This window comes from Hordeum vulgare, chromosome 1H, assembly GCF_904849725.1.
Source record: "Hordeum vulgare subsp. vulgare chromosome 1H, MorexV3_pseudomolecules_assembly, whole genome shotgun sequence".
NCBI classification, from domain to species: Eukaryota; Viridiplantae; Streptophyta; class Magnoliopsida; order Poales; family Poaceae; genus Hordeum; species Hordeum vulgare.
Window position 1 is genome coordinate 144,671,462 of NC_058518.1, and position 72,089 is coordinate 144,743,550.

The following is a 72,089-nucleotide window of genomic DNA, read 5'->3' on the forward strand; positions in this document are numbered from 1 at the left end:
TCTCTTTCGAAGTATCAGGTTTTCATATGAAAACTCATCTCTTACAAAAGGGATTTCATTTTTTGGAATTGTTTGAACTCCAAACCTTTTATGTGCTCAAAATGCACCATTCAAAGCCACATCATCAATTTTCGACTATTTCTGACTTCATTTGGTATTTTTCATGCTTTTTTGAGCTAAATGACCCAGAAATTGAAAAGCACTACAAATAAACTCTGAATAGGTTGAAAGTTGGCAGGGTATCATCATTTCACCCACATATCATTTTGTGTTTGTGCCAAGTAAGACTTTTGGGATGGTCTATGGTGTTTGCAATTTAATTTTGCTGAAAAAACAGAAACTTTCGACCTCAGTCCAGGAATTTTTTAAATTCACTGGAACGTGCTTTCGATATCAATTTTTTACACAAGATTCATATACAATTTACTCAGATTGTCTTAATTTTCATAATTTTTGGAGTTACATAAGTATTCGAATTATACAGATTACTTCCGACTATTATGTTTTTGACAGATTCTATTTTCTTTGTGTTGTTTGGTTATATCGATGTATGAACCATGGAGAAGTTTGAATACAGTAAATATTACACCAATTTGAATAAAGAATTAGTTCACAACAATACCTAAAGTGGTGATGAATAAAGAAAGGGATAATAACATTTTAAATTTGGAAACTCTATATAATGGCACAAACAGAAACTAGATATATATAAATTGGTCCAAGCAGTACATAATAATACATGCAAGCTGTACATAATGATAGCTAGCATACATATATATACAAGTGTTCGCCATTCTGAACACTACTCGTCTGAATCTGAATCTAAATCAGAATGTCCCAAAGCTGGTTCTGCGAGGTGACGTTGGCCATATCTCACAATACTAATCTTGCGGTATGACTCGTATGCAACATATGTATCTTTTGCTGCATACTCAAGGTTGATAGGGTCAAGTGGGGTCGGCCCCCACTTCTTGTGCCGAGACTTTGGGAAAGCCTTCTTCATATCATGGTACTCCTCGTCGATCAAGGCGACTGCCATATCAGACATCGAAGTCCTCGGATAATCAAGCTGGAATAGGCCTTGGAGATCAATGTGGCACTCAGCTGGTATCTCAATACCAAAGTTGCGCCTCATATTCATCGTGTCATTCGTTGTGTCAACGCTAGTGAAAATTATGCCGCTGTGAAGGAAGTCCATGAGTTATGGACAATGCTTGTCACTACTGCAACATCAACAAATTAAAATGAAACAAATGTTAGATACTGCTGCAACAAGGATTTTTTTAATACAACTAAAGAGAAATTTATCATAACAATTCAAATGGAACATATTTCTATTCTATGTAATTTTCATATACTAAGAATTGATCTTTATAGGATTCCAATATTGTAACATATTGCTATCCGATGCAATTTTCATATCCTATGAATTGATCAAGAAACCCTCAATTAACTATCCAATGGAACATATAAAGAAACTCCATATTGCTATCCAATGGAACCTAGAGAGATCAGTATAAGCAATTTTCATAACCTTTGGATCAAAGAAGCCTCAAAACTTACCAATGAAAAATTGTTTCACTACAACTAAAGAGAAATTAATCTTTATAAGATTCCAATATTGTAACATATTGCTATCCTATGCAATTTTCATATCCTATGAATTGATCAAGAAACCCTCAATTAACTATATATCCAATGGAACATATATAGAAATTACATATTGCTATCCAATGGAACCTAGGGAGATCAATATATGCAATTTTCGTAACCTTGGATCAAAGAAAGCCTATGTTGTAATATATCCAATGGAACCTAGGGCGATCAATATATGCTATCCAATGGAACCTAGGGAGATCAATATATCCAATGTTGTAACACATATTGCTATCATATGCGATTTTCATATCCTATGAATTGATTAAGAAACCCTCAATTAACTATCCAGTGGAACATATATAGAAACTCCATATTGCTATCAAATGGAACCTAGAGAAGATCAATACATGCAATTTTCATAACCTTGGATCAGAGAAAGACACAAAACTTACCTCGCCCATTGGAAGATCAAGACATGTTGTTTGAAACACAATTGGATGACGACAACACCTTGATGGTTGGGCGTGAACTCCAGATCAAGCTCCAAGAACGCCTCATGCTCCGGCGCGGCGTCAACCCACTCCCGGAACCATGACAAAAAATTTGGCACCACCCTGCTCTCGTTCGTGTACCCGACCCTAAGCCAGGTCGTGCCATGTGCGCGCACCTCTCCGGTATCATATGTCATGGTGGAAGAAGAATGGAAGAAGAGAGGGGAAGAAGAGAGGGGAAGAAGAGAGGGGAAGAAGAGAGGAAGAAAAAGAACAGAGGAGAGGAGAAGAACAGAGAATGGCGATAGACTCTGCTTCGGTTGTAGTTTTCATCGCTGGAAACAACGTGGGAGGGCGAACCGTTTGGACCTTTAGTCCCGGGTTGGACGACAAACCGGCACTAATGGGGTGATTCGAAGGGCCGCCACCCCGGTTTGATCCACCAACCGGGACTAAAGGAGGATACGAACGGTTGTACGAACGCCCGCCACCACACCTTAGTCCCGGTCTGATCCACCAATCGAGACTAATGGGGATACCAACGATTGCCGCCTATTAGTCCCGGTTCTTGACTGGAACCGAGACAAAAGGGGTGAGACGAACCGGGACCAATGGCCCATGATGCCCGGCCGACGCCCTGGCCTCACGAACCGGGACCAATGTCACCATAGGTCCCGGTTCGTATGTGAACCGGGACTAATAGGATTTCAGGACCTGCACCAAAGCCCTCTTTTCTACTAGTGCACCTATATATAGAGGGGAGGGGGCCCCAAGAGGATGCACCAGGCCCTTGGCGCCCCTCTCTCTCCCTAGACCGTTTTCTCCCTCGTTTGTGGTTTCGGTAGCGCTCGGCATAGCATTGCCAGAATAGAACCATCACCACCACCACCACACCAGTGTGTTGCCGGAGAAATTGGCTATTACTTCACCACGCTTGCTAGATCGAGGTGGTGAAGACATCATCAATTTGTAAGTGAGCTGAACGCGGAGGTGTCCTCCGTTCGGCACTTGATCGGGACGTTCATGATTGGATCGCGGGACGAATCGTGATTGGTCGCAAAGACGTTCGACTACATCAACCGCGTTTCTCAATGCTTCCGCTTAGCGATCTACAAGGGTATGTAGATGCACTCCCTCTCTCATAGTTGTTGATCTCCATAGATAGATCTTAGTGAGCATAGGAAATTTTTTGTTCCCCATGCAACCTTGCCCAACAACAGGTTCTCAAAATGCAGAGTATCCATATGAGACACTTCGACCGCTCCCCCTACCAAGAGGTAATGAGTTTACTATAATTATTGTTTTTCTGATCAGCAACAGAAATTAACACATGTTGCCATTTTACATAGGAACCGAACAAGACCACCCTTATCAACAACACAGGGTAATGCAAACGTCCCTTTTGCAAATCAGACTCCCGAGGATCACGGTGAGGTTTCAGCTACTAATGCTGAAGTCTAGACTGTGATGAACCACCGTCATCGAAAATAATCACTGCGCCATCCTGAATTTTCCGAACATGAGTTCAACGCCTTAAGTTTGGTGGATGCGCACCTTGAGGCTACCCGAGCAGGTCTTGAGGAAGTCACCAATTGTATGTCAACAAGTCTTAAGGTATGTATTTAGATTTTTGAAATTGTGTACAAATCTCATGCCACTAGCCATTGATCCTCAATCAGTCAGTATGACCGATCCGAGGGTCTAAACACACTTGTCGACATGTTTTTTTGGCCATGATGGGTAAAAATTAGGATTTGTCCAAGGACATTAGGATGTACCGAACACAACTCTAGGCCGCGAAGGCCGAACTAGAGCAAGTAAAAAGTTTCACAAGAGAAGCACATGGTGAGAAATTTATTTTCAAATCATGTCCATACTTGTCGTGTTATCTTTCTTAAACGAAATTGTACCTTATAGCAACTGTCTATAGGTCAACGCGAAGAGATCTAGAAGTGGCTAGAGAATCGCAATGATACGCCGAATCTCAGAATGAGGCCAACAGTCGCTCATTATTCCGAAGTATTGATGAAAACAAAAAACTTAGGGCGGAAAAGCAAGAACAAATCAGCCAACTTGAGGGTTTAAAGACTCATCTGGCACACGCCACCGAAAAGAACAAGAGATTGAAGGGTGGAACATTCGGTAATTAATATGCCAAACTTGTAAATATATGAATGTGAATTGAAAAATATCCCACTTCTCTTTATAGCACTCCTAACTGGGCGGCCCGAAGAAGAAGCTAATTCATTTAGTGGTGACATTCTAAAGGAATTATCCATAGTTTATGATCGAGGGAGAAAGGTGGTGAAGAGCATGCTGAAGGCATTATGGCCGGCTGAGAAGCCTCTGAAAGGGATGTCCGAACTGGTTGAGTGCTTCAAAGGGGCTCATTGCTGATTTGAATTGTGGAAAACATCGCCTTGCTAGGAAGGTGCTCGGGAGGCATGGTCAATGGTGAAGACTAGGTTCACTAAGATCGAACCCAAAGAACTGGCGTGAGTGGGGCCGCCAGGGCCCGATGGTCAAGAGGTGCCTCTTCACTTGGTTTATGATCAACTGATGCCCGTCGCATGCTTGTCGCGACAAGATTGTTGCCTAGATGTGATAATAGACAACCTAGATCAGCAGCCAGATGTGTGATTTCATGTAACTAAGTACTTATGTCACTTTGTTATCCGTCTGATGTGTTAATACTGTCTTAACTTACCATCTTCTTCTACCTCCCTTGATAATAATAAGGGAGTGTTCCGTACTATGTAACGTGTAAAACAGGTAAACAGTTCGGTGAACGAGGCAATTCGGTCATATGATGCTAACAGACAGATCATTATCATGGAGTTATGTTATATTACTTCCAATTAGTAAGAAACATCTTCCAAAGAAATAATTCCTTTATGGATTCGTTTCTTTGGGTATCCGAATATCCATCATATGCGGATGATGAGTATGTTGGGAAAATTAACCCTTGGTGATTATCACCTAATTATTGTCATCTTCCTTGTGCCTGACCAAATATGTCATTAAGAACCCTAGCTTTCGGCTTCACTCGTCTGAGGTATGTATCTCGATTACCCGGTCGTAACAATCATAGAGGTGCTCCCTTTATCCTCTAGTGAAAGTGCATGCTATGCCCCTAATCGTCTTTTGGTGTTAATGACAACACATACATAGGAAACTAATCCTATTTGTTGAGTGTATCTCAGGATGGAAAGTACTTTAGTAGATTGAGAATTATGTGCCAAAGGTTGTCTGAGAAGATTGGGGATTTATATTTCGAGAAGGCTCGGGATTAAGAAAAGATGATGTAGACTAGTCTTTGGAGTTTACTGATATTGAGTATAGGGATCCCGCACTATTAAGAGGGGATCACAGGTTTTGCGATGAACTTGCTCATACCACATCTTACTTTCATACCCAATACCACATACTCTCCACTTTGTTCTTATATCAAAACAGGTCTATTGCCCCGGACATCCGGCTCCCTCCGGACGTCCGAGGGTCGGACGACCGGCAGGCTTCGGAAATCCGCACCCCTTCACCAGAAGTTTGTGAGTCATATAACTCGGAAATCCAGCTCCCTCCGGACATCCGAGGGCCGGACGTCCGGCCAAGCCCCGGAAATCCGGAACCCTGCACCAGTAGAAGTTGAGTTCTATAACTCGGAAATCCGGATCCCTCCGGACGTCCGACTCCCGTCAGAAATGCGGAACCTACCACCAGAAGAAGTTGAGTTGTATAACTCGGATTTCCGGTCCTCTCCGGACGTCCGGTCGCTGTTTAATTCAAAATAGTTTCAGTCGTATCAACAGGCCTCGGACGACCGACCCCTGTCAGACGTCCGACCCCTCGCGGACGCCCGGACTTCTGGCAACTGTCGGACGTCCGGACCCTGTGTGACTTAAAGTACCTCCAACGGCTGGATTTCACTCCCCACTATATATACTCTTCTCCCACCTCGTGAAAGGGTGTTCAACACAGCTAGAATACACCCAAGAACACCTTTCCTCTCACTCACTCTTGTCTACACCAAATCCTAGATCCCAAGAGCATTTGTGAGTCCCTTTGAGTGTTGTTCCAATCAAAAGATAGATCGTCTCCCTCTCCTCCTTCCCACCAAAGTGATTTGTGATTTGAGCAAGTTTTGAGCAATCCCCGTGATCTTGTTACTCTTGGAGGTTGGAGACTCCTAGGCGGTAGGAGTCTTAAGAGAGGAATCGAACCATTGTGATATCCCCCGGAAATTTTGTGAAGGTTTGGAAGACACCTCTTGGAGTTTTGGTTATTCCTAACCCTAACTCTCTACTTGTGTTAATCCTTATTACAAACTTGTAGTTGATTATTGTTTACCACTTGTCTTACTTCACTCTAAATAGCTTACTCTTTGTCGTAGCAATTATTAGGCTTACACTCATATTCCGCACTTTTGCCTAAAATTGGTAAGTAATTATTAAAATTCGGATTTGTACCTGTTCACCCCCCCCCCTCTAGGTCCATCTCGATCCTTTTCAATTGGTATCAGAGCCTCGTGCTCTATTCGTGTGGCTTAACCTCCCTAGAGCGAGATGGACGGGGATCCAGCTACGGTAGCTCCAGTGCAGAGGGACGGGACTTCCTCGGAAGTCAAGTCTTTCACCTCTGAGGACCTGGAACGGGCCCTTGCCAAGCAAAAAGAGGAGCATGATGCTTCTCTTGAGGCCATGGTCCAAATGAGACTAGCATCACTAACCACGGGGACAACCACGTCCCCGAGGGCCTCAGGGCCCCACGTGCACGGTACTTCATTTGGCCAACCACCTCCGGAGAGGAACCAAACCAGTGTTCCATGGCTTTATGCTAGATCTCAAATTGAGAAACCTAAGTACAATCCTGGAGGAAAACCTCCCTTGCTTGATGAAAATTCCGATTTTGCTTTGTGGAGAGTTGGTATGCAGGATCATCTTAGGTCCGCCAGTGATGAGATGTTGGACATCCTCGAGCATGGGTACAATCCTGTAGATCCAAGGTGCCTCACGCCCAGAGAAACTTATGACAAGCATCTCAATGACACTGCGATCATGTGCATAAGAAAAGGAATGAATGACAAGCAACGGAGACCATACATTCACATCACAAGTGCCAAGGAACTCCGGGATAGCATCATAAGGACCAAGACCGGTACCTCCACTCTTCAGCTTGCTCAATATGAAATTGCCAAGGGGCAATTACAGAATTTCTATATGGAAAAGTGTGAATCTCCCAAGCAACTACTAGAACGGCTCATGACTCTCGCCGCAGACATTGAGTCATGTGGCTGTGACGAGACGCAAGATGGCTTCAACCTGACCAAGAGATTTCTTGTGGACAAGTTACTTCACGCTCTTGCTCCGTATCACCATCAAATGGTATGGGACATGAGGCAGCATCATGGGTTCAAAGAAATGACTCCGGATGACATCATATCCACCTTCCAATTATTTGAAGAGTCAAAGGCAAATGCAACAAAGCACCTTGCCATGCATGGCACTTAAATATCAAAGATCCATCTTGCTTTGAAAGCCAAGTATGAATGTGACGAAGAAGAAAGTGAAGAAGAAGAGGGTGATGATGACTGCGAAGATGGTGATGATGTTGACTCTGATGAAAGCCCATCTTATGAGGACATTGCTCTCTTTGTAAAGAAGTTCAGTGCAAGAAAATTCAAGGGAAGATTCCCAAAGAAGATTGTAAGGAAATGCTATAACTGTGAGGAAACCAACCACTTCTCCAATGACTGCCCTTATGAGAAGAGAGAAGACAAACCAAGGTTTCCAAAGACCTTTGTAAAGAAAAAGTTGCCAAACCCTATGAACTCCAAGTTCAAGAGGACAGATGGAAGAGCAATGGTTGCACAAGAAGAATCAGATCCACAAGATGTTGGTGGAGTTGCCGGAGTAGCTCAGGATACACAAAGCACCTTGAGGCTAGTCAACAAATGTGGTGATGTTGTTCACTACAACTATATGAAGGACGACAAGGGCAACGCTCACAAGTGTTTGATGGCAAAGACTGCCATGGGAGATGAGGAAGACCAAAGCTCCCATGATAAGGTTAAGGTAACTCCACGGTTAAACTCCTTCAGTCTAGCTTCTACTCCTTCTGGTGAGTATCTTGATGCGGTAGATCACTATGAGGATAATGACTTAGATCATCCCATGTTTGCTAAAATAAACAAATTTATGTGCTCTCTTAAAGGAAAGAAGCTCACTATGTTTCACATACTCATGGAAATGGTGAGTAAGCACACCAATACCATCAAGGAACTCGAAACCCTCGTCACTGAGGAGAAGGAAAGAAATGAACTCCTTGAGTAGAAAGTCCTGTATGAGGAAGCACAAAATGATGCACTATGTTCAAAAGTACGTGAAAACCTTGATAAACATGCTAATGATCTTGCCTCCTTGAAAAAGGTTGAATATGTGTGCAAAGAACTACTAAATGATAAAGACTGACTTGTGAACTCTCATGCTTCCCTTTCTAAGGACTGTGAGCGTCTATCCTTGTCTCTCAAAGACAAGGAAGAGAAACTCACTGTTCTTACAAAGAGTTTTGAGGCACTTAAAGTCACTTATCTTGACACTCTAGCTAAGGCCTACTCCTCACCTATTATCAATGTTGATACCTGTACTACTAACTCTAGTAGTGAACTGACATCTATCCTTGAGGAAAAATGTTCGTTAAAGGCACAGCTAGACAGAGGTCTCATGACATGTGCACAAGGATAAAAGACTCTCAATGAGATCTTAAGTCGACACTATGGAGGTTTCGCCAAGGAAGGGCTTGGGTTCAACCCAAGCACTGCCAAGAAAAGTGCATCTCCTCTCAAGTGTACCACTCTGCTTAAGGAAATATTTGTACGAGAGGGACACACGGAGAAAGGTAAGGTTGTGAGTGGATCGGACACTAGGGGTTCGTCTACTCACAACACGACAACCGAATTCATGCCTCCATCCTATGTACTACACAAATCAAAGGAAGGAGAGGTCTATGCTAAATTCGTTGGTCCCTGTAATGCATTTCGATTCTATGCTATTTGGGTCCCTAAGACTCTTGTAACTAATGTGAAAGGCCCCATGACAAAATGGGTACCTCAAACCAAATCTTAATTCGTTACAGGTTGTTTTCTCCGGAGGAGCCAAATGGGTGATCGACAGTGGATGCACCAATCATATGACCGGAGATAGTAACTTGCTCTATGACTTCATGCAAGCCATTCGACCATACATGAGCATTGTATTTGGTGGAGGGTCGAAAGGGCAGGTAATTGGGTTGGGCAAGGTGGCAATCACTGATGACATGTCTATTGCAAATGTCATGCTTGTCCAATCTCTTCAATATCATTTACTTTCAGTTCGCCAATTGGCTTCCGTCGGTTATGACACATTATTTGGACTAACGGACGTGAAAGTCTTTAAGAGAGATACTCTTGAAGTGGCCTTTGTTGGAGAGTTGGATGACAACCTTTACACGGTTGATTTATTGAAAGAGAGCACCTTCCATACAACTTGTCTAATGGCCAAGGCCGACATGGGATGGATGTGGCATCGCCGGCTCGCCCATGTTGGCATGAAAAATCTTCAAAATATCTTAAACGGCAATCACATTCTTGGACTAACAAATGTATCTTTTAAGAAAGATCGTGTGTGCAGTGCATGCATAGCTGGGAAACAACATCAATCAAGACATCCACCCAAGAACATTGTATCCACTTCGAGGCCGTTAGAGCTCCTTCATGTGGATCTGTTTGGGCCTCCTTCATGGGCAAGTCTTGGAGGGAAAAAATATGGCCTAGTCATTGTTGATGATTACTCAAGATATACATGGGTGTTCTTTCTCAAGTCCAAGGACGAGACGAAGATCACTTTCATTGACTTTGCCAAACAAGCCCAGCGGAAGTTTGACAAGGACATCAAGGCAGTAAGAAGTGATAATGGCTCTGAGTTCAAGAACTACACCCTAGAAGAATTTCTTAGTGATGAGGGAATTGAACATCAGTACTCCGCACCTTACACCCCTCAACAAAATGGTGTGGCAGAGAGGAAGAACCGTACACTTGTGGAAATGGCAAGGTCCATGTTAGACGAATACAAGTCACCACATAGTTTTTGGGCTGAGGCTGTCAACATAGCATGTCATGCATCAAACCGGCTCTTCCTCCGATCAATATTGGAGAAGACTCCATATGAGCTCCTAACTGGGAACAAGCCCAATGTTAAGTACTTTCGTGTGTTTGGATGCAAATGTTTCATCCTCAACAAACGGGAACGGTTAGGAAAATTTCAATCCAAAACAACTGAAGGGATTTTTGTTGGCTATGGCTCAAACTCTCACGCCTACAGAGTCTACAACAAATCCACTGGATGTGTTATAGAAACCTGTGACGTGACGTTTGATGAATTTAACCGCTCCCATGGGGAGCAAGTTGATCTAGATGATGCAGGTGAAGAAGACTCCCCACAAGATATCTTAAACATGGGTGTAGGTGCACTTATTCCCATGGAACAAAGACCCCATGATGATGATGAAGATGATGAGAGTATCTCTCATCCTCAAGACAGTTCACTGCCCGTACCTCCACAAGATACTAGCACACACATCATGCCAGTTGTTGAGGATCAAGTGGGAGAACATGTCTCTCACCCTGATGACACTCAAGAACAAGTTGATCTTCAAGAGGTAGACCAAAGTATGGGTATGTTTGATGATGAACCTCAACAGGTGCAACACGAAGAGGAATATCTTCCTCCGCACATAAATGATCCATATGTTGAGGACGTTGATGATGGAAACGAATTCGAACCTCGTGAAACCTTGACCTCCATCATGCCACATGTGGCCGGTCGTGTTGATATTGATCAAATCCTCACAGGCGTGTCGGAAGGTAGAGTGACTCGTAAACAATTAACAAACTTTTGTGCTCACTTTTCGTTTGTCTCTAGTACCGTGCCACACATGGTTCAGGATGCATTGTGTGACAATGATTGGCTACTTGCTATGCAAGAGGAGCTAAACAATTTTACACGCAACGAAGTATGGTCATTGGTAGAACGACCAACTGAGGAACATAATTTCTTTGGAACTAAATGGATTTTCAAGAACAGGGAAGATGAGAACGGGACTGTCCTACGCAATAAGGCAAGGTTAGTAGCACAGGGGTACTCCCAAGTTGAAGGTTTGGACTTTGGTGAAACTTTCTCCCTGTTGCTCGTCTTGAGTCCATTCGCATTTTATTGGCCTATGCTGCTTTCAATGGTTATACTTTGCATCAAATGGATGTGAAAAGTGCTTTTCTTAGCGGTCCTCTATAAGAAGAGGTATATGTATCACAACCACCTGGGTTTGTTGACCCTCATCACAAAGATCATGTATATAAACTTCACAAGGCTCTGTATGGTCTTAAACAAGCACCCCATGCTTGGTACGATCATCTTAAGAAGTTCCTACTCGATGATGGCTTTGTGGTGGGGGTGATCGATCCCACTCTTTTTACTAAGAGGGAAAATGGTGATTTGATCTTATGCCAAATCTATGTAGATGACATCATTTTTGGTTCTCCTAACATCCATTTGTGCAAGAAGTTTGCGGCCTCCATGACCAAGACCTTTGAGATGTCACTCAACACGGACTTGAAGTTCTTTCTTGGTTTTCAAATACAACAATTTCAAGAAGGGATTTTCTTGTCTCAAACTAAGTATCTCAAGGACATTCTTGAAAAATTTGATATGAAAAATGCTAAACCAATGAATACACCCATGGCCACCGATGTAGTTCTAAATGAAGACACAAACGGTATTCCTTTTGACCCATCTACTTACCGCTCCATGATTGGTTCGCTGCTTTATCTTTGCACATCTAGACCGGACATCATGTTAAGTGTAGGTATATGTGCTAGATTTCAAGCATCCCCTAGGGAAAGCCATCACACGACGGTTAAGCATATTCTTAGATACCTTGTTCACACCCCAAAGTTAGGCTTATGGTACCCTAAGGATGCAAAGTTTGATCTTATTGGGTATTCCGATGCGGATTGGGCCGGTGATAAAGTGGGACAGAAATCCACTTCCGGTGCATGTCAGTTTCTTGGACGCTCCTTGGTAAGTTGGTCCTCGAAGAAGCAGAACTGTGTTTCTCTCTCCACGGCCGAGGCCGAATATATTGCAGCCACAAGCTGTGCAACCCAACTGCTATGGATGAAGCAAACACTAAAGGATTATGGTATCACGTATCGACACGTTCCTCTTCTCTGTGATAATGAAAGTGCCATAAAGATCTCCGAGAACCCCATTGATCACCCTCGCACAAAACATATTGATATTAGGTATCATTTCTTGAGAGACCATGTGCAAAAGGGTGACATTGATATTATCCATGTGGGTACCAACATGCAGTTAGCCGACATTCTCACCAAGCCACTTAGCGTAGCTAGGTTCTGTCAACTTAGGCGTGAACTTGGTATCTTGGAGCTTGACAACATATCTTGAAATCTTGCACACATACACACACTCACATTATGTTTGTGTTTTGATGTGGGCATGTATTTAGGGGGAGTGAGTCTTAATTTTCTGTTTTTAAGCTTACAAAGTACGCATAAATCAATTCATACATGTAATGCTTGTAGGAAACTATGTTTGTATTTTTTTTGTGTGCGAAACCATGCAAGTCATCATCTCATCATCAAAACAAAAAAATCCACAATCAGTCTCTGCCTCCTCCTCCTTCTCGGACGTCCGACAGGTCTCGGACGTCCGGCGGCAAAATCCCTTCCGGTCGTCCGACCAGTGTCGGTCGTCCGACGCCACAATCACCTCCGGACGTCCGACGCCTCGGGCCTATATATATAGCTGGGCGCGGGGGCTGGGCTCTTGCCCTAACCCTCAGCGCCCCTTTCCTACCACAGCCGTCGCCGCCATCTCGAGGAGCTCCTGCCTGCGCCGCCAAACTCGAGATCGGGCCGATCTCCTCCGCGGATCCTCCACTCCTTCCTTTGTATTCTTCGCGGGATCCGTCCTTAGGTCGCTCCTCCATCTCCTTTCGCGTTTGTTTTGATTCTCTCTCTCTCTCTCTCTCTCTCCCATGTATCTCCATGTTCGTTCCTCATTTGGGGATTTTTCATCCGCGTAGGTGTTTGTGCTCCATGGGCAAGACCAAGCACACCGCTCGGAAGACCGTGGCTGGCTCATCCTCTCGCGCCCCTATGAACACGGGGTCGGACTCGGATGAACCACTTCGTCCCTTCAAACGGACTGCCCGGCGTTCTCCGGCCCAGCGTTCTCCGTCTCCACAACTGCCCTCATCGTCTGATGGTGATGACCCCAACTTCGAGGAGGAGCTTGCCGCCTCGGACCTTCCTATCCAGCACGTTGATCGAAGGTCCAAGCCAAAGCCCGGGACTCGCAAGGCGTCCTACACGCCACAACCTCCTCCTGCCCAGCCCGCAGGTGAAGCTCGCCGCATCTCACTAGAACCTCCTGCCACGTTAGATCGTGCTATCACGAACTTCACCACACTTGGCGCAGCTTCATAACTTACTTTCCGCCGCGACATTGATCAATACGCTGTCGTACGTGACTCTACTGACTCACGTTTCCGCACAAACATCCAGGCGGACATTTTTACCACAGTCATAGTTCCTAAGGGGTTATCTATTCATCACTCTATTGATGTTGAGCATATTCACATGCACCCGACGAAATATCCGGGTGCCATTGAGCTTATTGAGGCATCGGGGCTTGCCGCCCCGTTTGTTTCATTGTGACTTTAATGCTGCTGCCATTCACCAGTTCTATGCCACATGCCATTTTGATCCAGACCACACTGTCAGCTGGATCACCTCTAACGTTCGCTTCACAGCTTCTTATGATACATTTGTTGCCGCATTGGGTTTCCCTAATTCCGGTTTGAAAATACATAGGGTTGATCCTAACCATGCGCCTAAGTCTATTGACACGTGTGGGCATCTTCTCAAGCCACTACGTGAGCTTGATGCGGATGAACGCATGAAGGACCTTAACCAGGTATCCATCTGGCGGTCACCTTATTTCATCATTTTTCAGTGTCTCATCCGCACCATCTATCCCAAGATGGGTGATAAGGGTTCTTGCAGTGGCTATTGTATCGACATCATGTCTCACTTGTTCGAGCACCCCAAGGGCAAAATCAATGTGCCTCATTTTCTATGGCATGAGATTCGGCTTGCTAGCTTTCAGTACAAGCGAGCCTTTCCTCACGCCCCTTTTATCCAGGCTCTTATTAACCATGTTGCTGATTTCTCTGTGGCTGTCACTCACACACATCGCAAGTGGGTCATTCCCGCTCACATGGCGGATGACTATGCTCCCAAGAAAGCCCCCTCATCCTCCACATCCACTCGCCGCACTGCTGCACGGGCCGCCACCCCCTCATCTAGCTCCGCTCCTCTCGGTCGCATTGCCAAAATCCTTGGCAAGGCACATTCTGCTTTGATGAAGGTCGTTTCTTTCCAGTGTGGTCAAACCCATGATGTGGTTTCTCGCTTAGTCTCCTCCAAGAATGCCCTCAAGGCTCGTCTGAGAGCCTCGGGCGCTCTTGATGTGAGTGATGATGAGGCCCCTCCTGCTGCTCCTCCTACTGATTTTGGCTTCCCTTCTGGTCCTGAGTGGTCTGATTTCCTTGATGAGGCTGGTGGCAGTGGCTTGCCTGATGATGCTGATGATGGTGATGATGAGCTCTGAGCATGATTGGTACTGTTGATGGCTCCCTTTTTGGTACTTGGTGCCAAAGGGCGAGTAATGTATCGTAGTTTTTAGTCTTTGGAGATTTAATGTAATGGATAAACTCATGTATGGCTACTTATGAATGGTTGTGATTTGCTATGGATTGCTATGATATCATCATAGACTATTATGTCTTGCTCCACTACTTCTATGATGATCTATTATCTTTACATGTTGATCCATTGGAGCTTCGATTTTTTTATTATCATGCATATACTAAGGGGGAGCTCCATACTAACTATCTCCTAGACTATAATGTATGTTAAATCCTTTTGAGACCTATGTATATGTTGTCATCAACTACCAAAAAGGGGGAGATTGAAAGTGCATGCTATGCCCCTAATCGTCTTTTGGTGTTAATGACAACACATACATAGGAAACTAATCCTATTTGTTGAGTGTATCTCAGGATGGCAAGTACTTTAGTAGATTGAGAATTATGTGCCAAAGGTTGTCTGAGAAGATTGGGGATTTATATTTTGAGAAGGCTCGGGATTAAGAAAAGATGATGTAGACTAGTCTTTTGAGTTTACTGATATTGAGTATAGGGATCCCGCACTATTAAGAGGAGATCACAGGTTTTGCGATGAACTTGCTCATACCACATCTTTACTTTCATACCCAATACCACATACTCTCCACTCTGTTCTTATATCAAAACAGGTCTATTTCCTCGGACATCCGGCTCCCTCCGGACGTCCGAGGGCCGGACGACCGGCACGCTTCGGAAATCCGCAGCCCTTCACCAGAAGTTTGTGAGTCATATAACTCGGAAATCCGGCTCCCTCCGGACATCCGAGGGCCGGACGTCCGGCCAAGCCTCGGAAATCCGGAACCCTGCACCAGTAGAAGTTGAGTTCTATAACTCGGAAATCCGGATCCCTCCGCAAGTCCGAGGGCCGGACGTCCGGCCCCCGTCGGAAATCCGGAACCTACCACCAGAAGAAATTGAGTTGTATAACTCGGATTTCCGGTCCTCTCCGGACGTCCGGTCGTTGTTTAATTCAAAATAGTTTCAGTCGTATCTACAGGCCTCGGACGACCGACCCCTGTTGGACGTCCGACCCCTCGCGAACGCCCGGACTTCCGGCAACCGTCGGACGTCCGGACCCTGTGTGACTTAAAGTACCTCCAACGGCTGGATTTCACTCCCCACTATATATACTCTTCTCCCACCTCGTGAAAGGGTGTTCAACACAGCTAGAATACACCCAAGAACACCTTTCCTCTCACTCACTCTTGTCTACACCAAATCCTAGATCCCAAGAGCATTTGTGAGGCCCTTTGAGTGTTGTTCCAATCAAAAGATAGATCGTCTCCCTCTCCTCCTTCCCACCAAAGTGATTTGTGATTTGAGCAAGTTTTGAGCAATCCCCGTGATCTTGTTACTCTTCGAGGTTGGAGACTCCTAGGCGGTAGGAGTCTTCGGAGGGGAATCAAACCATTGTGATATCCCCCGGAAAGTTTGTGAAGGTTTGGAAGCCACCTCAAGGCTTACCACTAGTGGTTGAGAAACGCCTTCGTGGAGTTATCTCAAAGGGAGAATAGGGTGAGCCTTCGTGGCGTTGGTGTGCCTTCGTGGTAACATCCGCCCCTCTAACGGTGACGTAGCTTCCCTCCAAGGAAGTGAACATCGGGATACATCCTTGTCTCTCTTGGAGTTTCGGTTATTCCTAACCCTAACTCTCTACTTGTGTTAATCCTTATTACATACTTGTAGTTGATTATTGTTTACCGCTTGTCTTACTTCACTCTAAATAGCTTACTCTTTGTCATAGCAATTATTAGGCTTACACTCATATTCCGCACTTCTGCCTAAAATTGCTAAGTAATTATTAAAATTTGGATTTGTACCTATTCACCCCCCCTCTAGGTCCATCTCGATCCTTTTCATCTAGTCGAACAATCACGAACGTAGAGGATAAACACAGGAGCTAGTCAACCCAACTTGGCAAAATCTTAAGTCAAATTTAGTGCGTATAACAGCTTAAGTATAGGTAGGATAGTCGCATCATGAAATGGATGCACAAATGTACTATAATCGTCTTGTATTAGAAAGCCCCCAGGTGTCTCCGGAAAATACATGTTCGTGGACACAATTTAGTTTATCCGAACATAAGCTTGGATATGTTAATCAACTTGAAAGAGGAAAAAGGGATACAGAAAAAACTAAAAAGATAAAAAGGGACTAAATCAATATATGATTGCACCAGTCTAGTTGTAGAAACACTGAAGACGACCTGCGTTCTATGGGTTTGGTTCAAGACGATTATGTGACGCGTTGCGGAGATGATACACTTCTCATGCAAGTACGTCGTCGATTATGAAAGGGACCTCCCATTTGAGTGCAAGATTATTATTCTTCTTCTCAGGGAGACGTAGCACAAGCTTGCTCACATTGTAAGTCTTCGCCCGAACTTCCCTGCTCTAGTAGCACCGGGCCTGTTGTTGATAAAAGGTGGAACGTGCAAGAGCTATATCAATGCGTGCAAGAGCTATATCACACTCTTCTTCAAGTGCGTCCAAGTCATCCTGCCGATCCACCTCGACTTGTTTTTCCTCGTACATGCGCATTCTAGGTGCATCATGAATGATATCACAGGGGAGGACTACTTCCGCCCTGTACACTATGAAGAATGGCCTATAACCCATAGGTCTATTTGGAGTGGTGCGTAAACCCCATAATACGGAGTCGAGATCCTCTACCCAGTGGCAATTGGACTCTTTTAGAGATTCGACTAAAGCGGCTTGATTCCGCTCATGACGAGACGATTGGCCTGTTTGACCTGTCCATTTATTTGCAGGTGATACACGGAAGCGTAGTCGAGTTTAATGCCCAAGTTCGCGCACCAGTCCTTAACTTCATGGGCTGTGAAATTGGATCCATTGTCCGTTATTATACTATGAGGAACACCATAATGGTGCACCACATCTGATATAAAAATCAATGACCGATCCGGACTTGGCAGAAGTTACTGGTTTAGCTTCGATCCACTTAGTGAACCTATTGACCATAACGAGTAAATATTTCTTTTTCTTGGATCCTCCTTTGAGAGGTCCGACCATGTCCAGCCCCCATACTACGAACACCCAAGTAATCAATATTGTCTGAAGAGGTGTTGCACGCATGTGTCTTTGATTTGCAAAAATCTCACATCCGACCCGATGTTGGACAAGTGTATGAGTGTCTGCATGAGCTATTGGCCAAAATAAGCCTCTGGAATGCTTTGCTTACCAAAGCTCTAGCCTCTACGTGGTGACCGCACATACCTGCGTGTATTTCAGCCAAAAGTTGTTTACCTTCTTCGGATATGAATCGCTGGAGGACTCTGGTAGTGCTTTTTCTATAGATTTCCCCTTCATGAACCTTGTAAAACTTGGATCATCGAACTATCCATCTTGCTTCTGGTTGGTCATTGGGGAGTTCCTGGCGAAGAATATAAGCCAGGAACGGTTCGATCCATGGCGCGATTACGGCCATGATTTCTTGAGCCGATAGTGTTTCCTCCAGTGCGGAGCCGTCGATGATTTGATCATCTAGCTCAACTATAAGGGGAGTAACTTGTTCCTTCCCGTGGCTTCAATGTCTCCATTTTCGTTCTTCCATACCACGGAAGGCTTGAACAGTTTCCATAAAGGTATTTTTAGGGACGGGGTCGCGGTTGGCACCCATACGAGAAAGGACATCGGCAACCTGATTGTTGTCTCTGGAGACATGCTGGAATTCGAGGCCTTCGAACCGAGCTGATATCTTGAGGACGAAATTTCTATAAGCTGCCATCTTCAGATTCTTGGCATCAAATTCTCCATTGATTTGGGAGGATGACGAGCTTCGAACCCCCCTGCACCTCCAACCTTTGTACGCCCATCGAAGTTGCCATCCGTAAACCATGCAACAAAGCCTCGTATTCGGACACATTATTGGAATCAGTGTACATGATTTGTAATACGTACCGGATATTGTCGCCGGTGGGGGAGGTAAGTATGACACCATCATCAGGCCAGCAAGCGTCTTGGAGCCGTCAAAGTACATAATTTGATGGGAATATGTATTGTACTCTTTAGGGAGTTCGGCTTCCGTCCATTCGGCTAGAAAGTCAACCAACACCTGATATTTGATAGCTCATCGTGGCATGTATGCGATTTCAAAAGGTAAGAGCTCTATGGCCCATTTGGCTATGTGACCAGTAGCGTCCTTGTTATTGATTATATCAATCAAGGGTACTTCAGATGCTACCGTGATCGAACACTCTTGAAAGTAGTGTGGGAGCTTGCGAGATGCCATAAAAACTGTGTAGGTTATGTTTTCGTAGTGCAGATAGCAAGATTTGCATGGGGTAAGTACTTCACACACATAGTATGCCGGTTTCTGTATCCAGAATTTGTGGCTAGCAGCCTCTCGTTCGACCACGAGTACCGCGCTGACAACATGGTTGGTGGCCGAGATGTATAATAACATTGGTTCTCCTATGGTAGGTGCTACCAGTATTGGGTTACTGGCTAGCAGTGTTTTAGTTTCCTCCAGGGATGTTGTTGCTTCTTTGGTCCACTCAAAGTTTTTGGTTCGCTTAAGCAGTCGATAGAGTGGTAGTGCCTTTTTGCCGAGGCGAGAAATGAAACGGCTTAAAGCCGCCACATAGCTCGCTAGTTTTTGTATGTGTTTTAACTTTGTTTGGATCGCCAGCTGGGATAGAGCCCGAACCTTTGTCGGATCGGCCTCTATTCCTCTATGGGGGATGATGAAACCGAGCAGTAAGCCTGCGGGAATGCCGAAGACACATTTCTCCGGATTGAGCCATAAGTCATATTTCCGGAGATTGTCAAAGGTTTGTTGGAGGTCGTCCACCAGCTCACTGACGTGTTTAGTCTTGATGACCACGTCATCCACGTATGCCTAGATTGTCTTGCCGATTTATTTTTCTAGGCATGTCTGAATCATGTGTTCATATGTGGCACCTGCATTTTTTTAACCCAAAGGGCATTATGTTGAAGCATAATGGCCCGTAGGGAGCGATGAAAGCAGTTGCGCCGTGATGGGATTCCTTCATCTTTATTTGATGGTATGTGGAGTAAGTGTCAAGGAAACATAGTGAGTCGTGTATGGCTGTGGCATCAATGATTTTTCCTATGCGAGGTAGAGTAAATGGATCCTTAGGATTGAGATCTTTGAAATCGACGAATAGCCGCCAGGATTTGTCCTTCTTTGGAACCATGACCAAATTTGCCAACCACTCGGGGTGTTTGATGTATCGAATGAATCCGGATTCGAGCAATTTTGCTAGTTCGGTACCCATGGCTTGACACTTGGGCTCGGAGAAGCGACGTAATGTGTATTTGACGGGTTTGAAGCCATAAATTATGTTCAAGTTGTGCTCGACCAGTTTTTGTGGGATTGCTGGCATCTCTGAAGGGTGCCAGGCGAATATATCCCAATTTTCTCATAAGAATGTGCGCAATGCTTCATCAACCGCATGGTCGAGTTGTGCTCTGATGGACGCTATTTTATTGGGATCTGTCGGATGTACTTGAAATTTGTCTATTTCGTTAGCGGGTTTGAAGGATGTGGCCTTGGCTCTCTTGCTAAGAGTTACATCATCCTTGTTGACCACCGATAGTAGTTTGGTGAGCTCTTCAGCCGCAAGGGCTTCTGAAAGTGCCTAGAGGGCGAGCGTTGCAGTTTTATTCTCGCGTGCAGACCCTATCCGGGTCACTTTTGAGGGTAATGACAGTGTTGGGTCCGGGCATTTTGAGTTTCATGTACCCATAATGCAGTATGGCTTGAAATCTGGTGAAGGCCTCCGTCCCAAAAGAGCGTGATAGCCCCTTTTAAATGGTATAATATGAAAGATGAGTTCTTTGGACCTGTAATTCTCATAGGTGTCGAATACTACTTCAAGGGAGACTTGGCATGTGCATCGCGCTTCTCTTTCGGGGACGATTCCTCGAAAGGTTGTGCTACTTCGTTCGACGCGGGATCTATCGAACTGCATTTTATCCAAAGTATCCTCATAAATGAGGTTTAAGCCGTTGTTGCCATCCATTAGTACCTTGGATAGTTTGAAACCATCTATAATGGGATTGAGGACTAGTGTGGGAGGTGTACGGTAGAATGTATTCCAGGCTGGTCCTCCTCAGTAAAGGTTATAAGCATGTTTGTCCAAGAGTTTGTTGCTACCACCAGGAATACCAGGTCGGTTTCTCAAAGAGCTCTTTTTCTTTGATTATTTGAGGAGAAAGTATCGTAAATTGTGAGTACGTCGACACTGTTGTGTTGCAGTTCGGATGAACGCTTTTGTAGTGGTTGGGTCCCGAGGATAACCTCTCCGCTTTTGGCCACCTTCCTGATGACCCAACAAGCTCGAAGGATGTGAGTCGGGCTAGTGTTGGGTAATGCGGCATGTATAGGGCATGGGTTGTCCAATAGTTTATCAACTACGGTTTGGGATTCATCAAGGGGCTTGTTCTTCTTCCCCGAGGGCCCACGATCGATCGATCGTTGTTGGGGCGCGTTCTTCCTTTGAGCTTCTCTCGGCTGCTCTATATGGATTGATTCCACTTGCAATTGTTGAGACTGCCAAGTACTTTCCATTGCACAATATTTGTGTATCAATGTAGAAAGCTCGGTAAGGCCTTGTACGCGGCGGCGGGCGAGGGCATTTAGGATTGCCTTCTCGTGACAGTTATGATTTGTTTTTCTTATCTTATACTATAGAAATAAACCTTTGATGATAGAACTAGAATAGATATCTTTTGTTCTCTACTCACGCGGGCCCATATCCTTTCTTTTTTATCAATTGCTCCGGAATATGTCTATAGTTTCCTCGCCGCTGCAGTCCCGTATCTGGTTTATTGTCATGAGAAATCTAGCCCAAAAGTGTTGGATTCTTTCCTCTAGCTTTTGCCGGACGCAGTGGAGGTCCCGCATGCTAGGCTTTTCTAAGGTGCTCACATGGCGCCTAGATTGGGAGGTGGGTGGGAAAAATTTTGGTGTTTCAACAGAACACGCGTCTTTCGTGTTGTCAATTGTGTCTGAAATTATTGAAGAGTATGAAGCACTGGGTTCAGGGCCTGGACGGCTGGCTGGACACGACTGCCCATGCCTCGAATTGAGTTCAGGGCGTAATTCGATTACCAGACTACCTAGAGAGTCTAGGTTACTGGATACCGAGATATAGACGATTTTGAGTTCCGATGACCGAGAGGGCAAACCTTCCGCTGGTCTCTCAATGGTGGCAATCAAGTGCGTGATAGGTGGGATATGGATTTCCCTGTCATCGGGTCTGATCCCGATCTGGTCGTATATCGATGGTTGGTCGTGGGATACTCCCATGTTCTGAATTCGACCTAGCAACTCGTCTAATTCCGTAACATTCACGGCGTCCACATTTTCGGAGTCCATGGGGCTAACCCGAGGTGCCGTTGTTGTCAGAATATTTGGAGTCGTGACAGAGCTGCGTTCACCCAAAGATGATCTGCATAAGGCATCTGGATCGGGCCTCAAGGCCGGAGCCTAGTCGAGAGTCATCTCGAGGGCGAGATCCGCCTCCTCCGATGTCGAGGCGTCGAGGGTAAAAGGCGTTGTCAGAATAAGGTCTCCCCAGGAATCGATGACGAACTCTAAATTGCCTAACCCGATCTCCTGAACGGGGTCCAGGCTTTCGATCCGATCTAAGCAACCAGTGGAATTTGGCATGCACCACGATGAGTCGAACGCGAAGATCTGCCCAGGGACGAAAACGTTCCCAACACGGATGTCATCGTCGATGATGAGACGGGCCATTGATCCTTCCGTAGTTCCACATCGGGCTCTCAATGAAAGCACCAATGTCGGTGTCAAAATCAGCTAATTTCGAGTAGGGGGTCCGAACTATGGACCTTGGATCGATGGATAACAAGGGACGAAAGAGACAATGTTTACCCAGGTTCGGGCCCTTTTGATGGAGGTAAAACCCTACGTCCTGCTTTTATTGTATTGATGTAGTAGCACAAAGTACAAAGTTGATCTACTTCAAGATTGAATGTTGTGGTTTGAGACCCTAATCGTAATGAGCTTAATCCTCCCATGAACTACGACCCCCTGGTTTATATAGATACCAGGGGTGCTACAACAACAGTTACATTAAGGAAAGGAATATGCACATCACCACGTTGCCTTGGATTGCACGCCAAGTCTTCGGAAGAGTCCATCTTGATTTTAGTATCTCCAATGATGGTCAAACGGCCTAGGAGTCCGACCCACAAGAACGGATAAGTGGCCCGAGGACTCCCTTAATCCCGGACTCCCTCACGAGGCATAGAGCGTGGTGGCCGCAGCTGAAACCTCCGCATCGTGTTGAGCATCTCGTCGCGGTCGGTGGCGCTCGCTCGAGCCGGCTGGCATGGGCCCGGATCGCGGTGGCTTGCCCGTCGGTGTCGGCGAACCACGCGCGATGGACTCAGACATCATGGGAAGGAGGGCGCGGCCGAGAGAAGTCAGACCACAGTGCGGGGAGGAGGGTGTAGCGGAGAGGAGACATGCCATAGTGCGGGGAGGACGACACGACGGAGGATGTGGGCCGACGGCGGATCCAGGTGAGGTGGGAGGCGCGATTGCTCGACTCGGGAGTGTTTTTTTTGTCAAACGTGTCCACAGGTGGGACAGGGCAATACATAACATTTTTTTCACTTATTTAGTGGATTGCAAGTTAATTTACTTAATACCATAAGGGCATTTTGCAAAATCACTCCAACCGTAAGTGAACAAAAACGATGACAGCTTTATTATTAGGTAAATATTTACATTAATGATGGAGTACCGACAAAACAACATACTACCTCCGTCCAAGTGTATAAGGCATGCGCGTAGTTCTAGGTTGTCAATTTAACTAGCTAAATATATATTATATGTGATAAAAATTACATATTCAGAAACTACACCCTCACATGAATCTAATGGTATATTATTTATTACATATAATATATATTTAAATAGTTAAATTAACGACCTAGAACAACGCGCATGCCCTATACACCTGGACGGAGGGAGTACACACTTTTATTTTCTAAAAGTAAAGACTCTCCTTTTCCTCAAAAAATAGGAGTGAGACTCTCCCTACCACCGTCCACCGCCAGGTCCGATAAATCCAACGGCTCGTAGTTCCTCGCCACGTCCCCGGCCAATGGCGTGCGCCATAGAGCCTACGCGTACGTGTCCGAACCACCCGCATGCGTCCGATCATGGATCCGACGGTGCATCTGGTTTTTCCCCCTCTGGAAGTCTCGCCAAGCGACTACCAGTTTATTCTACTTGTCCGCCCAGCCCAAGCGAGCACGAAACCGACGACGAGACCCGAGAGAGGCCGAGACTTAGAACATCCGAAATTCCGAATCCATCGCCCCTCCCCCAAGCGACGAGATGTCTTCACCCGGAGAGTGAGTCCTCTCGAATCATACAGGAATTTCGCATCGTCTTTTGCTCAATTCCCAAATTCCTAGGCACAGATGCGGTTATTCTTATTGGGATCGATGGTTTGGGTGGGGCGATTGACGGAGAAACTGGAGTAGTATTGTTCGGATTGTACTCTATTTTCGCATGCTTGAGCTAATTGGATGGGACTGTGCTGGCGTTGCAAGGGAGCGAGGGGGCGGGTGCGGCGGGGCACGCTCTAGTGTATTTTAGTGAGGTTATTAAATGTTTTTGTGACGAATTTAGTTGTGTTAGTTGGGTTCCAAGGGTCCGGGATTGGGACTACCTTGGAGAGTTAGCGCTGTTCGTTTTGTGTTATTTCGTTGGTCTGATCTGCTTCTTTCTGTAGTGTTGCACACAGCTAGTACTGTATCTGGCATGGTTTGGCAGCTGCCATACCTAAATCTTTCTGCCAATACACCTAGTATACATTACATACTAGTACATGTAAACTTTGAACCGATTAGTTTCATTGCGCGTTAGGCCTTGTTGCTGCGGACGGCCTGATGCATCGATCACTGGGTTTGCGAGTTATGACTTGATCCCACAAATGAACTAAGCACACGAATACATGATCTGACGCCAGTTACAAAATCCCAAAAAGTCGAAACAATTGTGATCATGTGCGGATGCGGCAGGGAACACAACAGCAGCGAGCATAGAGACCGCTGGCCGGCCGGTGAGTCGGGCTAGACAGCAAGGATGCGAGGGCGACTGGGCTAGTGTGCAGAAAACGTTGAAGAGGGAGGGCAAGTACTCCCTCTGTAAAGAAATATAAGACGTTTGTACACGAATACATGATCTAAACGCTCTTATATTTCTTTATAGAGGGGTACATATGGAAGATACATAATTGGAATTGAACTTGTTTTGGAACAAATTTTGTTAGCACCCACCGAACGTTGTTGAAACTACTTGGTTAGTATTGGGTTTTGGTTGTACTTGCCGAACACAAAATAATACATACCTAGTTAGTATTTTAGTAAACTCATGCATTGCTATATTGTACATGGTTTTCTCCTTCATAAATTTCGCCACACCTAAAATTTATTCTTGCCTTCGCCACTGGGTATATATAAGAGATTATCCTTGTGAGTTTGTGACATGTATGGGCAACAGTGGGAGCTCGTCTTTCATACCGGAGCAGGAGGTCATGGCCCCCTTTTCTGTTTCAGGATAACCGAGCCCTGAATTGGTGGTTCTACCAATTGATTGTTGTGGGCTGTGAGATCCGTAAGCGGCTAGGCCGTAGTTCTGGAGCTTAGCACCAATTGGAAGGAACACATTGGTTTATAAGCTTGTTGTTTCAATAACTAATTTGTAGTTCTCATGAACAACAGTTCTCTCAGATGCTCAGTTATTTATGCTGATGTTTTGTTTTGGGAAGGTTCATGGGAGGCTGATGCCCACGTACACTGACGTCTGTGTAGTTGGCCATAAGTTTCTCTTGGTTTGTTAATTTTGGTTCTGGAGGGCATGGTTCCTGAGTAGCACCAACCACAGTATTCCGGAATTTTGCAGTCTTCAATATTTAAAATGTTCCATGGCTAGTACAGTTGAATAGCCTTCTTGCAGTGAAAAATGTGAAACATTGGATACTAACGTCCTAGAAAATAATATCTAGATTTCTTGTACAACATTAATTTCTAGACGGGTTAAGAAATGCTAAAAAAATCATTACGTCAGATTTAGTAACTTCTGCTCACATACAAGTGGAGAAGGTATCCGTCAAAGGTTGCACGTGAGACCATCTTGATATCCAAAATAAGTTAAAAGAATTGAGGTATTACCTTTTGTGCCTATTTGTTGGGAACCTACTATAGACTCATTGCAACATGCTTGCAATACAATCAGGTTCTGGCCGTTAAGAGCCAAAAATGATTGAAAGTATCCGTGTTGGAAGTTTTCAGGATTCACATTTGGACAGAAGTCACTTTTGGTATAATTTTGAAATGTTGAACTAATTTTATATGTTTTTCATTCACTATGACTGTCTTTGCTTAAAAGATTGCTATATAGATTTGTTAACTGAGAACTGATATTTGGATATGGCAAATTTTGAGCTCAGATTGGAACCAATTAGTTCTCTTGCCGTAAGGGCATTGCTGTGTTTATATTTTCCTATATAGATTTACTTGTGTTTTGTTGGCTTACCCCATATAATTTTGAAATGTTGAACTAATTTTGTATGTTTTTCATTCACTATGACTGTCTTTGCTTAAAAGATTGGTATCTAGATTTGTTAACTGAGAACTGAGATTTGGATATGGCAAAATTTGAGCTCAGCTTGGCACCTTTGAAGTTCTATTTGCAAAATTCTGCAGTTTGTTCCTTTGTGATAAATACTTTTGATGTGTAACTTAATGTCTTCTGTTATGTACATCACAAGTACTGAATCATGATTGTACTGGATGAACTATCCACTGGCATTAAAAATAGTTTAGAGAGGTCTAATATGAACAGACGAGAATATAAAATTCTTCACTTCAGCAGCTGCGGTCTAGCTTTGTGGTTCACTTTTAATAAGAAATTAGAGATGATATCCAGCGCGTTGCTGCGGGAATCGGTTGCAATATATTTCAATGAGATTTGGTAATATAGAACATGATTTTTTAATTAATAATACGAGAACTGAAACTGAAATATATGTACTTCATTGTATTTGATTATTGTGTAGTACTCCCTCCGTCCTAAAATAAGTGACTCAAAAATGACTCAATTTTACACTAATTTAGTGTAAAATTGAGTCATTTTTGAGTCACTTATTTTAGGACGGAGGGAGTAGTTAAAAAAATGTTGGGTATAAGTAGCATAATAGAAAGGAAATGGCTAAACATTTTCCCATGGATGGTTGCATGTTGGGATGGGTTCTCCCATTCATGGTGTCATGTTGAGGGAAATAGGTTAGTAGGTATCATTTATTTAGTGAATTCTTGATCATTATTGCAGTGGATGAGCTATTCATTTTTTTTCTGTGGTACGGAAAATTGAGGACTTACTTTCCTGTTTCAGGTACTACAATTCGCTTCCACCAATAAGCAAGGCATATGGGACATTGTGTTTCTTTACCACAGTGCTGGTTCAGCTCCAGATACTAAACCCAGGCCTTCTTATTTTATCTTATCCCCATGTGTTCAAGAGTTTTCAGGTTAGCATCTCTGCATCTCTCTCTCTCCCTCTCTCTCTCTCTCTCTCTCTCTCTCTCTCTCATTAGTTATTTGTAACAAGTGCATTATGATCCCGCTTCGAGATTGTACAGTAATCTTCAATTTTGGACCATGCAGATATGGAGGCTATTTACAAGCTTCTTTTTCCTGGGCAAGTTCTCCATCAACTTTGGTATTCGCCTTCTCATGATGTAAGTCTTGTCAGAAACACGGTTACTTTCAGAACATCATAAAGATAAATTGGCAGCTGTTGGTTGAAATTGCTTATGTATGTTGGCATGTAGAGCAAGATATGGTGTGCAGTTGGAGAAGGGTTCATTTGAGAAGCGGACAGCAGATTTCTTGTGGATGATGATATTTGGTGCAGTCTCGTTACTGGTTAGTAGCACTCCTACTTATTACGTGTTGCAAACAAATGAGTCAAACTTCTTAGGAGTTAAATTTATTTCTATCTTGATTGGTTCAGGTACTGTCTGCTATTCCTTATCTCGAGACTTATTTATTGGGTATTCCTATGGTTAGCATGCTTCTTTATGTCTGGAGCCGAGAGTACCCAAACTCTCAGATAAGCATGTATGGCCTCGTCCAATTGAGGGTAATGCCTTGTTCTCATACTATTATTAAGTGCTTGACCGTGTCACAGAACTGCCCTAGATTGAATATATACTCATGTCGTAAATGTACTTACTATTTGTGCAGTCATTTTATCTACCATGGGCTATGCTTGGATTGGATGTGATATTTGGCTCTCCAATATTGCCTGGCCTTTTGGGCATTCTGGTTGGACATCTATACTACTTCTTTACAGTGTTGCATCCGCTTGCTAGCGGAAAGAACTACCTCAAGACTCCTATGTGGGTGTATCCTTATGGTTAATGGAGCATTTTTCTCTCAATCATAGTTACTACCTCTGTAAACAAATATAAGACGTTTTAGAGACTTGCCACAAGTCTCTAATACGTCTTATATTTGTTTACAGATGGAGTACCTACCAACATTGTTTAGTGCAGCTTTTATTATATTGTCACTTCATTCCCAGTGATATATGCTCGTTAGTTCCTTAACCTGCTGCACTTGCACAGACACAAGATTGTTGCTCGATTCAGGTTGGGCGTGCAGGCAAACTCTCTAGCCCGGCAAGCTAACACTGGCCCTAGTGCCTTCAGAGGAAGAGGCTATAGACTCAATCAGTAGACTGCTGCGACGCCTGGCGATCTACAAGAGGCATGAACAAGTTAACATGGATCCAATCTAAACTCTGGCAGCTCTAGGAATCCGGGTTGGGGATTTTCCCACTTACAAAGAATGTCGAATCTGTAATGTCCTCATGGAATAACTATCGATGTGCACTTGTGTTGTACCTGCGGAATAGAGCTGCATGTCCTCTCTTTCTTCTTTAAGAGCGAAATCTGCTCATATGGTTTTCTTGCTTGCACTGCTGCTGACATCCTACATGGGCCGTTGGGTGTGAAAATATTTTTGATGGGGCCGTTACTGATTTTGACGACTTGCCATTGAAGTGTTCAAAACGAAATAGATAAAAGCTTAAGCACTCGTCATGGTAGCATGCTTGCTTGTTTCTACGCCCCCAAACTCCAGTTGCCCATACATAGCTCTCTAAAGAGCACACTGAACACTTGAGAGCGGTATTTGAAACTCAAACAGCTCTGCGCAAAGATGTCCAAATGCACTTTTGGCCAAAAGCAAGTGGACAACCTGGGGCACATTATTACCGTAAATGCAGTTGCTACAGACCCTTCTAAGTTAAACACTATTACTGCAAATGGAGTTGCTACAAACCCTTCTAAGACCCTGTTTGGCTATCCACCAACTCCCGGAAACTGCGGAGCGAGGAAACAGCCACTCCGCCTGCCTGTGGAGCGAGGGACTCCGAACAGGGCCTAAGTTACAGGCTATTGCAGGTTGGCCAACACCTGCAAGTGTCACACAACTCAGTAGCTTCATTGGTCTTGCAGGCTATTATCTGCAAGCCCCTGTATCAAGCACTGAAAGAATACGATTTTATGTGGACACAAGAGCAACAACAAGCCTTTGAACTTCTGAAAATCACTATGACTGGATATGGCATATGAGCAGTATTAATGCAATCCATTGTTTTCATGAGCAAAAACTATTGGTCCAAAAGCCACTGCTTGGTCCATATATGACAAGGAAGCTCTAACTATTCTAGAAGTTTTAAAGAAGTGGAGACACTACTTTCCTGTTACTTCAGTTATGAGGACATGCCAGCATGCTTTGAAATATATACAAGAATAAAAATTAACTAAAGGTATTCAACATAAATTGTTGGTTAAATTACTTGTTACAGTTGCACAATTGAGTTCAATACAAGGTAAAAGCAACAAAGTGGCTGATGCGGCCACGAACGAGATCACGGCAAAGACGATCGCATCAGCGTCCATTGAAGATCTCATCAGACATCTCACCGCGCGGGCCTGCATGGGCCATCATTCTCGGAGATGATTTCGATATATCCCTTGGCAGGTTATCTCGTCGTGGTGATTAGGTCGGAGGGGAAACAAGAGATGATTTTTATCAAGGTTGATGCCTTCGGATAGATTTTAAAATCTTACTCTTGTCATGTATATATTTTGATTGGGGTGTACTAAGTACAGGTATAACCGAAGGATTGTATGATGATGGACTAGCTCGGCCCCGACTTAAATAAGATATAGGGATACACAACCTAGTCGGCAACGTTGGTGGAGGGGAGTCTTCCAGGACTTCGTCTTCGTTCTCTTGAAAGGCAAGGCTTGAGTCTTCTCCTACGAGGCCCATGGACAAGGCTGATGGCTCAGGGTGAAACCAACCTAGGGGGCCTCGAACCGGCCTACTTGGGACGATAACTGACAAGGTGAGGCACCCCTGGCCTGTAACATAGTGCAGATTTATTTCCCTAGATTTCTCAAATTCCTGCTGCTCCTAGCATTATGTGCACGGCTCTTATTTGGCGCATAGATCCAATGTATGTGCCGAATTAGTTAGTTTTTTCCCATCGGTTTTGGAAAGGTTCCACGACCAGTTTCTTTTGTATTGTTTTCTTTGTTTTTTTCTTTGATCATGTTCATTTTTTCCTTTTCTGTTTTTTTCTTTTATTTTTTACTTTCCTTTTTCCATTTTTCAAAGATCATTCAAATTCATGAACATCGTTGGTAACCTTGAATACCTTTTTTGAAATCGTGAAGAATTTTTAAAAATGTGAACATTTTTGTTAAAGTCACGAGCATTTGTTGAAATAGTGAACAATTTTTCAAATTGTGAACATTTTTTTGAAACTCACGATTTTTTATTAAATCATTAAACTTTATTTTAGTCAACAAAAGTTTTTAAAATTCGTGTTTTTATGAATTTTTGAAGATGTGCAAAAAAATCATGATCTTTTATGAAATCACGAATATTTTTTATATTTGGGGAATAATATTGAAATTAGCGAATTTTTTAAAAAATCATGAAAGTTTTTTGAATTCATGAACATTTTTTAAATTCAAAAACATTTTTTCATATATGAAATTTTTGAAATTACCCAAATATTTTTCCAAAATCGTGAACATTTTTTAAATATGCAAAAAATCAAAATCACGAACACTTTTTGGATCCAAAAACATTTTATAATTTCAAGAATGTTCTACAAAATCACAAACATTTTAGGATTTTTCTAGCAATTTATTTCGAATTTCGCTATTTTCCAAAATTGGGAACTTTTTTAAAAATCCTGCATTATTTTAAACAAGAAAAATGAAGCAAAAACACAACGAAATGTAAAATCCAGGGGCATCCATCTCCGTACATGGGCTGGACCAAAACCACGTCCGGGGTGGTGGGTGTGCGGGTTTCCTGCCTATTTGGCGCAGGGACCTTCTTCCCAAGCGCACCTTCGGAAGCCTCCCCAAGGGTCACTTGAGGGTGGACTAAGAGCGCATCATTTGATGCGTTCTTAACTGTCGTCACGTGTTACAGTCTGGACGCTCCTTCGGTTCTTTACTTTCCCCCGATTTTTCTTAGGTTTTGGACCAAAAGCATTTTTTTTTATTTTTTTTGACGGGAATAAACATTTTTCTTCTTCCGTGAAAGGCACGCATTTACTTCTCGTGGAGGTACAGATTTGCTTCCGCGAGAGGCACGAATTTACTTCTTGCGGATGCACGGGTTGCTTCCGTGAGGGGCGTGGATTTACTTCTCGTAGAGGCACGAATTTGATCTGTGAGAGGCACAACTGTGCCTCTCGGAAAGAAAAAAAACATAGAGAGACACGGTTTACTTCTCATGGAGGCATGAATTTTCCTCTAATAATAGATAAAAAGCGTGTTTTTATCTATCACGAGAGGCATAGATTTGCTTCTGGGAGGAGCACAATCGTGCCTGTCGAAAGGAAAAAACGTGCTCCTGATTCGGATTCTTTCTTTTGGTTTTCTCATGAAAAAAAGTTAGTCTATACCTATCAACATGGGATCTAGTTTTGAAGATCTCAACATGATGAATTCAACAGTGAAAACGGTTTAAGATTTGAATATACAATTTGAGAGATAATAGGTTTTGAATAACGGAATGTACGAAAAAGGGAAAACTCCCACCTTGCGACAAGTGGAGCACACACAGTGCGACACTTGTCAAAAAACGGGGAGGTGAATGTGACATTGGCAATGAGTGCTCCTTAACTAGTGATTTCGTCTTCCGGGAGCTCCTATTCTCCGTGAAGGAAAAGGTGAAGCGCGCACCCAACTTGGTGCCCACTCTCAAACTTTGGCCGGTCGAGGGCGGGGCGATGCTCCTTGATTGTTTTTCTCGTTTATTTTGTTGTATTTTTTTTTTCTGTTTTTTAAGTTGACATTTCACAAAAGGATTAAAGTGTCAAACATTGTTCACTAATTTAGAAAAATGATCACAATTTCACTAATTCAGAAACATGAACATTTTTTGATTTTGATGAACATATTTCTATTAGTTATAAACATTTTATAAATTTTAATGAACATTTTTTGGGACAATTAGATTATGTCTTTAGTTGCGTCCCACTCGTCTGCTTTACCCCTACTTTCAAAAACTCACGTGTTTTGTCCAAGTCACTTTGCACTTCTTTCGTTTTTGCTTGGTCAGCGCTGTTTGACCATAAACGACGCTCCAATTTGAACAATTTTGCCCCTGATGCCATTGCCCCCTTACCGCTTCGCCCTCCTCGAGCTCACATAGGAAAACAGACAGAGCCGCTCGTCAAGAACACATCGAGAGGCGCGGGAGAGGACTGGATTGGAGGAGAAGATGCGGACGACGAGCTTTCGGTCCTCGAACTCATCGATCGCGAATGGTTTGGATGCCGAGGTAAGTGAAGCACTCCATTTGGATTCGACCCCAATATCATTCTAGGGGTTCTCTAATTTGGGATTTTTTTTGCTCTTTTTTGATTTAGGTTGATGGGATGGGGATTGTCGAGCTTGTCTCGGAGTACCATCACCCGAATGAATCCTTTTCCTCCTTGGAATCGAGGTCCAAGCATCGATGCCCTGGTCATGGGCTAGTTCCTGCTCGCTGGGTGGCTTGGGGGGGGGGGGCTAGCACTGGTCGTTGTTTTTTAGGATGCCCACTTGATGTAATCAACTAATATTGTCAATTTGTTTCTGATTAGGTTCCCGCTAATGTCAAATATCTAAATTTGTTGTTCTTTTTTGATGTAACAAGTTACTAGATGATTGTAAGTGGGTGGTTTTGGTTGACCCTCCTCCTCCAGTGCGTGTGGCCCTTGCATTTGACCATCTACATGTAGAGGTTGAACACAACTGGATCAAGTCTCACAAATTGCAGAGGGGAAATATAGAGCTGGCAAAGAAGAATCGTGCTTTCAAGAAGAAACTGAAGGAGAGAGATGAGATGTTCAATGTTTGGGCAGTGTTGTTTGCTGGATTTGTTGTATGTCTTGTCCTTGTGGCATTTTAAAGCGAGTACGTGAACCAAGTATGTTTGCTGTAGTGGATTAAATGAATTTGGTTTGGTGGTAATAGTTTGTGGATGAGATGCACTCTCTAATGTACCAAACTTAATGTAATGCAGTTTGTGAATTACATGAATTTGATTTGCTGGATTTGTTGTAGGATGATGAAATTAATTTGGTTCATATTGTTAGATGACCTAGGTAGATGACCAAATTGTCTTCATCGACGACAATTTGGTACATATTGGTAGATGACTAGGGAGATAACCAAATTGTCGTCCTCGATGACAATTTGGTACATATTGGTAGATGACTAGGGACATGACCAAATTGTCGTCCTCGACGACAATTTGGTATATATAGGTAGATGACTAGGCAGATGACCAAATTGTCATCCTCGATGACAATTTGGTACATATTGGTAGCTGACTAGGGATATGACCATATTTGGCACAACTTATTACATATTGGTAAGCATCACATGCATCAAATTCCACAATTTGAAACGAGTTCAACATGACATCACAGTAGTTCAAAAACTTTAAACTAGTTCAAACACACAATACTTTCATCAAGTTCAAACACACAGTACTTCAACAAGTTCAAACACACAATACTTCAATAACTTCAAAAAAGTTCATCAAGTCACCTAGTAGTTCTACAGGACACACAAAATGATATTGGGGCACAACAAGAACTAGAACTTCAGTTTCTTGCTTCTGGTGTTCTCAGTTGGATTGGGGGCTAGCCTAGTTTTCCTTCGGGTGTTCTTTGCTGGGTTGGGCGCTAGCACACTAGGAACTTGAGGTGTTGTTGTCTCCTTTTTAGGTGGAGAAGTGTAAGTGCATCTAGTGCCCTTAGTAATTTTGGTGGTTTGAAGACTTATAGGTTAAGAGGCTAATATGTTTGTAAGTGTACATAGGCTCTATAAGTTGCTGAGGAGTTTGAGTTATACGATGAATATCGACCCCTAAAAATGTATGTCTTCGGCTGAAGACTTTGGTATTGCCTTGAAGACTTTGATCGCGAAGAAATTGCGATGAAATTGATATTCCTCATGAAGATATTGAAGATGAGGAATTTGGTGTGTCCTGAAGAAAAATACTCTGAAGACTTTGAAGCGTGAAGACTTACTCTTTCTGTTTCATTTTCTTCACTCTTGAGTCATAGGAACACCGTACTGTTAAAGGGGGTCGAGGTAATACTACGGAATGAATTTCCTCATGATGCTCAACCCAAGCCTAAATCTACCAAAGCCTCGAAGTGAGTAATATGAGAGACATGAGGACTTTCACAGTTGAAAGTTCCGACCGTTGCCGCGACACGCGCCACCTCACTGATCTTATCCACCCAACGGTCACATTATTTAAGGGCATTTATGTCAAATCATGTCGGGATGCTCCCAGGCTATAAATAGCCCCCCCCCCCACAACCACTGGCTGGTTGGCACCTCCGAGAGAAACTCACACTTGTCATTTAGAGCAACCCAATTTCCTCAGAGTCTTCGAGAGAAAATATTCAAGGGAGGAAATACCCCAAACACCAAACCCCAAACCAAAAACCAAGTGATTGAGCACCACTAAAGAATTTGTTCCTGTGTGGAACTGAAGCATTTTACCTTTGAGGACTGTGCATCCTCCAGACGGTTAGGTGCTGATACGTCTCCAACGTATCTATAATTTTTGATGGTTTCATGCTATTATCTTGTCAAACTTTGGATGTTTTGCATGCCTTTTATATATTTTTGGGACTAACTTATTAACTCAGTGCCAAGTGCTAGTTCCTGTTTTTTCCATGTTTTTGACCCCTTTCATAGGAGATTTTGAAACGGAGTCCAAACGAAAGAAAATCCCCGAAAAGATTTTTTCTGGAACGGAAGAAGATCGGGGAGCTTGGGAGCCAAGGCAGGGGAGCCTCAGGGGCCCGACAAGCCCCCACCCTACGCCAGGGGGAGGCCACGCCATCCAGGCTTGTGGGCCCCCTGAGCGCCCCTGACCTAGGGGTTGTGCCTATAAATTCCCTAAAAATCCCAAAAATATCAGGAGATCATCAAAATCACGTTTCCGCCACCGCAAGCTTCTGTCTCCGCAAGATCCCATCTGGGGCACGATTTGCTGCCCTGCCGGAGGGGGGATTCGGACATGGAGGGCTTCTTCATCAAGACCATGACCTCTTCGATGATGCGTGAGTAGTTCACCATAGACCTATGGGTTCATAGCTAGTAACTAGATGGCTTTTTCTCTCTCTTGGATCTTCAATACAAAGTTCTCCATGATCTTCATGGAGATCTATTCGATGTAATCTTCTTTTGCGGTGTGTTTGTCGAGATCCGATGAATTGTGGATTTATGATCAGATTATCTATGAATCTTATTTGAGTTTCTTCTAATCTCTCTTATGCATGATTACATATCCTTGTAATTCTCTTCGAGTTGTGCGTTTTGTGTGACCAACTAGATCTATGTTTCTTGCAAAGGGAGAAGTGCTTGGTTTTGGGTTCATACCGTGCGGTGACCTCACCCAGTGACAGAAGGGGTAGCGAGGCACGCATCATGTTGTTGCCATCAAGGGTAAAAAGATGGGGTTTTCATCATTGGTTTGAGATTATCCCTCTACATCGTGTCATCTTGCTTAAGGCGTTACTCTGTTCGTCATGAACTCAATACACTAGATGCATGCTGGATAGCGATCGATGTGTGGAGTAATAGTAGTAGATGCAGAAAGTATCGGTCTACTTGTCTCGGACGTGATGCCTATATGTATGATCATTGCCTTAGATATCGTCATGACTTTGCGCGGTTCTATCAATTGCTCGACAGTAATTTGTTCACCCACCGTGATATTTGCTATTATGAGAGAAGCCTCTAGTGAACACTATGGCCCCCAGGGTCTAGTCCACACCATATTTTCAGCCTTACACTTTTTACTTAGTTGCACTTTCCGCCTTCAGATCTCACTTTGCAAACAATCTTGAAGGGATTGACAACCCCTTTGAAGCGTTGGGTGCAAGCTTGTTTGTGTTTGCGCATGTACTTTGGACTTGACGAGGCCCTCCTTCTGGATCGATACCTTGGTTCTCAAACCGATGGAAATACTTACTGCTCCTGTGCTGCATCACCCTTTCCTCTTCAAGGGAAAAACTGACGCAAACCAGAGAAGTAACAAGAAGAATTCCTAAGCGCCAGGGAAGGACTTTTGTTGCCGTAGCAGAAGAATTTCTGGCGCCGTTGCCGGGGAGGAAGATCAAGTCAGAACTCATCCAAGTAGGTGTCGCAAACTCATCTCTTGCATTTACTTTGTTTGCTAGTTGTCTCTCGTTTTCCTCTCCCCCACTTCACCAATTTGCCTTTTTCGTTTGCCTTTTTCGTTCGCCTTTTTCTCTCACTTGCCTTTCCTTTGCTTGAGTGCTATGTGCCTTCAATATGCTTGCATCTTAGCTTGCTGAAAATCTATTGATATGGATCCTCACCCACTTGCTAATCTCTTTAAGAGATCCACTTATGTGGAACCAATTGCTAGTGAGTTGAGTGCACTTGACTTTCTCTATGGAGTTTTGCTTGAGATGCCTGAATCTGAAAATCGTGATGAATAGATTTATGAAGTGATTCACGAGGGCTCCTTGAATGAAAAGCATGATTGCAATGGTTTCACTATAAATCCTATTAGTGAAAATCATGCTAAAAATATGCAAAACCCTAAGCTTGGGGATGCTAGTTTTGCTATGTCCACTACTTGTTGCAATGATATTTGTAATAATATTGAAAGTTGGTTTGGAGAAGTCATGACTTTAGTTGATGATAATCCCACTATTTTTTAAGAGTTCAACTTTGCATGCATGTGGATCATGAAAAGAATATCCTTTGTGATAGCTATATTGTTGAATTTGATTTTGATCCCACATGTAATTGCTTTGAGAGAGGAAAATATTGTGGTAGAAACTTTCATGTAACCCAATTACCTCTCATTATGTGGAGATTGCTTTTGTCTCTTTCTTCTTCCTTGCATATGGTAACTATTGGTTGTCTTGACAATCTGTTTTCCTATAAAATGCCTATGCATAGGAAGTATGTTAGACTTAGATGTGATTTTCACATGTTCTATGATGCTCTCATTGTGCTTCAATTCTTGTCTTTTGTGTGAGCATCATTGAATTATCAATGCCTAGCTAAGGGCGTTAAACAATAGCGCTTGTTGGGAGGCAACCCAATGAATTTATCTTTTTTCTTTCTGTTTTGCTGCGTCCACACCATCATAATTCTGTTGTGATTGTGTTTTTTGTGTTTGAGCCAAGCAAAACCTTTATGACTAGTCTTGGTGATCGTTGTTTGATCCTGCTGGAAAAGACAGAAACTTTTCGCTCACGAGATGATTTTTCATTTTTATTCAGAAAGTGCTTTTGAGTTGATTATTTTTGCTTCTGGTTGATATGCTTTTTCCCAGGCCGTCGTAATTGTTCAGATTTTTTGAGGTAACAGAAGTATACGAAGTATACAGATTGCTACAGACTGGTCTATTTTTGACAGATTCTGTTTTTGTTGAGTTGGTTGCTTGTTTTGATGAAACTATGGTTAGTATCGGGGGGTACTAGCCATGGAAAAGTGAGAATACAGTAGCCCAACACCAATATAGATAGAATTCAAGTTTGCTACAGTACCAAAAGAAGTGGTAGTTTGTTTTCTTGTACTAATGTTATCACAAGTTTCTGTTTAAGTTTTGTGTTGTGAAGTTTTCAAGTTTTGGGTGATGTTCTCATGGAAAAAGAGATAAGGAGTGGAAAGAGCTCAAGCTTGGGGATGCCCAAGGCATCCCAATCCAAATTCAAGGACACCAAAAAGCCTAAGCTTGGGGATGCCCCGGGAAGGCATCCCCTCTTTCGTCTTCAATCCATCGGTAACATTACTTGGAGCTATATTTTTATTCACCACATGATATGTGTTTTTGCTTGGAGCGTCTTGTATCATAGGAGTCTTTTCCTTTTGTTGTGTCACAACCATCCTTGCTGCACACCTTTTTGAGAGAGAGAGAGAGACATGTACTCATCGTGATTTTTGCTAGAATGCTCATAGTGCTTCACTTATATCTTTTGAGATAGATACTTTTGCTCTGTGTGCTTCACTTATATCTTTTAGAGCACGGCGGTGTGTGATTTGGTAGTTCGCTTATGCTATGAAAGTAGTCCCAAATGTGATAGGTACCCAAAGAGGATGCAAAAACCTCCATCTTCATGTGCATTGAGTAGAAAGAGAAGTTTCGATTCCTCTAAATTAGTTTTGAGACGTGGATTCGGTAATATTGAGAGTTATGTTAGTAGGGTGTTGTGAATCTAGAGATACTTGTGTTGAATTTAGTGATTCCCGTAGCATGCACGTATGGCGAACCGCTATGTTAGGAAGTCGGAGCATGATTGAACTATTGATTGTCATCCTTTGTGTTGAGGTCGGGATCGCGCGATGGTTAACACCTACCAACCCTTCCCCTCGGAGAATGCGTTTAGCATTTTGTTTCAATTACTAATAATTTTTTTTAGCAATAAGTATGTGAGTTCTTCATGACTAATGTGAGCCCATGGTATAGATGCACTTTCACCTTCCACCATTGCTAGCCTTTCTAGTGCCGCACAATTCTCGCCGGTGCACAAACCCACCAAATTCTTTCCTCAAAACAACCACCATATCTACCTACTATGGCATTTTCATAGCCATTCCGAGATATATTGCCATGCAACTCCCACCGTTCCATCTCATGACTTGTGCCGTCACTCTCATATTGCCATTGCATGATCGTAAGATAGGTAGCGAGATGTTTTCAACGTCATACACCATGCTAGATCGTTGCACGTCCCGGTACACTGCCGGAGGCATTTCCTATGGAGTCATCATCATTGTGATCTTTGAGGTGCGAGTAAATAAAAGTGTGATGATCATCATTATTAGAGCATTGTCCCATGTAAGGAAATAAGAAAAAAGGAGGCCAAAGAGCCCAAAAACAAAAACAAAAAAAGGGGGAGAAAAGAAAAGAAAAAAAGAGAGGCCTAAGATCCCAAATGAAAAAAGAGGGAAAAAGAGAGAAGGGACAATGCTACTATCATTTTCCACACTTGTGCTTCATGATAGCACCATGTTCTTCATGATTGAGAGCTTCTTGCTTCGTCACCACCATGTGCTAGTGGGAATCTTCATTATATAACTTGGCTTGTATATTCCAATGATGGGCTTCCTCAAAATTGCCCTAGGTCTTCGTGAGCAAGCAAGTTGGATGCACACCCACTAGTTCTCCTTTTGAGCTTTCGCATACTTATAGCTCTAGTGCATCCTTTGTATGGCAATCCCTAGTCATTCACATTGATATCTATTAATGTGCATCTCCATAGCCTATTAATACGTCGAGTCAGTGTGACCGTCTCCTCCTTTTTGTCTCACAACCACCACCACACTCTATTCCACCTATAGTGCTATATCCATGGCTCGCGCTCATGTATTGCGTGATAGTTATAAAAAGTTTGAGAAAGTAAGAGTGCGAAAACAATTACTTGGCCAATACCGGGGTTGTGCATGATTTACATTAGTTTTGTGAGGATGATGGAGGATAGCCAGACAATATGATTTTGTAGGGATAACTTTCTTTGGCCTTGTTATTTTGAAAGTTCATAATTACTTTGCTAGTTTGCTTGAAGTATTATTGTTTTCATGTCAATAGAAAACTATTGTTTTGAATCTTACGGATCTGAACATTCATGTCACGTGAAAGAAGTTGCAAAGGAAAACTATGCTAGGTAGCATTCCACATCAAAAATTCATTCTTTATCACTTCCCTACTCGAGGACGAGCAGGAGTTAAGCTTGAGGATGCTTGATACGTCTCCAACGTATCTATAATTTTTGACGGTTTCATGCTATTATCTTGTCAAACTTTGGATGTTTTGCATGCCTTTTATATATTTTTTGGGACTAACTTATTAACTCAATGACAAGTGCTAGTTCCTGTTTTTTCCATGTTTTTGACCCCTTTCAGAGGAGATTTTGAATCAGAGTCCAAACGGAAGAAAATCCCCGAAAAGATTTTTTCTGGAACGGAAGAAGATCGGGGAGCTTGGGAGCCAAGGCAGGGGAGCCTCAGGGGCCCCACAAGCCCCCACCTCGCGGCCAGGGGGCGAGGTCGTGCCATCCATGCTTGTGGCCCCCCTGAGCGCCCCCTGACCTAGGGGTTGCGCCTATAAATTCCCTAAAAATCCCAAAAAAATCAGGAGATCATCAAAATCACTTTTCCGCCGCCGCAAGCTTCTGTTTCCGCAAGATCCCATATGGGGCATGTTCTGGTGCCCTGCCGGAGGGGGGGATTCGGACACGGAGGGCTTCTTCATCAACACCATGACCTCTCTGATGATGCGTGAGTAGTTCACCATAGACCTACGGGTCCATATCTAGTAACTAGATGGCTTCTTCTCTCTCTTGGATCTTCAATACAAAGTTCTCCATGATCTTCATGGAGATCTATCCGATGTAATCTTCTTTTACGGTGTGTTTGTCGAGATCCGATGAATTGTGGATTTATGATCAGATTATCTATGAATCCTATTTGAGTTTCTTCTGATCTCTCTTATGCATGATTACATATCCTTGTAATTCTCTTCGAGTTGTGGGTTTTGTGTGGCCAACTAGATCTATGATTCTTGCAATGGGAGAAGTGCTTGGTTTTGGGTTCATACCGTGCAGTGACCTCACCCAGTGACAGAAGGGGTAGCGAGGCACGCATCATGTTGTTGCCATCAAGGATAAAAAGATGGGGTTTTCATCATTGAGTTGATATTATCCCTCTACATCATGTCATCTTGCTTAAGGCGTTACTCTGCTCGTCATGAACTCAATACACTAGATGCATGCTGGATAGCGGTCGATGTGTGGAGTAATAGTAGTAGATGAAGAAAGTATCGGTCTACTTGTCTTAGACGTGATGCCTATATGTATGATCATTGCCTTAGATATCGTCATGACTTTGCGCGGTTCTATCAATTGCTCGACAGTAATTTGTTCACCCACCATGATATTTGCTATTATGAGAGAAGCCTCTAGTGAACACTATGGCCCCCAGGGTCTACTCCACACCATATTTTCAGCCTTACACTTTTTACTTCGTTGCACTTTCCGCCTTCAGATCTCACTTTGCAAACAATCTTGAAGGGATTGACAACCCCTTTGAAGCGTTGGGTGCAATCTTGTTTGTCTTTGCGCAGGTACTTTGGACTTGACGAGGCCCTCCTTCTCGATCGATACCTTGGTTCTCAAACTGAGGGAAATACTTACTGCTCCTGTGCTGCATCACCCTTTCCTCTTCAAGGGAAAAACCAACGCAAACCAGAGAAGTAACAAGAAGAATTCCTAAGCGCTAGGGAAGGACTTTTGTTGCCGCTGCAGGCGTCTTGGTCTAGAGCATCCAGCAGTCAATTGTGGATCGCCGGGTGACCGAGTTTGTGAGGGTTTGGAAGTCTGCCCTGAAGGTTTACCACGAGTGTTGGGCGAGGACTATGTGTCCTTAGCTCAAGGAGAATACAGTATGGACTGTGTGTCCCGGGACTATGTGTCCTTTGATTTCAATATCAAGCTACTCCAAACCAGACGTACAACTGTCACAACAGTTGGAACTCGGTCATCAACATCTGTCTTCATCGTGATACGGGTTGTATTTTTCAACTCTTTCATTTCCTCAAATTGTATGTTGAAGACTATGATATGCACTGTTTGATGAATTTGTGTGAAGACTTTCTCTGAATTTCCTCAACCTCAAATTCTTCGCTTAAGATAACATCACTTGCTTACTATGTACTTGCAAACCGTGCAAACCGAATCTCATAATCCTCAATAATAATCTGCTATTGAAGTTTTTGCACACCTAATCCTATACTACTTCCGATGCACTTAATTTATCATTGAGGACTTTCCTCACAAAGAATTTCCTCAGCGATGAAATTCTAAAAATCGCCTATTCACCCCCCTCTAGTCGATATAACACACTTCCAATTGGTATCAGAGCAAGGTACTCCCTTGTTCTATGTGATTTTGGTTTAACCACCTGGAGTTTTAGTTATGTCGACCGCAGGTATGATCAAGGTTACTGTAGGATGTCCTACCTTCGAAGGAAAGGACTTTCCCTACTGGAAGACCAAGATGCAGATTCATCTTCAGGCTATTGACAATGATCTCTAGTATATTGTGGAACATGGTATTCCCTCCATCATTGCTACTATCTGTGTGGATGATGTGAAGAAATTCAACCAACTTGACTCTCAAGCAAAAAATATCATCTGTGGCCATCTGAGCAAAGGTCAGTATGGCAGAGTGAGTGCTTTGGGCACAACTAAGCTTATCTGGGATAGGCTGTCCAAAGTCAATGAAGGAATTTCAACTCAACATGACTCTCGTGTTGATGTTCTTTGCAATCCCTTCAATCTCTTCAAGAGGCTTGACAATGAAAGCTGCCAAGATACCTTTGATCGCCTCACTGACATCTCAAATGAACTGCAAGCACTAGGAGCTCGAGACATCACTCACCATGAAGTTGTGAAGAAACTGTTAAGATCTCTTGATCCATCATTTGATACACTGGTCCTGATGATTCAAGAAAGAGGAGACTATAAGATGCTTGATCCTGTTGATATACTTGAAAGACTCAATAATCATGAATTCCAACAGGAAGAAAAGAGAGATATGTATGGACCAAGTTACTCAAGACCTCATGCGCTGAAGGCTAAAGCAATTTCCTCATCCGAAGAAGAAGACTCAGATTGCAGCATCGGTGACCCTGAAGAACTTGGACAGGATCTTGCAATGCTCATGAGGAAATTCTAGAAGTTTACAAAGCGTGGCCAGTTTGGTAAATCTTCAAGAAGAGATATGAGGAAATCAGAATCTTCATCTGAGGACTGCAAGAAAAGAACCTGTCACAAATGTAAGAAATCTGGTCACTACATAGCTGACTGTCCTCACTGGGTGAACGAATCAAAGAAGAAGAAATACAAGGATGAAAGTTCTGATTACTGGAAGAAAAAGAAGAAATCTTCAAAATCCTCATCCTCAAAGTCCTCATCGCACAAGAAGACCGGTTTCAGAAAGGCTCGGTCACTCATTGGCAAGGAAATGGATTCTGAGGAAGAATCTGAGGAATGTGATGAAGAGGAAGGTTCTGAAGAAGATTCATAGTCTGGTGTGGCAAATCTTCACCAACAAGTAAATCTTCAACCTTGAAGAAAATGACAACACTATCTACACTGATGAATATCCTGATGACTTCGCTCCAACCTATTGCTTCATGACAAAAGGTTCAAAGGTACCGAATGATAGTTCCTGCTCTGACTCTAGTGACTGTGAACCTGATGATTATAAAAAACCAAGTTATAGTAAACTTTCCAACATTGCAACTAAACAACAAAGTGCCATTGAAAAGTTCAAAAACTGCTAGATAGAAGCGATGATGTGTTGAATGATGAAATGAATCGTACTCAAGTCCTTGATGTCTACTATGCAACCTTCTCCTTGTAGACGTTGTTGGGCCTCCAAGTGCAGAGGGTTGTAGGACAGTAGCAATTTTCCCTCAAGTGGGTGACCTAAGGTTTATCAATCCACGAAAGGCGTAGGATGAAGATGGTCTCTCTCAAGCAACCCTGCAACCAAATAACAAAGAGTCTCTTGTATCCCCAACACACCTAATACAATGGTAAGTTGTATAGGTGCACTAGTTCGGCGAAGAGATGGTGATACAAGTGCAATATGGATGGTAGATATAGGTTTTTGTAATCTGAAATTACAAAAACAGCAAGATAACAAATGGTAAAAGTGAGCACGAACGGTATTGCAATGCGTGGAAACAAGGCCTAGGGTTCATACTTTCACTAGTGAAGTTCTCTCAACAATGATAACATAATTGGATCATATAACTAGCCCTCAACATGCAACAAAGAGTCACTCCAAAGTCACTAATAGCGGGGAACAAACGAAGAGATTATTGTCGGGTACGAAACCACCACAAAGTTATTCTTTCTGATCGATCTATTCAAGAGTCCATAGTAAAATAACACGAAGTTATTCTTTCCGTTCGATCCATCATAGAGTTCGTACTAGAATAAGACCTTAAGATACATATCAACCAAGACCCTAATGTCACCTAGATACTCCATTGTCACCTCAAGTATCTGTGGGCATGATTATACGATATGCATCACATAATCTCAGAATCATCTATTCAACCAACACATAGAACTTCAAAGAGTGCCCCAAAGTTTCTACCAGAGAGTCAAAACGTGTGCCAACCCCTATGCATAGGTTCCCAATGTCACGAACCCGCAAGTTGATCACCAAAACATACATCAAGTACTCACATGAATCCACGTGTGCCAACCCATATGCATAGGTTCCCAATTGTCACAAACCCGCAAGTTGATCACAGCAGATAGACACGTGCAAGACATACATCAAGTGTTCTCAAAGATTCAATCCGATAAGATAACTCCAAAGGGGAAACTCAATTCATTACAAGAAGGAGAGGGGGAAGAACACCATAAGATCCAACTATAGTAGCAAAGCCCATTGTACATCGAGATCAAGACATCTCAAGAACACGAGAGAGACATAGATCAAACACATAGCTACTGGTACATACCGTCAGCCCCGAGGGAGAACTACTCCCTCCTTGTCATGGAGATCGCCAGGATGATGAAGATAGCCATCGGAGATGGATTCCCCCTCCGGCAGGGTGCCGGAACGGGCTCTAGATTGGTTTTTGGTGGCTACAGAGGCTTGCGGCGGCGGAACTCCCGATCTAGGTTTCTTTTTGGGGGTTTCTGAATTTATAGGAATTTATGGCGGTGGAATTGCGTCAGTTGGGCCCACGAGGAGGTCACAAGCCTGCACGCCACCACGGGGGGGGGGGGGGGGGTGGCGGCATGAGGGCTTGTGACTCCCTCGTGGCCCATCTGGCCTTCTCCCAAAGCTTCGGGGGTCTCTTTTGGTCCCAAAAAAATCATCGTAAAGTTTCATTCCATTTGGACTCCGTCTGAAAATGGGCCAAAAACACGGTAAAAACAGAAACTGGCACTTGGCAATGAGTTAATAGGTTAGTCCCAAGAAAGATATAAAACATATTCATGCATATAAAACATCCAAAGTTGACAAGATAATAAAAATTATAGATACGTTGGAGACGTATCAGTCCTCACTAAAGATGTAAAAAGTTTTCAGTCTAGATTTGATAGTCTTCAAGATCGTTATGACACACTCTTGGCTGATCATGAGAAACTTTCCTATGAATTTCTTCAAAGTAAGCTTGATCTTGAGAAGTTGAAGATGTCTCATGATGATGATCGAATGGAAAACGATTCATTGCTTGCTCAACAGATCAGTGCCGCTCAGGTTGAATTCATTCTACCATGTTTGAAATGCATCGAACGTGAAACTGCTAATTGTTCACCAGAATCATCAAATGCTTCTATCACTACAAATTCTTCAACTGTTCGTGTGATATCAAATTCTTCACTTGAGGAAACCACAAATGCTATTGACAAAAATGCAGGGTTGAAGTAATTGTATGTGACAGACATATACAAAAGACTGAAAGGGCATCAAACCCTTTGCGATGTGCTCAAAAAGCAGATTCTGAACAGGAATCCGAGGAAAGAAGGCTCTGCCTTGAGAGGAAATTGAAATCCGATGGATCATACTGGAAACCTAAGCAGTACCCTAAAACCTCATGGGTTGCTGCTAAAGGACCTCCCTTTGATCCATCCACTCTAACAGGCTTTGCATGTGAAATATCCCATTCCTCTGATGAGTCAATTGACTCAAATTAAAAAATGCTCAAATATGAGTCTCGTGAAGTATTTGCTTGATATGTTAGAACTAAATGCAGGAATGGACCACCCCCGAGGAAAATCTGGGTCCCCAAAAGTTGCTTGGAAAATCTTCACGTGAATGTCCTCATGACAGCTCCTGTGAAGAACTTGAACCCCAGATCAAATTCCTCGGGTGGACCAAAGTCTTCAAGAAGATCAAAATTCTCAAATGGTCAATACTATGCTCGTACTCGTGCTAATGCTTCCGATATGTAGGGAAATTACAAGGGATATGAATATGAGCATTATTCCTCTAATCATTATATCCATAAATCCTCAAAGAACTTCTCTGCATATTCTTTTGAGTACTCTAATCCCCCTACTATGAAAAGAAGTGCATTACCTTCAATGCCTCCATTTTCATATGGGGCTCGCAGGATGATGAACTCTATGCCACCCCTTCAGATGTGGGTGGTGAAGAAACTGAAATAATCACTTCTGCAGGTCAGGTCTCGAGATGAAAGTCATCATCTGAAGAATTTGCTGGAGACCTGAGGAAATTGCTGGAGACCTGAGGAAATTGCTTGATTGGACGCAAGCTAAAATTGATGAAATGATAGCATTTCACACGTCCTCAAATTTACTGTTTATGATGAAATTCCTATCTGATGAAATTGAAATCATATTCTTCAAGTGTGAAGCATATGAGATGGTAACCTATACTAATTCATCTCCAGTATGACAAACCCAAGAATACAGAGTGGGTTCTTGACAGTGGTTGCCCAAACCACATGACTGGTGATAAAAGGTTGTTGATGAATATGCCACTGACTCCATCACCATTGAAGCAAATCACTTATGCTGACAAAGGTAAAATCAAGGTCTTGGACTTGGCAAAGTGGCTATTTCCAAGGGCAGGCACATGGACAAAGTCATGCTTGTCGAATCCCTTGGGTTTAGCCTCATGTGAGTCTCAATGCTTTGTGATCTTGATATGGTTGTTATCTTTGGAAAATACAGATGCGTAGTCATCATGGAATCTGACAAATCCAAAGTCTTCAAAGACTTTAGGAGAGGAGATTTGTACATTGTTGATTTTTCCACAAGTCCTCAACTAGCCACATGCTTACTAGCAAAAACCTCAGAAGGCTGGTTATGGCATTATCGTCTGGGTCATGCAGGCATGAGGAATTTGCACATGCTGGCGAAGAAAAAGCATGTCATTGGCATCGAATCCGTCAAATTCCTCAAGGGCCATCTCTACGGTGCTTGTGAGTCTGGAAAAATGACTAGATCCAAACACCCCTCGAAGACTATCATGACTACAACTCACCCGTTTGAATTGCTTCACATGGATCAGTTTGGACCTACTCATTATGCCACTCTAACCGATGCAACATCTTTATATGGCTTTGTCATTGTTGATGACTATTCTCAATACACTTGGGTACATATCATTCTGTATAAAATTGAAGTGCAGGAAGTCTTCAAACGATTTTCCTCAAGGGCCTCGACAAACTTCGGCGTCAAGATCAAACACATCAGGAGTGACAATGGGACAGAATTCAAAAACACTGGTCTTGATGATTATCTTGATGAACTTGGTATTACTCATGAATTGTTTGCTCCTTATACTCCTCAACAGAATGGTGTCGTTGAACGCAAGAACATGACTCTAGTTGAAATGGCATGGAGTATGCTTGAAGAATATCAGACTCCTCGTCGCTTCTGGCCTGAAGCAATCAACACTGCTTGCCACATCATCATTCGGGTATATCTTTACAAATTCCTCAAGAAAACCTCATATGAACTCCTCACTGACAAGAAACCCAATGCAAGTTATTTCAAAGTCTTCGGTGCAAGATGTTGGATTAGATATCCTCACCATAGCTCAAAGTTTGGACCTAAAGCACATGAGAGTTTTATGCTTGGTTACGAAAAGGACTCGCACACCTACAGAGTCTTCAACACCTATCACAACAAGGTTGTTGAAACTGTAGATGTGCGGTTCGATGAAACTAATGGCTCCCAAAGAGAGCAATTACCTCCTGTGCGAGATAAATTACCTCCTGAGGAAGCAATCAAGCTCAAAGCCACTGAAGATATCATTCCTACTGAGGAAATTGCTAAAGAAATCATCCCCAACACTGATGAAATTCAGACAAGTGCACCTAAGGAAATTGCTCGATATCAAATTCCTCAGGCCAACCAAAGTCTTCAACCAGCTCATCCAAGGATTGCAAATGAAGCGGAACTTGACAAAATCCTCAATGACATCAATGCGCCAGGCCCTCTCACTCGCTCAAAAGCTTCACATTTAGTTAATTTTTGTGGGCATTCCGCTTTTGTGTCTATCACAGAACCCTCAAAAGGTTCTGAAGCCTTCATGGAACCTGAGTGGATTCAAGCCATGCAAGATGAACTTCTTCAGTTCAAGCTAAATGATGTGTGGGAACTCGTCAAACGACCAGATCGTCGCAAGCACAATATCATCGGCGCCAAGTGGATTTACCGAAACAAACAAGATGAGGATGGTCAAGTGGTGAGGAATAATTCACGGCTTGTACCCCAAGGCTACACACAGGTTGAAGGAATTGATTTCGATGAAACTTTTGCACCTGTTGCTAGACTTGAAGCTATTCAAATACTACTTGCTTATGCTAATCATCATAATATAACTCTATATCAAATGGATGTGAAAAGTGCATTCCTCAATGGTAAGCTTGAGGAAGAAGTATATGTTGCTCAGCCCCCAGGTTTTGAAGATCCGAAGCATCCACACAAAGTCTTCAGACTCAAAAAGGCACTCTATGGCCTCAAGAAAGACCCTCAGGCGTGGTATGATACATTGAAGGAATTCCTCATGAAGAAAGGATTCAAACCTGGTTCACTTGATCCTACTCTTTTCACAAAATCCTATGACAATGAACTATTTGTGTGCCAAATATATGTCGACGACATTATCTTTGGTTGTACTGACAAACGTTACAGTGATGAATTTGCTTACATGATGAGTGAAGAATATCAAATGTCCATGATGGGGGAGCTGAAATTCTTCTTAGGTCTTCAAATTCGTCAACAACGCAATGGAATCTTCATATCTCGGGAGAAATACCTCAAGGATGTTGTGAGGAAATTCGGCATGCATGAATGCAAAGGCGTCAAGATTCCTATGCCTACCAATGGCCACCTCTGCACTGACGAAAATGGTAAAGATTTTGATCAGCACATATATCGCTCTATGATTGGCTCTTTATTGTACCTATGTGCATCTAGGCCAGATATAATGCTTAGTGTTTGCATGTGTGCTTGTTTTCAAGCAAAACCGAAGGAAACACACCATAAGGTTGTGAAAAATATTCTTCGATACCTAGCTCACACACCAACACTAGGATTATGGTACCCCAAGGGCTCAAATCTTCACCTCGTTGGATATTCTGATTCTGATTATGCCGGTGACCATGTGGATCGCAAGTCAACATCACGCACATGCCATTTCCTCGAAAGATCATTAGTCTGTTGGTCCTCAAAGAAGCAGAACTATGTTTCTCTCTCCACTGCCGAAGCTGAGTACATTGCTGCTGGATCCTGCTGTGCTCAACTACTATGAATGAAGGAAACCCTCAGAGACTACGACATCAACATGAAGAATGTGCCCCTCTACAGCGACAATGAGAGTGCAATCAAGATTGACTACAACCCACTACAACACTCGAAGACTAAGCGCATCCAGATTCGTCATCATTTCCTTCGGGACCATGTCCTCAAGGTCAATATCATCATCGACCATGTGAAGACTGACGATCAACTAGCAGATATCTTCACAAAGCCCTTGGATGAGAGAAGGTTTTGCAAGTTGCGGTGTGAGCTAAATATCCTAGAGTCTTCAAATGTTTTGTGAAAACATGCACACATCCGAACACTTATGCAAAATTGATGACTTAGATGTGCAACACACGAAGAAATGATTTTCTTCAATCAATGAAGAACATCACTCATAGTGTGAAGAAATTAATGAAGAATTTGGTTCTCAGGGCCCTACGACAATTGTACGTGGCGCGTGAAATCATCATTCTTATATGATGGGCCACGCCACCACCCAACTTTGAAATTTCTCAAGCTAGTTTTTCTTCAAAGTTGAAATTCATCAATCTAACACTTTGTCACAAAATCCTCAAATTTTCAAATTCTTCAAATTATTCAAAATGTTTGATGATTTTCATTTGATAATATATATATAAAGAATGAGCTTTCAAAGTCCTCAACAACATTCACTTATAGCTCAGTCTTCAATTTGATATTTCATCTAAGTGAATGTGATCGGACCCGACTTCCCTCTATTCTAAGCTCAACCTAGACTATTCTCAAATTCTTCATATGCGTTCTATTTGGCACTTGTTCAAAATCCTCACCGAGACCTTGTCAGCTGAGGACTTTGCAACAAAATCCTCAAAATTCAAAAACTGTTTTTTATAACATTACACAGTTACCGGACCCACTTCTCACAATCGGATAACCACGAACTCCACCGCTTCAGTCATGGGCACCACGTGTCATGCGGAGACGAAGAGGCAAGGGCAGTTCGGTCCAAAAGTTTCGACCGGACCGTTTTTCACCGGAGCTATAGATAGGCCATTACCCCCCCTCTGTCAAACATCTTTCGTTCTCTCGTCTTCTTCGCTCGAGCTCAAACCCTAGCGCCACCACTAGCATTCTCGTCGCCGGTGAGGAAAAGCTTCCCTGCCTCGCCCTCGCAGTCACTGGACTCAAGTCGACCGCGGGAAATCTTCCTCCTCCGCCGCCATAGCTGATCTCAGTTGCCAAGTTAGGGCGCTGAAGATCTGAACCGAAGAGCTTCTCCCTTTTACAGCTCCAGTTCTTCGTGTTCTTTGCACATGGTAAATAAAATCATGTTTTACTGCCTGTGTAGATCTTTTAATTCTCTTTAGTTTCGCGGAATCTTTTTTTCTCAGAAAGTCTGTCAGCCATGCACACTCATGCCTCAAACAGTTGATGAATTTCACTAAGCCACTAAAACTCTTCATGAGATTCCTCAATTGTGTTCATTCTTGAATCTCTAAAACTCTAGAACCCAAGATCAGAATGCTTAGTCAAATTCCTCAACTCACTGGTTAAATTCCTCAACCTTTGATTTTTTTCAGTTTCTTCAAATCTGAGAACACATATGACATCTCCAAATTATTCGCACTTATACTCTGTTCACACGTACAAAATGTCAGCTGATGAATCTCTAGGTTCTCATCAACTTAACTCATTTGCAACATTTCTCGAAGAAACTTGACCTGTGTCCTGAGAATCATCAGGAGTTCAAATTCCTGAGCAAAAACCTCGGCTGAAGAAAATGGAGGAAGACCGGAACCAGAAAGGTGGAAAGAAGCTGGAACAAAATACATCATTTGAAATTCCTGAAGAAATATATGCTGAGTATTGTACACCTGATGAGGACATACATGGTAAAGAGACCATGGGGAAGCGCAAAATAAGGCTTCAAAATATTGAGCGCAGATGGGCTAAAGAGTGGAAGGAGTACAAATATGTGATTACGAAATATGCAAAGAAGTTCGCCCTCAAGCCACCCTGCAAAAGGCCGTCATAGGGTGATCAACAAGCAGCTCATCCCTCAAGTGTAGCCACTATTGAGGATTATCTTGATGAGAAAGACAAATACTTGTCTAAGTTGCAGAAAAAGGCAAAAGCTGTTGTGAAGAAAATCAATGAGGATTCTGCTGCTGCGGCCACTGCACCACTTCTTCGGCTGCTGAGGCCTCTGCTACAGCGGTTCCTCAGAAGAAGACTCTGCTGAAGAAACCCAAAGCTTCAACTACTGTGCCAAAATAGCAATTGCCTCAGATTGTTGCAACAACGGCACAATCCTCAACAACACCACAATCTTCACCCTCACAACAGAAGCAGCTCAGTAAGTTTCAACCTGAACAATCAAGTTTCTCAGTGCCTTCTGCTACTGGCTCTGCTTCAAAGTCTTCACCCATTCCATTGAAGACTAAGAATAATGCTGGTAGAGGTACCAGGCTAAGTTCAAACAAAATCATCAACGTCCCTTCTGCATCAAAAGGAAGTGAAGAATTTGATAATGAAACACTTCAAGCCATTATCAGAAACAAACAAGAATGTGGTGCTCAAGCCTCTGACAGTTTCATTCCTCTTGCAATAGATCCGAAGGTATTGCTGGACTTCATAGAGCTCTGGTATGAAGATCCAAACACTCCCATTGATGACTTAAAGCTTCCCCCTGCAGTAAGCCATATGGTGGCTACTTTCATCAATGAAGCTAAATGGAAAGAGCAGCAAGCCAAGCAAGCCAGGGCTACCAAAGTCAAAAAGGAGAAATTCCTCACGCAGAATCTCCTCAACTTGTCACCTGAAGTACTTGTATCAACTCAGGATGAACTCAAAACCCTCACAGATAAGTATACAAGTCTTCACTCTGATCGTCAAGGGGTCAAAGTGCAATTCATCAAGGCAGCAACTGCCATCGTTGATGAATACAACAGCAGAGCTGCTGTTCCAAAGCCGCAGACACAACCTCAGCCAAGCTATACTGTTCAGCTGACTGAGGAAGATGAAAATGAAGAACCAGCTGTTGAGGAAATTCCTCAGAATACTCCAGCTGAAGAAACTGCCAGGCCTAACACTAATGAACCAGTGCCCGATGAAATTTTTCCTTCACCAAAATCCTCAAAGGTGAAGAAAGTGACTCCGTGTGCATCAGACGTGAAGAAAATCAAAGCGGCTGAAAAGGAAGCCAAAAAGAGAAAAGCTTCAATGGCTTCAGAATCCTCAGAAGCCAAACTTCTGAAGATTATGCCAACAGAATCTTCATCAGCCCCGGTGGATGCTACTCCTCTCACTGTAGCACCATCATACATGATCGTTTCCTTCGGTATGGACTATGTCATTCCAGAAGAAGATGAAGAAATGAATGACGCTGAAGTGGATGAAGAAATGGATGAGGAAATACAAATTGATGATATTCCTCGGACCACCACACCTTCGAAAACTACTGAAGAAAAGGAGGGTGATGAAGAAATTGGATGCAACACACGTGTAATCCATGATGAGTTCTGGGAAGAAACTCATCCACGATCACCAAGGTTAGCTCAAATCCCTCCAACTCCTGCTGCTACTGAGATTCTCACCGGTTCTGATGGAAAGAGCATTCGTGAGGAATCTGCTCAAGAATTAGCTGGATCAGCTGAAGAAAATGCAGCTTCAAATACTGCAACTGCCTCCTCAAACAAGAAAATTCCTCAAACTGAAGAAAATGCTCCTGCTCCTAACACTAAAATCGCTATTGTCGTGGTGAACACTGAGACAACAATGGTGGTGGCTACTCCTCAAGAACAGCAGCACAATCTTCAGCCAAAGCCAAATCATCCTTTCTCCAAAAGGCCAAAATTTCAAAAAGAAGCATTCTATGAAGAACGTACGTACTTCACTGGAGAGAATCCATATGACAAGCTTCGCATCAGATGCAGGAAGTTCTGGACAAGAAATCAACTCAACTACTATGCTTCTGTGCTCTGTGGAAGAAACAAGATATTTCAACATACCCATATTCCTCACTTTGATATGGAGGAAATACCTTGATTTGCTCCAGTCCTCAATGTTCTTCATGAAGCTGGGTTACTGCCTTTGTGTACAGATATCGGTGATTGGAACACAGACACAATTCTTCAATTTTATGCCACACTGCATATCTCAGGCGACCCAAAGGATGTCAACACCTGGGGTATTGGATTGGATGACTCAACACACGCACTACAAAGCTCCTGCCACTGAATTGTTGCGAGCTCTCCCAATATCAATTCCCTCAGAGGACGCAGTTAAGATGTATGATGAACAAGAACTGCCCAACAAGCTCATGGAAGTCCTCATGAAGCCTTTGGCCAAGGGCCAACCCCCAAGGACTCGATTTCTGGTGCAGGACTTGAGGTATGAGCCTAGAATAGTGTACATAATCTTGTGTTATGCCATTGCACCTATCAAAGGGCAAGACAATGAAGAAGATTTCGTAGGCATCATGAAGCATATCCAATTCAATGTCATTCATGGTATACCTATGAATCTTCATGATTTCTTCTTGAGGACTTTGGCTGACAATGCTTTGTCACCATCTGAGCTGAAGATTTATGCGCCTTGGATCATGAGATTCATCAGGAACGGATCATGCATCAACTATCAAGCTGACTTTTAGAATCACCTCGGATATCCGCCGCCTATCAAAGTCATCAAGAAATCGTTTGAACCTGTTGAAGGCAAAGGCAAGCCTATGATAGATGAAGGAAATCGGCCTCTTGATGGCCAATTTTGCAAGGCTGATTCATATTCTTCATATGGTGACACTGCTACTCAAGATCCTCAAAGCCCAACTGCCCCATAAGTGATGACTAACAGAGAGCTTATCCTCAGTCTTCACCAAAAAGTCGATCACTGTAAGTGCATCTAGTGCCCCTTAGTGATTTTGGTGGTTTGAAGACTTATAGGTTAAGTATCTAATGTGTTTATGAGTGTACACAGGATCTATAAGTCACTGAGGAGTTTGAGATATTTGATGAATATCAACCCCTAAAAATATATATCTTCGGTTGAAGAAATTGGTTTGAAGCTGAAGAAATGAATCGCGAGGAATCTACGATGAAATTGATATTCCTCATGAAGATACTGAAATTGAGGAATTCGGTGTGTCCTAAAGAAAATCATCTTGAAGACTTTGAAGCATGAAGATTTACTCTTTCTGTTTTATTTTCTTCGCATTTGAGTAATAGGAACACGGTACTATTAAAGGGGGTCGAAGTTACACTCTGGAATGAATTTCCTCATGATGCTCAACCCAAGCCTCATCCTACCGAGAGCCTCAAGTGAGGAATACGAGTGACATGAGGACTCTCACAGTTGAGGGTTCTGACCGTTTCGATAGCCACGCCACATCATTGGTCTTATCCACACCAACGGTCATATTATTTAAGGGCATTAGTGTCAAATCATGTCGGGATGCTCCCAGGCTATAAATAGCCGCCCCCACAACCATTAGCTGTTGGCTGCTCCGTTAGAAACTCACACTTGTCATAAGAGCAACCCAATTCCTCAGAGTCTTCGAGAGTAATTCATCAGTGAGGAAATACCCCATACACCGAAACCACAAACCAAACCTAGTGATTGAGCATCACTGAAGAAGTTGTTCCTGTGTGGGACTGAAGCCTTTTACCTTTGAGGACTGTGCATCCTCCAGACGGTTAGGCCTCATGGTCTAGAGCTTTCCAGCAGTCAATTGTGGATCGCCGAGTGACCAAGTTTGTGAGGGTTTGGAAGTCTGCCCTGAAGACTTACCACGAGTATTGGGCGAGGACTGTGTGTTCTTAGCCCAAGGAGAACACGGTAGGGACTGTGTGTCCCGGGACTATGTGTCCTTTTGGTTTCAATACCAAGCCGCTCCAAACCAGATGTACGACTGTCACAACAGTTGGAACTGGGTCATCAACTACTGTCTTCGCTGTGAAACGGGTTCTAATTCCTCAACTCCTTACTTTCCTCAGATTATGTGTTGATAACTTTCACTGCTACTGTTTGAAGAATTTGCTGAAGACTTTCTCTGAAATTCCTCAACCCCAAACTCTTCACGCTAGTTAATCCTCATCTATATTCTGCGTGCCTGCTCATTGTGCAATATGTTTTCACATTCCTCACTCTGAAAAACTGCTGTTGTGAAACCTTGCACTTCTGATCCTTTACTGTTTCCGCTGTAAGTTAGTCATGAGTGAGGAATTTCCTCAAAAGGAATTTCCTCAGTGATGAAATTATAAAAATCTCCTATTCACCCCCCTCTAGTCGATATAACACACTTTCAATTGGTATCGGAGCAAGGTACTCCCTTGTTCTGTGTGATTTTGGTTTAGCCACCTGGAGTTTTAGTTATGTCGACTGCAGGCATGTTTAAGGTGACTGCAACATGTCCTACCTTCGAAGGAAAGAACTTTCCCTTCTGGAAGAACAAGATGCAAATGCATCTACAAGCTATTGATAATGATCTCTGGTATATTGTGGAACATGGAGTCCCCATCATCTCTGCTAGTGTCTCTACTGCTGATGTGAAGAAATTCAAGCAACTCGATTCTCAAGCGAAGAATATCATCTATGGCCATCTGAGCCCAGGACAGTTTGGAAGAGTGAGTGCTTTGGGCTCTGCAACACTGATCTGGGAGAGACTGTGCAAAGTAAATGAAGGAGTATCAACCCAGCGTGACTCTCGTGTTGATATTCTTCGCAATCTCTTCAATCGCTTCAAGAGGCATGACAATGAAAGCTGCCAAGACACCTTTGATCGCCTCACTGACATATCAAATGAACTGCAAGCACTGGGAGCTCGAGACATTACTGGTCACGAAGTTGTGAAGAAACTACTGAGATCTTTGGATTCTTCATTTATACTTTAGTTTTGATTATTCAAGAAAGACCAGACTACAAGATGCTTGATCCAGCTGATATACTCGAAAGGCTAAATACTCATGAATTCCAGCGAGAAGAAAAGAAAGATCTATATGGACCAAGCTATTCTAGACCACGTGCACTGAAGGCTAGAGCAATTTCCTCATCTGAAGAAGAAGATTCGGATGAAAACATTGGTGACCCTGAAGAATTTGGACAGGAGCTTGCAATGCTCGTGAGGAAATTCCAGAGGTTTGCACGACGCGACCAGTTCGGTAAATCTTCAAGAAGAGACATGAGGAAATCATAATCTTCATCTGAAGACTACAAGAAAAGAACCTGCCACAAGTTCAAGAAATCAGGTCATTACATTGCTGATTGTCCCCGTTGGGGAAAGGAATCAAAGAAGAAGAAATACAAAGATGACAGTTTTGATGACTCGAAGAAGAAGAAGAAGAAATCTTCAAAATCCTCATCTTCAAAGCCCTCATCGCACAAGAAGACTAGTTTCAGAAAGGCTCGGGCACTTATTGGCAAGGAAATGGACTCCGAGGCAGAATCAGAGGAATGTGATGAAGAAGATGGTTCTGATGAAGACTCAGAATCCGGACAGGCTAGTCTTGCACTCACAACCACTTTCGTCAGCAAGTCAATCTTCAATCTTGAAGAAAATGATTGCACCATCCACACTGATGACTATCCTGATGACTTCGCTCCAACCTATTGCTTCATGGCAAAAGGTTCAAAGGTACCAAATATTGCCTCCTCCTCTGATTCAAGTGACTGTGAAACTGATGATTATAAAAAACCCAGTTACAGTAAACTTGCTATCATTGCCACTAAACAACAAACTGCCCTGGAAAAGCTTCAGACACTGCTAGATAAAAGTGATGATTTGTTGAATGATGAAATGAACCTTACCCAAATCCTCACTGAAGATGTGAAAAGTCTTCAGTCTAGATTTGATAATCTTCAGGATCGTTATGATACACTCCTCGCTGATCATGAGAAGCTTTCCTATGAATTTCTTCAAAGGAAGCTTGATCTAGAGAAGCTGAGGATGTCTCATGATGATCTTCGTATGGAAAATGATTCATTACTAGCTCAACAGATCAGCGCTGGTCAAGTTGAATTCATTCCTCCATGTCTTAAATGCATTGAACGCGAAACTGCTAATTCTTCACCAGAATCATCAAATGCTTCTATTGCTACAAATTCTTCAACTGCACCTGTAGTGTCTATTTCCTCACTTGAGGAAAACACAAATGTTACTGATGAAAATGCAGGGTTGAAGGAATTGTATGTGACATGCATATACAAAAGCCTCAAAGGACATCAAACCCTTTATGATGTGCTCAAAAAGCAGATCTTGAACAGGAACCCGAGGAAAGAAGGAATTGCCTTTGAGAGGAAATTAAATGCTGATGGATCTTAGTGGAAACCTGAGCAGTATCCCAAAACCACATGGGTTGCTGCTACTGGGCCTCCCTTTGATCCATCTAATATAACTGGCTTTTCATGTGAATTATCTTATTCCTCAAATGAGTCATTTGACTCCAACTATAAACTGTTCAAAAATCAATCTGGTGGAGTTTTTGCTCGATATGTTGGAACTAACTAAAGGAATGGCCCTCCCTCGAGGAAAATCTGGGTTCCCAAAAGTTGTCTTGAAAATCTTCACGTAAGTGTCCTCATGACACCACCACTGAAGAATCTGAACCCCAGATTAAATTCCTCAGGAGGACCAAAGTCTTCAAGAGGATCAAAATCATCAACTCGTCAAAATTATGCTCGTACCCGTGCTATTGCATCTAACATGCAGGGAAACTACAAGGAATATGACTATGAGCGTTACTCTTCAAATCATTATGTTCATAAATCCTCAAACCAGTTCTCTGCATGTTCATATGAGTACTTTAACCCCCCTACTGTTAAGAGAAGTGCATTAGCTTCAATGCCACCTTTCTCATATGGTGCTCGCAAGATGATGAATCCTTTGCCACCCCTTCATATGTGGGTGGTGAAGAAATCGAACTAATCACTTATGCAGGTCAGGTCTCCAGATGAAAATCATCATCTGAAGAATTTGCTAGAGACCTGAGGAAATGCTTGATAGGACGCTAGCTAATGTTGGTGAAATAGAAATATTTCACTCGTCCTTATAATCCTGTTGTGATGAAATTCTTATCTGGTGAAATTGATATCATATTCTTCAAATCTGAAGCATATGAGATGGTAAGCTGTACTAATTCATCTGCAGGATGACAAACCCAAGAATACTGAGTGCGTTCTTGATAGTGGCTGCACACATCACATGACTGGTGATAAAAGCTTGCTGATGAATATGCCACTAACTCCATCACCTCTGAAGCAAATCACATATGCTGACAAAGGTAAAAGCAAGGTATTGGGACTTGGCAAAGTGGCTATTTCCAAGGGTAGGCATATGGACAAAGTAATGCTTGTTGAATCCCTTGGTTTTAACCTCATGTCAGTCTCGATGCTTTGTGATCTTAATATGATTGTTATCTTTGGTAGATATAGATGTGTAGTCATCATGGAATCTGACAGATCCAAAGTCTTCGAAGGTGTAAGAAGTGGGGATTTGTACATTGTTGATTTCTCTACAGGTCCTCAACCAGCCACTTGCTTACTAGCAAAAACCTCAGAAGGATGGTTGTGGCACCGAAGACTAGGTCATGCAGGCATGAGGAATTTGCACACGCTCGCGAAGAAGAAGCATGTCATCGGCATCGAATCAGTCAAATTCCTCAAGGATCATCTCTGCGGTGCTTGTGAATATGGGAAAATGACCAGATCCAAGCATCCCTCGAAGACTATCATGACCACTACACGTCCATTCAAATTGCTTCATATGGATCTATTTGGACCTACTCACTATGCCACACTAACCAATGCAGCATCTTTATATGGCTTCGTCATAGTTGATGATTATTCCAGATATACATGGGTGCATATCATAGTGTATAAAACTGAAGTGCAGGAAATCTTCAAACGATTTTCTTCAAGGGCCTCGACGAACTTTGGCATCAAGATCAAACATATCAGGAGTGATAATGGAACCGAGTTCAAAAACACAGGTCTTGATGATTATCTTGATGAACTAGGTATTACTCACGAATTATCTGCTCCTTATACTCCTCAGCAGAATGGTGTCGTCGAAAGGAAGAACAGGATTCTGGATGAAATGGCAAGAACTATGCTTGAAGAATATCAGACTCCTCTTCGCTTTTGGCCTGAAGCAATCAACACTGCATGCCATATCATCAACATGGTATATCTTCACAAATTCCTCAAGAAAACCTCATATGAACTCCTCACTGACAAGAAACCCAATGTAAGTTATTTCAAAGTCTTCGGTGCAAAATGTTGGATTAGAGATCCTCACCATAGCTCAAAATTTGCACCTAAGGCACATGAAGGTTTTATGCTCGGTTATGGAAAGGACTCGCACACCTACAGAGTCTTCAACAACTATCACAACAAATATGTTGAGACTGTAGATGTGCGGTTCGATGAAACTAATGGCTCGCAAAGAGAGAAATTGCCTTCTGATCCAGATAAGCTGTCTCCTAAGGAAGCAATAAAGCTCAAACCTACTGAAGACATTGTCCCCACTGAGTAAATTGGTGAAGAAACAAACCCCATCACTGATGAAAATCAAGAAGATGCTCCTGAGGAAATTGCACCAGAACCACTTCCTCAGCCCAGACGAAATCCTCAACCAGCTCATCCGAGGATTGCAAATGAAGTAGAACTTGGCAAAATCTTCAACGACATCAACGCACGAGGTCCTCTCACTCGCTCAAAAGCTTCACACTTAGTTAACTTTTGTGGGCATTTTTCCTTTGTATCCATCACAGAACCCTCAAAAGTTGCTGAGGCTTTTCTGGAACCGGAGTGGATCTAAGCTATGCAAGGCGAACTTCTTCAATTCAAGCTGAATGACGTATGGGAGCTCGTCAAACGACCAGATCCTCGCAAGCACAACATCATCGGCACCAAGTGGATTTTCCAAAACAATCAAGATGAGGACGGTCAAGTGGTGAGGAACAAGGCACGACTTGTAGCCCAAGGCTACACCCAGGTTGAAGGAATAGATTTCGATGAAACTTTTGCACCTGTTGCTAGACTTTAAGCTATTCGAATACTACTTGCTTATGCTAATCATCATAACATCATCTTATACCAAACGGATGTGAAAAGTGCATTCCTCAATGGTAAGCTTTTGGAAGAAGTATATGTTGCTCAGCCCCCAGGTTTTGAGGATCCAAAGAATCCAAACAAAGTCTTAAGACTCAAAAAGGCTCTTTATGGTCTCAAGCAAGCCCCTCGGGCATGGTATGATACATTGAAGGAATTCCTCATGAAGAAAGGCTTCAAACCTGGTCCACTCGATCCAACTATTTTCACTAAATCCTATGCTAATGAGCTATTTGTGTGTCAAATCTATGTCGATGATATCATATTTAGTTGTACTGACAAACGATAGAGTGATGAATTTGCTTACATGATGAGTGAAGAATATCAGATGTCTATGATGGGGGAGCTGAAATTCTTCTTAGGTCTTCAAATTCGTCAACAACGGAATGGAATCTTCATATCACAGGAGAAATACCTCAAGGATGTTTTGAGGAAATTCGACATGCATGAATGCAAAGGTGCCAAGACTCCAATGCCTACGAACGGCCACGTCGGCACTGATGAAAATGGTCAAGATTTCGATCAGCAGGTATATCGCTCTATGATTGGCTCTTTATTGTATCTATGTGCATCTAGGCCAGATATAATGCCCAGTGTTTGCATGTGTGCACGTTTTCAAGAAAAACCGAAGGAATCACACCATAAGGCTGTGAAGCATATTCTTCGATACTTAGCTCACACACCAACACTAGGATTATGGTATCCCAAGGGCTCAAATCTTCATCTGGTAGGATATTCTGATTCTGACTATGCTGGTGATCGTGTGGATCGCAAGTCAACTTCTGGTACATGCCATTTCCTCGGAAGATCACTAGTTTGCTGGTCCTCAAAGAAGCAGAACTGCGTATCACTCTCTACTGCCGAAGCTGAGTACATCTTGCTGGTTCATGCTATGCTCAATTATTATGGATGAAGCAAACCCTCAAGGACTACAGCATCAACATGAAGAATGTGCCTCTCTACTGCGGCAATGAGAGTGCAATCAAGATTGCATACAACCCAATACATCACTCGAAGACCAAGCACATCCAGATTCGTCATCATTTTCTTCGGGACCATGTCCTCAAGGGCAATATCCTCATTGACCATGTGAAGACTGATGATCAACTGGCAGATATATTAACTAAGCCCTTGGATGAGAAAAGGTTTTGCAAGTAGCGGTGTGAGCTAAATATCTTAGAATCTTCAAATGTTTTGTAAAAACATGCACACATCCTAACTCTTATGCAAAATTGATGACTTAGATGTGCAACACATGATGAATCAATTTTCTTCAACTGATGAAGAATATCACTCTGAATGTGAAGAAATCAACGAAGACATTGATTCTCAGGGCCCTACGACAATTGTACGCGGCGTCAGTAATCAACATTCTTATATGGTGGGTCACGCCACCGCCCAATGTGAAATTCCTCAAGTTGATTTTCTTCAAATGTTCCATTTCCTCAAAATGTGTTTTTTCTTCAAAACAGTGTTCTTCATTGTGACGATTTATCACAAAATCTTCAAAAACACTTGATGACTTTCGTTTGACTAGATAGATTGTGATTTCAAGTCCTCAATAGCATGCACTTATAGCTATTTCTTCAAGTTGATATTTCTTCTAAGTGAATGTGATCGGACCCTACTTTCCCTCTATGCTATACTCATCCAGTCTATTCAATTCTTCATATGCGTTCTACTTGAAACTTTGTTCAAAATCCTCACTGCGTCCTTGTCAGCTGATGATTTTGTAACGAAAATCCTCAAATCTTCAAAAATTGTTTCTTTAATGCAGAGTAACTGAACCCCACTTCCCACGTTCGGATAACCACTATCTCCACCGCCTTGTTCGGGAACTACACGTGTCCTGCGGAGACGTAGAGGCAGGGGCTGTTTGGTCCAAAATCTTCGCGCCAACAGTAACTGTCTGGCTATAAATATGTCCTTATCCCCCTCGGCAAACTCTTCTTCGCCCCATCGCTCTCCTGCTACAGCAAAAAGCACCGAACCCTAGCGCCACCGCTGGAAGTCTCGTCGCCGGTGAGGAAGAGCTTCACTACCTCGACTTCTCCATCGCTGGAACCACGCCGGAGTCGGACCATCTTCGTCCGCCGCCGCCGTAGACGTCCTCTGTCGCCGGGTTAGGGCGCATTGGACACGCGACCGAAGAGCTTCTCTACACACCTTTTCTGCGTTCTTCGTGCGCACCTTCCAGGGCAAATAAAATCCCATTTTTACTGCAAGTTAGATCTACTATTTTACATCTCCTATGTGAAATATGTTTTTCCTCAAGAGTCGATATGCACTTGATTCCTCAAACACTGCCTATCACCACACCATTGATGAACTTCACTAAGCATCTAAGATTTTCACGAGATTCTTCAATTGTGTGAATTTTCGGATCTGTACAATTCTGGAAACCAAGAACAGTATGCTTAGGCAAATTCCTCAACTACTGGTTAAATTGCTCACCTGTCAAACTTTTTCATTTTCTTCAAATCTGAGAACGCATATGACCTCTCCAAATTCCTCGCAACTATACTCTGTTCACAGGTACACACATGTCAGCTGATGAATCTCTCGGTTCTCATCACATTAACTCATTTGCAGCGTTTCTTGAAGAAAATCTTCAAGTCTCATCAGAATCCTCAAGAGTTCAATCTCATCAGGAAAATCCTCAGCTGAAGAAAATGGAAGATAACAGAAAGCAGAAGGGAGGAAAGAAACTTGAACACAACACAGCTGTGGATATCCCTCAGGATATTTACTTGGACTATTGTACACCTGATGAAAATGAAACAATGACCAAGAGAAAGATTCGGCTGCACAAGATAGAACGCCGATGGGCTAAGGAATGGAAGGAATACAGGTTTGTAACTGCCAAATATGCGAAGAAATTCGCCCTGAAGCCTCCAGGCAATCGGGCCCCACTTGAGGCTCATCAAGTAGCACATCCCTCAAGCCTCAAGACCCTTGATGGCTATCCAGATGAGAAGGAAAAGCATCTGGCTAAGCTCAAGAAGCAGGCAGATGCTGCACTGAGGAAATTCAATGAATCCTCAGCTGCTGCCTCAGCTGCAGCTACTTCCTCTGCCGGTGAGACCTCTGGTTCAGCAATTCCTCAACCATAGTTTGTGCCGTCAAAGCCAAGGGCTCCAAAGCCTCAAGAGAAGTCTTCTCAGGCATCAGTTACAAAACCCTCAGCGCCAAAACCCTCAGCTCCAAAATCCTCAGCACCACCACCAAAGCCTCAAGAGACACCAGTACAGAAGCGAGTCATGAAGCTAATGACCGCCACATCCAGTTCCTCACTCCTGGCTGCAACCAGCTCGGAGACAAAGTCTTCACCTCCTCCAGGAAAGACTCAGGTGTCTGCTGAAAGAGAAACTCCGCCAAGCCCCAGCAAAATCATCACTGTCCCGTCTGCATCAGAGGGCAGTGATGAATATGATGATCAAACCCTGCAAGCTATAATCAGAAACAAGCAGGAAAGGGTAGCTCAAGTTTCAGGAAGCGCCATTCCTCTGGCCATGGACCCCAAGGTCCTCCTAGACTACATAAACATCTGATATGAGGACCCAAACACTCCGCTTGATGATTTGAAACTTCCCCCTGGCATTAGCCACATGGTGGCCACTTTCATCAATGAAGCCAAGTGGAAAGAACAGCAAGCCAAGTAGGACAAGGTTGCGAAGCTTAAAAAGGAGAAATTCCTCAAGCAGAATCTCCTCAACTTGACGCCTGATGCACTGGTGTCAACACAGGCTGAGCTGAAGAATTTGAGTGACAAGTACTCCAAGATGTCAGATCGTAAGAGTCTCAAGAGCAATTTCATCAAGCTGGCCACTAAAGCTGTTGATGACTACAACAAGAAGGCTGCACCTCCAGCACCAACTCCCTAGCCCTTGATTGAAGAGCCAGCTGATGAATCTCCTCAAGTTGAGGAAACTCCTCAAGCTGAGGAAATACACCAAGAAAGCCGTGTAGATGTACCGGCTATTGAAGAAATCACCATGGAAGCTCCAGCTAATGAATCTGTTGCAGCTGATGAGACTGCCCCTGACCCAGTTGCTTCATCAAAGCAAGCTGATGACTCTGCTCCAGCTGGTTCCTCAAAGCCAGCTGAAGAATCTGTCGAGAGAACCCCTTCACCAAAAGCTTCAAAGGTGAAGAAGATGACTCCATCTGCATCAGACGTGAAGAAAACCAGGGCTGCTGAGAAGGAAGCCAAAAAGAGAAAGGCCTCCTCAGCAGAAGAAGAAACAGAGGCCAAGCGCCTCAAAGCGCTTGAAGATACTGCTCCTCTGGACCCTGTGCCCCTAAATGTTGCTCCGTCTTATGAAATGGTCATCCTTCATGATCAAGCGAAAGGGATAGATGAGGAAATGAAGGATGCCGCCTCTGAGGAACACACTGACGAAGAAATTCGTATTGACAACAGTCCTCAGCCCTTCATTCCTCAGAAAGACACTGCTCAAGGATCAGCTACACCAGCTGATGAAACTGCCTCTGTCACCAAGTCAGCTGAGGAAGAACAAACTGAAAATCCTCAAGCTGATGAAATTCAAAGCTCTGAGCAAAATCCTCAAGATGAGGAACAGGCTGACCCAACTCATCCACCTGAGCAAGATGAACCTATTCCTCAGCCTGATGCACAGCCAGAGCAAGCCCCTCAGCCTGACGCCCAGCCAGAGCCATCTCCTCAGCCTGAAGCCCCAGCTGATGAAATTCCTCACCTTGAGGAAAATGCTGAGGAAAATGCACCTGATCAAGACAATGCCTTCGTCGTGCTCAACCCCGAGACTGCAATTGTTGTCTCTGTCATGGGTATAAGTCTAACAGTAGATGTGTAGGGTACGAAAGGATGGGCAGAGCCTTAGCTACGACGAGGTTGTATGAGTTCAGGCCCCTCTACGGTGGAGGTAAAAGCCCTACGTCTCAGTGCTCTTGGGAGCTTGATGTCAAGTGGAATATGGATTACAGTGAAATGCTAACCCCTGCACCAGTGGGAAAGGGCGGCTTATATAGAGTGCGCTGCCCTTCACAACGGTTCGGTGCACAGGGGTGGTGTAGTGGCGAATAAATGCCTACGTTACAGGTAACGTATGCCTTAAATGCTAATAATGGTACATGAAAACGTATGACCGTTGCCCTCGAGGGGGGTTACGATGTACGGAGTGGAATCCAGTCGGTAAGTTTGATACGTTCCGAATGCTCATCTACGACTGGATGATGGAGGAATCGTCACCGACTGGATGATGGGAAGTCCTTAATTCAGTCGGAACTGACTAAGGGCCTTGTCCCTTATGAAGGGTGGCCCTTGGGTAGGACCTATAGGGCAGGCCTATGACCCTACCCTGGGACTATAACCCTATCATTAGTCCCCGAATGGATTGGGGTTGGAACAACGAGGCGATGCTTGGAGTACGGATCCGACTAGTATGGATGCGACTTTGGCGTTGCTTGCCTCGATCCATTTTATCCTCTTGACCAGTGATCCGAGTGGATTTGTCTGTGAAACGAACCGTCAGAGACCGAGTGCTTCCGCGGAATCTTTTGACGTGACCGGTCAACTGACAGCGACGGATTTTCTGGGATCCTCAAATTTTAGTTGCCGCGCGCTTAGCGGGGGTGACGACATCGTCATCGAGTAGTTTCTGCCGCCTCGATTACTGCACCTTCATCTCCTCCACCAATATCGCAGCAGCCGGTCGGGGGATAAGATTTTGGGGCCACGTGCTAGTGACCCAGTCGGAACCTTATTTAAACCTCCCCAGTGAGGGTTTCTCGTTGCGCTCGCCTGATAACTCGCACTCGCCCCGCTTCTCCCGTGGCTTCCTGCGCACCCCAAGCTTCTTCCTTCTTCTCCTCCCCCGCGGATCTGCAACCTCCACCATGACGAAGGGGCAGACAAGCAAGCTCGAGGCGTAGAAGAAGAAGAAGGCGACGGCTCCTGCTCAGCGGCGACAGCGGGCACTGCCGGCGGGTTGGATCCAGGGGGATTTCCTCCCCTCCACGGTGACGAAGAACGACATGCTGGAGCTGGTGGAGCAAGGTATGATCGAGAACAAGTCGTGGAGGCTGCCGGCGGAGGGCGAGACGGAGCCGGCGCCCTAGGAGGGGAGCGCGTCTTGCTGCTCAGTCACGTGTACCGAGGCTTCTCTCTGCCTCCTCATCCCTTCTTTAGAGGTATTATGAACCACTTCAGGGCGTAGCTCCACCATTTTCCTCCCAATGCAATAGCTCATCTTTCTTCCTTCATCGTGCTTTGCGAGTGCTTTATCGGTTTTCCTCCCCACTGGGGGCTCTTTAAGTACATCTTCTCCGCTAGATCCCAAACCGTCAAAAGACTTAGCCAGTCGGACGACAAAACTCATATCCTCCAGCTCTGCGGAGGCTTAGGCTTCCAGAAGAAAACCAAAAGTAGCTATCCCGCTCTCCAGTTGTCCGAGTCCGTTAGGAACTGGCAGTCGACTTGGTTCTATTGCCAGGACGTTGCTTGCCCGAATGTCGCGACTGGACTGCCACCTTTTAGCCTAGACCGACCGGCTCCGCCCAGGCAGCTTGCGCTCACGAAGATGGAGAAGATCCAGATTCAGCCTCTGGTTGAAGCGCTGATAGATGTCGTCCGCAAGGGAGTCACCGGCACGGATTTGCTGGAGATTTTTCTGGGTCGGCGCATCCAGCCTTTGCAAGCTCGACACCACGCCATGTGGCACTACACGGGGCCTGAGGACTCCACTCAGACTCACCCCGAATGCGTGACCGGGGAGGTTGTGACGGCGTGGGTCCGCAACATCACATGCGCCTGTGATAACCTAGAGGAGCCCGGCGAGTGAAGCCCTTCCGCGATGACAACCCTCCTCCGAATGAGGTGTGTATATCTTGTCGAGTGCTTACAATTCTCTTAGATTTATCGTTTTTTCTTGCATCACTGTCTGACGTCTGATGTTGTCGACTGTATCTCATGCAGGCGTGGACTAACTGGTTTTCTCCCGTCTCGAACGGGAATCCGACCGAGGAAGAGGAAGGCAGCCAGGAGGGCAGCCTGGAGAGCGTCGAGTACGTCTCCGACAGTGGGGAGACGGAGGAGGAGTCCGAAGAGGAGGAGGGGGAAGATGGGGAGCAGAGCTCGCCACCCCCACCACCAGAGCCTCGAGCTAAGCACCGTCACGAACCCGTGACTCCGTCGGCTCCTCCAGCGGCCCCGAGTGCCCCGCCAGCTCCTCCTGTGGTTCTGAGCGCCTTGCCAGCAACTCCCATGGTTCCGAGTGCTCGGAGCACAAAGAGGACCAGGGACGCTGCTGCTGAGCCCGCGGGCCAACCTTCCAAGGTGGCCAAACCGAGTGGATCCAAGCCTCGGAAAGCTTTGCCTCGGATGAGGATCGCCGTTCCCGTTGCCTCAGCATAAGTGTCTTGTTCTCCTATCTTCTTTCAGTATTTTATTGAACTCATGTTTATTGGTCGAGTGGATTTTACTCGACAGAGCTGCTACCTCCGCCACTTCTCCGCCACGCCAGGAAGACGATCCCATGGATACGGACAACGTTGCCACATCCCAGCAAGGTACGTCGCGACGACTCCGAGAGCTTAAATTATTGTTTCGCGAATTCTGTCTTTGATCTTGCCCTTTTTCCTATGGTCTCGCGTCGTTCAGTCGGGCTTCCTTCAGAGGTGATTCATCTAGAGGAGGACGACCAAAAGAGGTCCGGGCAAGCTTCGGTGCCTGTCCTTGAGGTCGTTCCATCTGCTACCACTCCCGCCATGGACGCGCCGCCAACCGAGACGATGTCGTCGACTGAAACGGTGCTCATCGCGGCTGAACCGCTTGGAGCAGGACTTGGGATGCCCAAGGAGTCTCCCGTGGTGTCGGGCCCGTCGACTGTCCAGTACGATGCCCGACACCTCCTAGAAGATCAAGTGGGAGCCGCCAAGGAGGCTATGGTGCATGTGGAGTTGATGGCGGGTGATGCGAAGGGGGTGTATGACTCCATCGCATCTTTGTACAAGAGAACCTTGGAGCTCCGGGACGATATCCGAGTAAGTGGGCTAGTAAGTATTTGCTTTTCTCTTGTAACCCACTGGGGGTTTAAGCGATATACTCGGATACAGTAGGATTATTTTGCAGTGGGTTCACCCTGAGTGAACCCAGTGGGTGTAGTCCCCGAGACTTCTGTCGAGTGCTTGCACCGGCAGTTGTCTTTATATACATTGTCTTTGACTTGATCTGGTGAAAACTAATCTGTCCGAATGGTACCAGTGGGGGCACTCTGAGTGCACCTACTGGAAGTAGTCTCCGAGAGTAATTTTACTCAGGTCGGGTAGTAGTAGCCTCATAGGCTTGTTTTTTGTTATGTAGCTCAATAGGGTGGACCTGTTTGAGCTTCATGCCAGTGGGATCACTCTTACTGAACCCATTGGGTGTAGTCCCCGAGACCGCTGTCGATTGCTTGCGTCGGCAGGGGTCTGAAGAACTTTGAGGTTTTATTGTTTTCCTTGTTGAATTTGTCTGATGTTCTCTTCGCACTGATTTGCAGAAGACTTGCGAGATGGGAACAGCGTACAACGCTCTGAAGGTTGAAAAGATTCAGCTTGCTGCGGAACTAGAGGCAGCTGTGCATGACTTATCTGGCGTGAAGGGTGCTCTTGCTGAACGAGAGAAGTCCTTGGAGGAGTCCCGTGAGGCAAACAAGACATTGGTGGTCGAAATTGAGAAAATGGGCAAACAATGAACTGAGCTGATGGGGCAGATGAAGGTGATGAATAGTCGGTGCATATCACAGGAGAAGTACGTCAGTGACTGGGCAAGGAAGATGATTGCGCTTCTCGGTGGTAAGTTTTTTTTCGAGTGCTCCTTGACTTTGCATTTCATGCTGTGCTTACTTTCTGTTCGTCTTTTCTTTGCAGATTTTTGTATGGACGCTGAGGCTGAAGCAGCTGACATTGAGCGGTTGGTTATTCCGAACGTTCCACTCGGTGACGACGCCAATCGAGACATGCTCCGAGCGCACATTCGCCTTGGCAGAGTGGGACCTTTCATCAGCCGCCTGAGAGAAGTTGTCGGCCGAATCGACAAGGAGCTGTGGCCCGAAGACGAGTCCCGGCGGGAGATAGAAGGGTTGATGACTCGGCTGGAGGACGTCCCGAACCGAGTGCAGGCGTGGAAGAAGTCTGCTGCTCGCTGTGGTGCGGACGTGGCGTTGTCGCTGGTCCGAGTGCACTGCAACGAAGTTTGCAAAGAGAAGCTGAAGGCGTTGCAGGTCGCCAACACCAAGAAGCTTCGATTTGAAGATCTCATGGAGACCTTCCTTGAGACCGCCACTCGCATCGCAGATGGGATCGACCTTGACACGTTTATGGAGCCTGCCAGTCCCAGTGCCAGTCCTGACGACGCTTAAAAAACTTTACCTCGGTATGCCGAGTGGTATTTGTATCAAACTTTGGCCACTGCCGTTGGCCGTCACATTCGTGGTTCGGTGTGGATAAGCTTGATCAACACCGAGCCGACTATTGTTGAACCAACTTTAAATTCGAATCGAATATATTGCTCTTGACACGATTTTGGCTCGTGGTTTCTTGGTGAAGCCAATGGCAAACATGCGGAGCATGTAGTTGTCAGTTGTCTTCGCATCTGCATGAGCCTCAATGAGGGTCTGGTACGCCTCCGAGTGGATCTTTAGGATACACTCGAAGGAAGCTTTTTGCTTAGGCGTTTCGTGATCGCAGCTAAGTCTTCGAGCGCGACTGTAAGGTCGCACTCGGAGCGAGTTGGTACTCATGTAATTGTCAGTTGTCTTCACATCTACATGAGCCTCAATGAGGGTCTGCTACGCCTCCGAGTGGATCTTTAGGATACACTCGAAGGAAGCTTTTTACTTAGGCCATTCGTGATCGCAGCTAAGTCTTCTAGCGCGACTATAAGGTCGCACTCGGAGCGAGTTGCTACTCATGTAATTGTCAGTTGTCTTCACATCTACATCAGCCTCAATGAGGGTCTGCTAAGCCTCCGAGTAGATCTGTAGGATACACTCGTAGGTAGCTTTTTACTTAGGCGATTGATGATCACAGCTAAGTCCCCGAGCGCGACGTTTAGTGCACACTCGGAGAAAATTAGTACTTAAGCGATTCTGGATCGTAGCTAAGTCCCCGAGTGCGACGTTTAGTGCACACTCGGAGAAAGTTTGTACTTAGGCGATTCTGGATCGCAGCAAAGTCTCCAAGTGCGACGTTTAGCGCATACTCGGAGGAAGTTAGTACTTAGGCGATTCTGGATCGCAGCTAAGTCCCCGAGTGCGACGTTTAGCGCATACTCGGAGAAAGTTAGTACTTAGGCGATTCTGGATCGCAGCTAAGTACCCGAGTGCGACGTTTAGTGCATACTCTGAGAAAGTTAGTACTTAGGCGATTCTGGATCGCAGCTAAGTCCCCGAGTGAGACATTTAGTGCACACTCGGAGAAAGTTTGTACTTAGGCGATTCTGGATCGCAGCTAAGTCCCCGAGTGTGACGTTTAGTGCACACTCGAAGAAAGTTTTGTACTTAGGCGATTCTGGATCGCACCTAAGTCCCCGAGTGTGACGTTTAGTGCACACTCGGAGAAAGTTAGTACTTAGGCGATTCTGGATCGCAGCTAAGTCCCCGAGTGCGACGTTTAGTGCACACTCGAAGAAAGTTTGTACTTAGGTGATTCTAGATCGCAGCTAAGTCCCCGAGTGTGACGTTTAGTGCACACTCGAAGAAAGTTTGTACATAGGCGATTCTGGATCGCAGCTAAGTCCCCGAGTGTGACGTTTAGTGCACACTCGGAGAAAATTAGTACTTAGGCGATTCTGGATCGCAACTAAGTCCCCGAGTGCGACGTTTAGTGCACACTCGAAGAAAGTTTGTACTTAGGCGATTCTGGATCGCAGCTAAGTCCCCGAGTGTGACGTTTAGTGCACACTCGAAGAAAGTTTGTACTTAGGCAATTCTGGATCGCAGCTAAGTCCCCGAGTGTGACGTTTAGTGCACACTCGAAGAAAGTTTGTACTTAGGCGATTCTGGATCGCAGCTAAGTCCCCGAGTGTGACGTTTAGTGCACACTCGAAGAAAGTTTGTACTTAGGCGATTCTGGATCGCAGCTAAGTCCCCGAGTGTGATGTTTATTGCACACTCGAAGAAAGTTTTGTACTTACGTGATTCTGGATCGCAGC

General features: G+C 43.9%; 1 protein-coding gene across 1 annotated transcript; it reads left to right on the top strand.

Annotated features, from left to right (window-relative positions):
* Positions 1-24,130: 24,130 nt before the first annotated feature.
* On the top strand, positions 24,131-28,904 carry LOC123427320 (derlin-1). Its single transcript, XM_045111334.1, has 7 exons — positions 24,131-24,268; positions 27,315-27,450; positions 27,587-27,660; positions 27,754-27,847; positions 27,936-28,064; positions 28,169-28,329; positions 28,552-28,904. Exons 1-7 carry the CDS (start codon positions 24,252-24,254, stop codon positions 28,661-28,663), a joined length of 723 nt encoding a protein of 240 aa, XP_044967269.1. The 5' UTR covers positions 24,131-24,251; the 3' UTR covers positions 28,664-28,904.
* The last annotated feature ends 43,185 nt before the right edge of the window (positions 28,905-72,089 follow it).

Coding starts and splice junctions, on each gene's coding strand:
- LOC123427320 (XM_045111334.1), top strand. Junction 27,451..27,586: donor ATGTGTTCAAGAGTTTTCAG/GTTAGCATCTCT, acceptor TGGACCATGCAG/ATATGGAGGCTATTTACAAG. Junction 27,848..27,935: donor TTGGTGCAGTCTCGTTACTG/GTTAGTAGCACT, acceptor TGATTGGTTCAG/GTACTGTCTGCTATTCCTTA.